The 72,089-nt window shown below is 44.2% G+C and overlaps 1 protein-coding gene across 4 annotated transcripts; it reads right to left on the reverse strand.

Annotated features, from left to right (window-relative positions):
- Window positions 1-34,378: 34,378 nt before the first annotated feature.
- On the reverse strand, window positions 34,379-38,669 carry LOC100283395 (26S proteasome non-ATPase regulatory subunit 13 homolog A). Of its 4 annotated transcripts, none has more exons than NR_178211.1 (8): window positions 38,440-38,669; window positions 38,077-38,260; window positions 36,758-37,204; window positions 36,587-36,667; window positions 35,786-35,982; window positions 35,611-35,710; window positions 34,852-35,095; window positions 34,379-34,731 (listed from the first exon to the last, which is right to left on the reverse strand). NR_178211.1 is itself a non-coding variant. In NM_001156296.3 (7 exons), the coding sequence occupies exons 1-7, from the start codon at window positions 38,568-38,570 to the stop codon at window positions 34,910-34,912; spliced, it is 1,326 nt and encodes a 441-aa protein (NP_001149768.2). In that variant the 5' UTR covers window positions 38,571-38,669; the 3' UTR covers window positions 34,379-34,909. The 4 variants fall into 4 exon arrangements, 2 of the variants coding, with proteins under 2 accessions (NP_001149768.2, NP_001399443.1); NR_178210.1 differs by having other exon boundaries at window positions 38,077-38,322; NM_001156296.3 differs by having other exon boundaries at window positions 34,379-35,095.
- Window positions 38,670-72,089: the final 33,420 nt, after the last annotated feature.

Consider the following 72,089-nt stretch of genomic DNA (forward strand, 5'->3'; position numbering starts at 1 on the left):
CCAAGTCATTTCAGAAAACCTATATGCTTCCTCCCTTCTTTGGTGGAAATCGTTATCAGCCCAGATGTACTCATCCATTTTCTGAAGGAGTTTCTCCAAGGTTTGTGGTCACTTCCTTGCAAAATATTGGGCTATAGGTCCTGGCCGAAGCCCCTTGATCATGGCCTCAATAACAATTTCATTAGGCACTGTAGGCGCTTGGGCTCTCAAACGCATGAACCTTCGGACATACGCTTGCAGGTACTCCTCATGGTCTTGCGTGCATTAAAACAGGGCCTGAGCAGTGACTGGCTTCGTCTGAAAGCCCTGTAAGCTAGTGACTAGCATGTCCTTCAACTTCTGCCACGATGTAATTATCCCTGGCCGAAGAGAGGAATACTATGTCTGGGCCATGCTTCTAACTGCCATGACGAAGGACTTTGCCATGACAGCAGTGTTGCCCCCATATGAGGATATTGTTGCCTCGTAGCTCATTAGAAATTGCTTTGGATCCGAATGCCCATCATACATGGGTAACTGAGGTGGCTTGTAGCAAGGTGGCCATGGGGTAGCCTACAATTCTGCTGCCAGAGGAGAAGCATCATCAAAAGTGAAGTTACCATGATGAAAGTTGTCGTACCATTCATCTTCGTTGATTGGGCTTTCTTGATGAAGTTCCCTGTGCTGGGGCCTTCGGTCCTGGTCATCTTGAGTGAGATGACGCATCTCCTCAGCTGCTTCGTCAATTTTCTTCTGAAGATCAGCCAACCGAAGCATTTTCTCCTTTTTTCCTCTATACTTGCTGGTGGATTGCTTCTAAATCCCTGATGTCTTGGTCAAGCTACTCCTCATGAAGCATTGGGCTACTGGCTTTTCTCTTCTGGCTCGTAGCCTCTCGCAGGGAGAGTGCATCATGATTTGTGTCCAGTGGCTGCAAGGCAGCCCCTAGCACTGTTGCCTTCTTCGGCGGCATGACGAAGGTGACTGCTTGCCGAAGCTTGTGAAAGTGAGTTCACCAGAGGTGGGCGCCAATGTTGTTCACTTATTCTCAAATGTTGTGAATCAAGAATAAGGCAACACAATTGTTAACCATAAGGACCTTTGTCCTTCAAGGCATTATATCCTCAAGGGTATAATGCTCATTAGACGAAGGTCGAGAAGGACATACCTTCATCATATTAACATATGAAAAGGAATGCGAAGGGGGGGATATGATAATCATATCTTAATGATTCATTAATTCTTGCATTTCATAAAACATATATGAATATCAACAATGTTAATATTACATTGATACCTTCGGCTTGCTCGAAAGCGAGGATGCGAGAAGTAAATATAATCCAGCCTGAATAGTATGGTGCCACTGTTCATCTATTTATAGGCACGAGACGCAGCCCGAGTAAAAGTACATTTATGTCCTTGTCGACCGTCTACAATTATAATACAAAACATTAAGGACTAAATAGTCTTTATCCTTTTTTGGTCACTGTTGTATTTGGTCTTCGTCATCAACCCGAGCCGAAGTCCCTTGACTATAGCTTTGTCGCCCATTTTTGTCACCTTCGGGTTATGCCTCTACTCTTGTCATAGAAGAAGATCTCTATTTCGAAGCTGAAGCCTCCTGTAATAATCTATGTCATACTGAAGACATATGGTTAGTTACGTTTTTAGGACCTTCAGAAGAGGAAGGCCTCCAACAGGTAATAAGCGCTTAATCAAATGTAGATGAAAATAAAATTTGACATAAATTTGTAGAGCCTAATTGGGAATTTTTAGGTGGCCTATTCTAGCCCATTTTAACCCACTAAAATTTCTTACCCTAGAATCCCTAGTATTTAAGCTCAAGCACTTGGGAAAAATCCCCATTTCCACCCCTAACTGCACACATCTTGGCTCATCATCTCGTGACCTCCGCCTGGATTCTCTCTCAGCCACTGCACACATCTCATCTCCCACTGGTGTCAGGGACGTGACTGATTGACTAAGCTCGATGGAAGCAGGAGGTCGTGATTCAATGTAATCCATTTGTGTGATTGGGCCCTATGATGGCCATATTAGTAGTGGGTTGTATTGGCCTAGTATTGTACTATAAATACTGGACAAGTACTTGCGAAAGGTAGAAAATAGAATACCAGAAATTACTCATACATGTTTTCCCTCCTCTCTGTTTGTCGCATCTAGAATCTTCTTCCTCCTTGGCAGCGGCTAACGACGATGGAGGTGCACCACCGTCCTAGGGTCGTTACAGTGGTATTAGATTCAGCATCCGCGGTGGTGGGTGTTCATCAACGGTAAGCGCGGCTTCCTAGGCATGCGGGTCGGAGAAATCATTTCGGCGCTACAAGTTCTTCACCACGGCGCCCGCAGCCAAGCCCTCTGTTCAAACGCGGTTCATCTTGGATGCTATGGCAGATCAGGAGCGCGACATGAAGGAGGATTAGGGGCGGATGATGGAGACGTTGGAAGCAGTGTGTGCGCGGCTGAAGGATGTGGAGCGCGCACAACAACAGTTGATGGTACGCTCGAAATTGGCGGCCACCGTGGCTGAGCGGGCAGCGGTCGAGCGAGTCCAGATGAGTCAGAAGATGGAGGAAACAGAGAAGTTGGTGGAACAACTCCGACTGGAGCAGAGGAGCAAAGAACTTGGAGAAATGCTAGGAGCAGCTGTGGAAGGGGAACAACACCATCAGCCACCAGTTCCTCCATTCATGAGGCCACAACAGGAAAGGAGGGAACCACCACGAGGTTTTCATGGTGGCATGCATGGTGGTCAGGGAGAACTACGCCCACATGGGGAGCAGTATCATCAACCACTACTGAAGCTGCCATTTCCGAAGTACTCTGAAGGCGATCCAGTGGTATGGTTAAATAATTGTTTGGAATATTTTTCGATCTTCAGTGTGGCAGCTACTATGTGGGTTTCAGTTGCATCGATGAATTTGGAACATACTGCGGCACAATGGTGGCAGTTTCACGAAATGTGTAATGGTTTGGGAGGTTGGCAGGGATTTTCTGCAGTAGTGGTGACGAAATTTGGGGCGAAAGTATATCCGAATGCTCTAAGAAAACTGTTGGAGTTGAGACAAACTGATACTCTAGATCAGTATATCAAGGATTTTGATCAGATTCGATATGGTGTAGCCGTACACAATCCATTGTTCGATGAGATCTTTTTTGTGACTCATTTTGTTCGAGGACTGAAGTATGATATCCAAAGTGTGGTCAGAATGCAGCTGCCTACTACTGTTGATCATGCTATTGTGTTAGCCCAGACTCAGTATGATATTTTGGAACAGGCAAAAGTTAAGGGGCAGCATCAGCCATTCAATAACAAACATACCATGTTAGGATTTAAGGGAGAAGGGAAGCAGAGTGATATGTCCAAAGAAAGACAGGTGAGGGAGTTTCGAAGACTAAATGGATTGTGCTACGCATGTGGTGAAAAGTTTTAGCCGGGACACATTACTAAATGCACTAAACGAGGGTCTACCCAACTCAATGTTGTTATTACTAAGAATGTGGAGATGGTTTAAACAGATGAGTTGTTGCAACTGCTTGAGCAGGAGGATGTTCAATAGGGGTTGTGCTACCAGGTTTCAACACATGCTTTATCTGGTACTGTTGGGTTGCAAAATATGAGAATTAGAGCAGTAGTGCAGAAGCAAATCATGGTAATGTTGGTTGATTCTAGTAGTTCCACTACCTTCATTAGTGAACATATGGTTCAGAAGTTGGCATTACCTACACATTCATGTTCACTAGTAACTGTGAAAGTGGTAAATGGAGCTTCTATGAACTGCAATCAAATGGTTAAAAATGTGGAATGGTGGGCAAATGGTCACTTATATCATACTGATATGAGAGTCTTACCCATTAGTGCTTTTGATGCAATCTTGGGATATGACTGGCTACAGAATCATAGTTCAATGGAATGTGATTGGAAGGCTAATATTCTCAGTTTTATGGATGAGAATGTTCTAGTAGTCTTTAAGGGAGATGAGGGTGAAGACTCAATGATGCTGCATCAGATATCGGTGTCTCAATTACACAAGTGGGAGAAGGCAAATGAGGTGTGGACCTTTGTGTTGGTAGAAACTTGTGTGGAACAACAGACACATATTCAGCATGCAGATATGCATTGTGTGCTCATAGAATTTAGGGATTTGTTCACAGTTCCAAATCAACTACCTCCATCTCGGGTATATGTTCATTATATTCCCCTTTTGCCAGGAGTTGTTCCTGTGAATTCCAGACCATACAGGTATTCTCCTTTCCACAAGGATGAAATAGAGAGGCAAGTAAATGCTTTGTTGGAGGCTGGTTTGATTACACCTAGTGTGAGTCCTTTTTCCTATCCAGTCCTCCTAGTGAAGAAGAAAGATGGGTCTTGGAGATTTTGTGTTGACTATAGGAAACTCAATGACATGACTGTAAAAAACAGATTTCCTATGTCCCTTGTGGAAGAAATTCTAGATGAGTTGGCAAGCACACACTTCTTTACTAGTCTTGAGCTTACAGCTGAATACCATCAGATTCGAATGGGTGAGACAGATGAGTTCAAGACAACGTTTAAAACTCATCAGGGCCATTACCAATTCAGAGTGATGCCATTTGGTCTCACTAATGTGCCTGCAACCTTCCAGTGTGCTATGAACTCAGTTTTGGCACCCTTCCTTAGGAAGTTTGTTTTGGTATTCATCGATGACATATTGATTTATAGTGCTTCTTGGGTTGGCCATTTAAAGCATTTGAGGATGGTGTTTGAGAAGTTGAGAGAACACCAGTTTTATTTGAAGAGGTCAAAGTGTGCTTTTGGCGAGACTGAGCTGCTATACTTGGGTCATATCATTTCTCAAGATGGTGTGTCCACAGATCCTTCTAAGACGGATGCTATGAAAAAGTGGCCTACACCTACCAGTGTGACTGAGTTAAGGGTTTTTTGGGGGTTGACTGGATACTACAGGAGATTTGTGAAACATTATAGCATCATTGCTAAACCTCTTACTAATCTACTCAAACATAAGGCATTTCATTGGAGTCCAGAAGCTGACGCAGCTTTCCAATAGTTGAAACAAGCTATCTGTGATACTCTAGTATTAGCCTTGCCTAATTTCGAAGAACTGTTTGTGGTGGAAACGGATGCTTGCATGAATGGAATTGGGGCAGTTCTCATGCAAAGAAACAGACCCATAGCATATCTTAGTAAAGCATTGAGTGAAAAAAATCAGTTGCTCTCCATTTATGATAAGGAATTTCTAGCTCTCCTAATGGCAGTGGAAAGATGGCGTCAGTATCTACAGAGGGCTGAATTTGTGATTAGAACAGATCACAAGGCATTGAGCTTCCTAACTGAACAAGTTTTGCAATCAGATCTACAAAAGAAAGCTATGGCCAGATTAATGGGATTGCAATACAAGATTGTTTATAAACAAGGGAAGGAGAATATCGTTGCTGATGCATTATCAAGAGTGGGTCATTTTATGGCATTACAAACCTTGACAGAAGTGAAACCTTTATGGGTACAGGAAGTGCTTAATTCCTATGTGACTGATGAAGAAGCTCAAAGGTTATTGGCTGAATTGGTGCTTCACAGTCCCAATGAACAAGGTTTTTCTGTGCAATAGGGTGTGGTCAGAAAAGGTTATCAGATTTGGGTTGCTCAGAACTCAGCCCTTAGAACTAAGATCATTGTGGCATTACATGACAGTATAGTAGGAGGTCACTCAGGCTGTCTGGCAACCTATTAGAGGGTGAAGAGGCTATTTTGGTGGAAAGGATTGAAGTCGGATATCAAACTATTTGTGCCGCAGTGTGCAGTGTGCCAACATGCTAAGTCTGAAAGAGTCCTTTACCCAGGATTGCTCCAACCCCTTCCTGTTCCCTAGGGTGCGTGGCAAGATTTGACTATGGATTTTATTGAAGGTCTGCCTAAGTCGGAAGGGTGTGATACAATTTTGGTGGTGGTGGATAGATATTCTAAGTATGCACATTTTTTTGCCTTGAAACACCCATTTTCGGTAGCAACTCTAGCACAAGTGTTTTTAGACAACGTGGTAAAACTTCTGGCACTCCTAAGTCATTGGTCTCAGACAGGGATAAAATTTTTACTAGCCACTTTTGGAAATCTTTGTTTTAGTCATTGGATACAAAGTTGGCTCTAACCACTGCCTATCATCCTCAATCTGATGGTCAATCAGAGAGAGTTAATCAATGTTTAGAGATGTACTTGAGATGTGCCATTCATGATTGTCCTGCTAAGTGGAGGAAGTGGCTCCCATTAGCAGAGTTCTGGTACAATACATCCTATCATACTTCTATTGGATGCTCCCCTTCAAGGTATTATATGGATATGACTCGGTGTTTGCTGCAGCCCTAGTGTTGGCTGATGAAGGGGATACAGCAGCACAGGACTTACTGACAGAGAGGCAACAGTGCTCTGAAATTCTAAAGACTCGGCTAGCAGCAGCCCAAAACAGAATGAAAATTCAAGCCGATAAGAAGAGATCTGATCGGGGTTCCAAGAAGGAGAAATGGTTCTTCTCAAATTGCAGCCCTATGTGCAAAGCTCGATCGTTAATCAACCTTGTCCCAAATTGGCTTACAAGTATTTTGGGCCATTCAAAGTCTTGGAAAAGGTTGGTTCAGTTGCATATCGATTGGAGTTACTAGAAAATTCTTTGGTGCATCTAGTTTTCCATGTGTCCTAATTGAAGGCCTTTACACCAAATGATGTTCCGGTGTTCTTGGATTTTTCTCAAATGGTGGATTTATCTCAAGTTGATGTCAAGCCCTTGTACATTATGGATCGGTGAATGGTGCGGAAAGGTAGTCATGCTGTGATTCAAGTACGTGTTATGTGGGCTCATCTACTAGAGGAGGCAGCAACTTGGGAAGATTATGAGGTGATCAAGAAGCGCTTTCTAGATGCCCTTGATTGGGGACAATCAAGCTCGATCGAGGGGGGTGATGTCAGGGACGTGACTGATTGACTGAGCTCGGTGGAAGCAGGAGGTTGTGATTCAATGTAATCCATTTGTGTGATTGGGCCCTATGATGGCCATATTAGCAGTGGGCAGTATTGACCTAGTATTGTACTGGACAAGTACTTGGAAAAAGTAGAAAATAGAATACCAGAAATTACTCATACATGTTTTCCCTCCTATCTGTTTGTCGCATCTGGAATCTTCTTCCTCCTCGGCAATGGCTAACGATGGTGGAGGTGCGCCACCGTCCTAGGGTCGTTACAACCGGCCAGGCGGCCACTCCATCTTCCAGTCATGGACAGCACCTCCCAGCCATCTCCCTTCCCCATCCGACGCCCTGCTCCATGGGCACCTCCTCCCTCCGGCCACCTGCTAGCGAGCGCCCCTTCCCTTTCCAGTTTGGTCACGGACACACAGGTCCGACCCTCCTCTGCTCTCTGCTCCCTTGGACCCTCGATGCCCCTGCTCCACTCCGGTCGTCGGCGCCCAGAAGCCATGGACGAGCCTCCGGCGTGCATCGAGCTCCCCGCGGTCTGGCTCCCCTTCCTTACTGCGAGCCAGCGACTCCTCTAGGCCGGTCTTCATCCTATTGCGTTGGACGCGGCTCCTCTTCCCCGGCCACCATCGAACGTCCGCACGTGCCTTGGTTCTAGCGCAGTGAGTTACCCAGCGCGATGCACTACTTTAACTTGCCGTGGATGAGCAGCAGCGTCGATCCGATCTGCGCAGCCGTGCTGATCCACAGCAGCAACCCCGCAGCAACCCCGCATCACACGTCCTCTGACTCGATCTGCAGCCCCGACCACGATGTCGAAAACCCTGGTGAGCCTCTCGCTGTCCCGCATGCATTCTTCGTTTCAATGTAATGATCAAATCTGTAATTTTGTATGTCGTTTAATCGCAGCCCTTATCGTCGTCGCGCCTTGTGCATCGCTTGATCGATGGAAGCCTCACTCGTGAACAACATGCGCGACTCAGTCCATTCGGCCAGATTGTTTGATGTATGCAATTTATAGTTTGTCTAATTATGTTTTGGTCCATACGGTGTATATTGGTGTTTGAATATGTATGTGTATAAAATATTTTGGTTATATGCATTGGTAGGGTCGTATTTGCGATTTGAAGAACAAGATGTTGTTTGATGTGAAAATTGAGTTTGAATGCAAGTTATTGTGGCGGAACCGCCCGAATTATTCCAACTTAATTGCCTAAGTTCTGCCTTAGAGGATAGACCACACTTAAATAGGAATAAAACGTCAGTCCCTCGGATCTAGTCCGATAAAACCACTAACAGGATCAAGTACCACGTACTCACTCGAAGGTGAGGCACAGAGCAAATACAATAAAGCATAAAACCACAAGTTAAAAGAGTACTTAGAGTTATTACAATATCATCAGAGTTTTGCAAAAGTAGTGATCATTGTTCGAAAAGCAGCGGAAAATAACTAACGGTAAATAAACGGAGGGATGGGGAAGCCTGGCCCATCACTCCTCATGCTCCTCCCTGCTGAGGTAGGGTCCCACTCGGCTGTCCAACCCGGCGGTAAGATGGACGGCCAAGTCACTCCAGCAACCATATCCTCCAGAGAACCTGTAAAAAATTTCGCACAAGCAAGGCTGAGTATACTAATACTCAGCTAGACTTACCCGGTGTGAGGAGTCTACTCCTCTACCTCTAGACATGCAGCTGTGTTGGCTGAGTGGTTTGGTTTGCCAAAAGCACTAGCTGAGTATAAAATCAAATTTTAGCTTTTCAAGTTTTATTGTGATTCTCTTAAGACAAAATGCGTACCTAGCTAATCATACATGGTTTCAAACATTTAACAATCAACATCTTTTTCTAAATCAACTCATTTCCACTTATTACTCAATGCAGTACAATGGATCAAGCAGTCTCATTAGCTACGAGAAGCAGACGATTCGAATCGAGTTTTTATCCTTGCAAGGTAAACCAAAACACACGACGTGGCGAGGCACTCCATCCCCACACACATCAAATGTCCCCATCGATTCCCTGGCAACAGAACAGGGCTCACCGCCTTGGCGTACAATGCCTCACTGACCCCGACTGCCATCGTGCAATGACCGCACTTGTACCCACTATAACCGGACTGGGAGACCACGTCTCAGGTCGCGTGAGGGGCAAAGTCTGCGGGCAGGTTCACTCAGGTACTAGGCTTACTAATTTAACATATTTCTCGGCATGTGCTTAGTACGTTCAAACGCTTGACACAGGTATCCGCACGTTAATCCTTATTCCAATTTCTCGCCTCGTAGACAACACATCCCCATGGATCGTTGTCCACAGACCATCATCATTCTGATACAAAAATGGATACAACCAATTCCTGACCTCGCGCGAGTGCTAGAAAAATCACTCGACTTCTACCGAGATCCCTAATTAGTAAAGCAGCTACTCAACCTAGCATACTAGTATCCATCACAAAGGAAATCCTGAGTTCATGCAACTAAGGTTTCAGTCAACTCCTACACTTAAGTGCACAGTACAAGCCTACAAACATTAAGTGTAGTAAAATAGCATATAGAATTGGTTATGCATAAAACCGGGGCTTGCCTTCCAAAGCTAGGGCAGGCAGATCCACGATGGAGCTGAGGCTCTGGTGCTGGCTCTGGGACTACCTCCTGAGCAACTCCTTGCTCCGGAACGAGGATGTACTCTCCGTCAGCGAGATTATAGTCTATCGAATGCAATGAATAAGATATATGCATATTAATGATATGGCAATTTGTAAATGCAATTTAAGGTGAACAATATTAAAATAGTGAGTAAACTAGTGTTTTCTTTGCCGGAGGGTGTACTAAGGGTTGTAGACACTCATCCAAGGGTATTGAGTGAACTAAAGAATTTTAGTCATCATTATATGTTTGTTTGGGATCTTGGGGGATTTAGTTTCACACCACTAATTTCTCCCATAATTTCCTTCTTACCCTTTTATTATGCTCATCATTAAGCACCTAGAACTATCATGGCAATTTAGAATTTTCCAAAAATGTTACAAAAATTACATTGGGTAAACATTGACCTCTGTGGTTTATTCTAAAAATTTGAGATTGAAATTAATTTAGATATTCCTTGTGCAAAAAAAAATGACAAAAGCAAGGGTACAAGGGTACTTTGTACTATAGCTTTAATTTATGTGAGGTTTCTGGACTAAATTTTATTTTTGCTAAGATTCATGGGTGATAATAGGTCTCTGTGCCAAAAATCACAGAAAAATACCCACTGGATATTTAGTTGTGATTTTCTAAAGTTTAATGTCAAAAAGGTACTTATAACTAACTTGTTATTTGAAAAATGTCCAACAACAGAACTTATATTTTTCCTAGATTCGTATCAGCATATTATTAGCTATCCCAAGGATTGGGGTGGGTTCTCCTCAGGATTATTTTTCTAGGATTTTTCTAAGTTTTCATTGTTTTCAAGAAATAAAATGTGGTGCATTTATTTTGTACTAACAGAGGGCTTAACAAAATTTTCTAGTGAACTATGTTAATAAAGTAAGCTAGCAAAAATGTGGTTGCCCCTAGTTCTTATTTTAAACTTCCTTTTCTATTTTCTTTAACTTTGAATCAAAGTAAGTTTAAATGGTAAACCCTTCCCTAATCTGGTGTATTGAGGGGTTTATTACTTTTAAACAGGCTAGGTAGTAGTTAAGTACCTCTCTAATTTTTCTTAACCCCAGTCTAAAAGTGTAGCTATTTTTCCCTTTTTTATTTAGCTTTTGATCAGTTTACTATTTAAATCTAAACTTTAAATTTTTTTTGCAGTACTTATGGTGTTTGGTATTTTTCCTAAGTAGTTCATTTTATTCAGAGCCTAGCAAAATTAGTTTGACCAAATTTGGTTGGATAAAACTGAAGTTATGAATTTTACAAGCTCTGTCTGCAATTAAATGAATAATGTTTAAAAGGTTTTATGAAAAACCAGTTTACACCGAGACCCCTGGGCTTTCCCTTAACTAAGTCTTTAAACCATACCCCTGTGGGACTATTCATCTGAGTCACTGACTATTCAAAAACCCCCTGGCTTCTTCTTCTTTTCAACCGAGCTCCCTCCCCCCTTGAAACAGTAACCGCAGGGTGGCGCGGCTTACCGGCGGCGAGTAAGGTCCGGCGAAGGCCGGGGTTAGCTCCAGGAGGTCCTGGCGGTCACGTCGAGGTGCGACTCGTCGACGGTGACGGCCGGAATCGGTCGGGCCACGTGCGCAGGCGGTCGGGCTCGTCGGCGGCGTACGCTCCGGCCTACTTACGGCGGTATTGTTCAATCCAATGGAACAGGAAGCTTCACGGGGTGCTAAGGACGCTACCACTGCTAGGAATCGAAGGAAGGCTCACCGTGGAGCTCAGTCTACGTGCGCCAGCGGTCGGGTGAAGTCCGGCGACGTCGATCCGGTGCCTCCGGTGAGGTGGTGTTCAATCCACGGCTCTGGAAGCTTCACCGAGGTTCGTAAAGGCTATCCCGAGGGTCGGATGGGGCGGGGAATGGCCAGGTTGGCCTGTCTACGGTGGTCGTGGCTTGCGCGGCCGCTGGCACCTCGCTCACAGGGCGAAGTCCAGCGAACTCGAGCTCAGGTTGGGTCAGCAGCGCGCGGGGGTGTATGATCGAGGCCGGGATTGCTTTTATAGGCACGGGCGCAGGCGTGGACGTGAGGTTGGCGCGGCGCGGGGCTGTGAGCGTGGGCGGAGCGACGAGGGCGTGCTCTGGCGCGCCAGAACGCATCGAACACGTGGGAGTTTGTTTCTGCCTCTGTTCAAGCGCTTGCAGGGATCACAAATGTGTGAATCTCGCCAAGGGTCTTGTGCAAATCTCTTCCTGGCACCTAGGGCTAGCTAGTTTGTGTAAGTTCCAATGGGAGATATGCCCTAGCTTGTGAGATATGTGGGCGCCAAGTCAAGTCTGTCGGCACTGTTCACCAGTGACAAAACCGATGTCAAACCGTGTCAAACGGCCTCGGTTTGAATTCAAATTTTTCAGAGAGGTGCCTTGGGTGATTTGGGTACTTTTTGCTATTTGGTTCAAGTGGTTTTGGAGCCAGCACAAAGGTGAACACCTTTGATCTTGGGTCTAGGATGGTTTTTGGGACTTAGAGAAATTTTGGTGGCTCTAGTATGCTTTCCACTTGATGCACTAATTTGAGGTTGTTGCTGGGCCTTTTTGCAATATTTTTCTTACTAAATTTTGTAGCTTTATTAATACGCTTCATCTTTAGTAAAGGTTCCTTTTTATGTTTTGATCATTTGCCCATTCTTTCCCCTTTAATCCCCTGGTTAGGGTTTAAGGGCTTAAAAAGGATTTAGGGTTTTAGAATCTTGTTTGTGGGTGAACATTGTATGAAGGATAGGATTTTCTTCCTTGTCATGGTTAATGCTTATCTTAATCATGCTCTTAAACTTTGGGTCCTTTCACTTTCCATTTTAACATGAAGTTTGAGTAGGGCCCAATGTGCTTCTTTGGCCAGGGCTTTGGGTAACATCAGGGGTGTTACAGCCCTCCCCCCTTTAAGGAATCTCGTCCCGAGATTGGGTAGGGATCTTTTAGTGGGGTACCAAGGAGGTGTGTGCTGGTGTGTTGCAGTTTCCTTTAACCAAGTTTCTCTAGTTAACTGCTCTTCGAATGTCATTCTCTTTGCAACTTCAGAAGGAAGTCCTTCTAGGGTTATTTTCACAACTTACTCTACTCTTTTTAACTAGGTTTCTCTTATATTTAGATTCAAAGGGCAGGTGGGGGTGGGTGTTTTGGGGTTACGTACCGATTCCTTTAAGCAGAAAATCGAGGAAGCGAGAACGTAGAAAATCCTCAGTCTCCCATGTAGCCTCTTCTTCTGAATGGTTGCTCCACTGAATCTTATACATTCGGATTGACCTTGCTCGAGTTGATCTTTCTTTTTGGTCCAAAACCTTGACTGGGTGCTCTTGATAGGACAAGTCTAGTTCCATTTCTATTTCTGGTTCAGTTAGCACTTCCGTAGGTAGGCGGACACACTTCCGTAGCTGAGATACGTGGAACACATCATGAATTGCTGACATAGGAGGTGGCAACTTCAACTGGTATGCTAGAAGTCCACAAGTCTCTTTGATCTCATAGGGCCCAATATAGCGAGGAGATAACTTGCACTTCATTCCAAACCTTTGAACACCTTTGGTGGGTGACACCTTAAGGTATACATGATCTCCCACTTCGAATTGTCGAGGCTTCCTTCTCTTATCATGATAGCTCTTCTGCCTGGCCTGAGCAGCTTCCAAGTTCCTCTTAATAACTCTGACTTTATTTTCGGCTTCAAGTACTAGGTCAGGTCCAAATATTTCCCTCTCTCTAGCTTGTGACCAATTTAGCGGTGTTCTAAACCTTCTCCCATACAAGGCCTCGAAAGGTGCCATCTTTAGGCTGGACTGGTAGCTATTGTTATACGAGAACTCCGCCAAAGAAAGGCACTTATCCCAATTCTTACCATAGTGTAGCACGCAGGCTCGCAACATGTCTTCGAGAATCTGGTTTACCCTTTCCATCTGACCATCTGTCTAAGGATGGTACGCTGAGCTTCTAATCACAGTGGTTCCAAGTGACTTTTGGAGCTGCTCCCAAAAACGTGCCACAAACAGTGCTCCTCTATCAGACACAATAGTTCTCGGAATTCCATGCAAACACACTATTTGGTCAATATAGATCTTTGCATATTTCTCTGCCTTGTGGGTGGTATGTACTGGCAAGAAATGAGCTATCTTGGTTAATCTATCCACAATGACCCAAATAGAATCATGGTGTCGGGAGGTGTTGGGCAATCCCACAATAAAATCCATGCAAATATCCTCCCATTTCCAAGATGGTATGGGAAGGAGCTGTAAGGTACCTGCCACCTTCAAATGACTATCCTTGATTCTTTGGCAAGTGTCGCATTCAGATACATACTTAGCAATTTCCCTCTTCATTCTGGTCCACCAATACAAAGATCTGAGATCATGATATATCTTGTTACTGCCGGGGTGCATGGAAAATTTGGAAAGATGAGCTTCATCCAATATTTTCTTCCTGAGTTCGGGATTCTTAGGAACAACCAATCGGTCTTCAAACCATAGAACTCCCTTGATGTCCTGACGAAAGCATTTGTACTTATCCACCCTTTGTTCGAGCATCTCTCTAATGACTTGAACACCCTTGTCACCAATCTGTGCCATGATTATCTGCTCATGTAGAGTGGGCTCCACTGAGATATAATTCAAGGTACCTAAGGAAACAACTTCCATGTTCAATTTGCACAACTCGTCACACAGAGTGGCGATCTTAGAGTCCATAGTTACACAGTTGCACTGGGCCTTTCGACTTAAGGCATCTGCCATGACATTGGCCTTGCCCGGATGGTAATGCACCTCCAAATCATAGTCCTTGATCAATTCCAACCATCTTCTTTGCCTCATATTTAGATTAGCCTGAGTGAAAATATACTTGAGACTCTTATGATCCGTATAGGTATTACAATGAGCTCCCATTAGATAGTGTCTCCATATCTTCAGAGCATGAACTACGGCTACTAACTCCAAATCATGTGTGGGGTAGTTCTGCTCATGAGGCCTGAGTGCTCGGGATGCATAGGCAATAACTCTGTTGTCTTGCATCAAGACACATCCCAATCTAGTGCCTGAAGCATCGCAATAAACATCGAAAGATTTGGTGTTGTCAGGTTGTGCTAGCACGGGTGCTGTTGTCAGATGCTGCCTCAATGTATGAAAGGCATCCTCACATTTCTGACTCCATTCATACTTTACCCCATTCTTCAACAATTCAGTCATTGGCTTTGCAATCCTGGAGAAATCTGGAATGAATCGCCGATAATATCCTGCCAATCCCAGAAAACTCTGAATCTGTCGTATGGTGGTAGGAGGCTTTCAATTCATCACTTCTTGCACTTTCTCAGGATCAACTGATATCCCATCCTGAGAAATGGTGTGACCCAAAAAATTAATTTCCCTCAGCCAGAAATCACATTTGGACAATTTAGCATATAAGCGATGATCGCGCAGTCTCTGCAGTACTGTATGCAAGTGCTTAGTATGTTCGTCTTCATTCTTTGAGTAGACCAAGATATCATCAATGAAGACCACCACAAACTTGTCCGGTTCTGGCATAAACACTGAATTCATCAAATACATGAAATATGCCGGGGCATTGGTCAGCCCGAAAGACATCACCAAGTACTCATAAAGTCCATATCTGGTAGAGAAAGCCGTCTTCGGAATATCGCTGGCCCTGATCTTGATCTGATGATAGCCAGAGCGAAGGTCTATCTTGGAAAACACCTTGGCTCTCACCAACTGATCAAACAACACATGAATGCGGGGCAACGGATACTTATTTTTGATTGTTACCGCATTGAGAGGGCAGTAATCCACACACAATCTCAGACTCTCATCCTTCTTCTTCACAAACAATGCTGGGCATCCCCATGGTGAAGTACTTGGTCGAATGAATCCCTTATCCAACAACTCTTGTAACTGCTTTTTCAATTCTGCCAACTCTGCTGGAGGCATCCTATAGGGTCTCTTGGATATAGGGGCAGTTACGGGTTGCAGCTCAATTGCAAACTCTATGTCTCTGTTTGGTGGCATCCCTGGCAATTCATCTGGAAAAACATCGGGGTACTCACAGAACACTGGAATCCTCTCGATAGGTGATTCTATTAAGGCGAAGGCACAAGAACGGGTACAACCTTGGTCTGGTAGGTACAAGGTGATCTCTCCATCCATTAGTGAGTGAATTTCTATGGCTCTTGCTGCGACATCAATCACAGCATGGTGTCGGGATAACCAGTCAGTCCCCAAGATGATATCCACACTCTCCAATCCCATGATCAGGAGAGTAGTTTTAAATATGAAACTACCCAACCTTATTGACACGTGTCTGTTGATCTGATAGGTGGCAACCCTACCTCCTGGTGTAGAAATTGTAATGCCCCATTTGTGTGGTGAAACGGTAACTGACACTTGGCACTAAATTTTGCACTGATAAAACTGTGGGATGCACCAGAATCAAAAAGAATGACTACAGGAAAATTTAAAACGGAAAAGATACCAGTCATGATGGGTGCCCCCTCTGGAATATCAGCCAATGTGGTGAAGTTTAGCCTGCCTTGCCTCACTTGCACCCTCTGCCTCTTGCCTTGGTTCTGATTTGAATTCTGCCCCTGCCTTTGCTGGTTCTTGGGGCAATTCTTGGTGTAGTGTCATGTGCTGCCACAAGTGAAACATTTGTTGTCATTGGCCTGACGGTACTGCTGCTGTGGCTGGTTGTTGTTCCTCTGAACTGGGGGTTGAGAGTAGTTGGGTGCCTGCTGCTTCTGTGGTCAGATCACCCACCGTCCTTGTTGCTGAGGTCCCCTATTCTGAGTATTGAACACAATCCAGAAGCGCTGCCATAGGGTCTTGCTCTTCTTTTCTGCCTGGCGGGCTGTGATGCAGTCTTCCTGAGAAATGGCCATATTGACTAACTCATTGTAGTTGTTGGCCCTGACTGTGTTGAGACGGTCGCGGAGCTTAGTACTGAGGCCCCTCCTGAACTTGTCCCTCTTCTTCTCATCAGTGTCAGCATGATAGCCTGCATACTGACACGGGTCATTGAAAGCTTGGGCATACTGTAACACTGTACGACTTCCCTGAGTAAGTGTCAGAAACTCATTAAGCTTGCGGTCCATGATGCCTGCTGGTATGTGATGTCCTCTGAATGCTGCCTTGAACTCTCCCCACTCCACCACGTGATCAACCGGTTGCATAGCGAGAAAGTGATCCCACCATGTTCGCGCGGGTCCGCAAAGCTGCTGGGTGGCGAAATAGACCTTGGCCCCATCCAAGCAAACTCCATTAAGCAGTGGGAATTTTGATTCCACCACCCTGAGCCACATATCAGCATCAAGTGGATCCTCTGCCCGAGTGAACAATGGCGGCTGAGTGTTGAGGAACTCCTGATAGGTGGTCGCTGCTGGGGGACGCTGATGGTGATCACCACCACCATAGTGCTGGGGTGGTGGCTGACGCTGAGCTAACTGTCGTAGAATCTCATTTTGTTGAGCCATCAGTTCTTGCATGGTAGGAGGCGGCGGCGGTGGTGGAGGAATGCGCTCATTCTGTCCATGGCGCGCTCTTCCCGCCATCTGCAATTTAGGATGCTCTTAATATCATACTTTTGAAATCAGGGATTGCACATGGTAAAAGATTTTAAAGGGCAAGGTTGTAAAATGCCAAACGTTTCCTGGCACTTTCACAAGAGGTACCACATGAAATAAATTTCCTTCATAACTTATAATAGACATCATCCATCATTCGTCAATCCAAAAGGGTTTCCTAACGGTTACAGCAGTGTTCAAAATACTCGACTCTCTCTAGCCTAGTACCCTAATGGTGCAAAAGCTAAGCTAGCTTCGAGGAGTTCTACTGCCGCACACTTCTACCCCAATTTTCTGAAACCTAATGGGCAAACGAGGCAACACTAGACTCGGGGGAAGGTGGCCTCCCTGAGCCAGCAGTGTCCAAGCTGGATGCAGGCTCCGGCTCCTCTCCTCCCTCGATGTTGACATCCTCGTCGGCTCCTTCTGCCTCCATGTCCTGAATTTCCTGGTGGTGCATATCCAAGTGCTAGTTGGCTTCGTCAAGTTGTTGTTGCGTGGTCAGGAGCTGATCCTCGAGAACCTCGATGGTGTTCTCCCTGTTATCCAGGGTGATCTTGGTAGACTCCACCAATCCCATCAGCTAGGACATTGCCTCACCTCGCACTGCTTGTAGACGATACAGGGCATTCATGCACTGCACCGTCAGGTGAGCAGTCTGCCCCGGGTAAAGAGCCCACACATCCTTGGCATGCTCCACTCGGTCCTTCCACATTGGGTCGTCCTCCTTTTCAGCGGGGAACAAGCCAATGGGATGAGTTGACAGCTCCAAGGGGTGAAAGCCACAAAAGGTCGTCAGCCCGTGGAGAGCAATGGACTCGATACTATCTTCAGCCCTGAACCCCAAAGACTCGGAGTCCAACAAACGCTAGCCCAACTATAAGGGATGAGGCTCCAAGGTCATCCTCACCCTACAGCGGGGTACCCGGTGCTCCTCGAACAACTACACCGCATACTGGGGAGGCGTCGTATAACTGGCTCCCTGCAGCACCTCCCACAAAATGCGGGGAAAACCCTCTCGCGCAAGTCCGTCCGTGTGGGAATGTGTGTTCCCTCCTTTCGAGGATTCGTGAGAAGTCATCTGTGTAAGGGTAAGCATAAGCGAAAAATAAAAAGAATTACAAAAAGGGAATTAGTGCTTGGCTTTTCTAGGGTTACGTTGAGATCTTTGAGGTATACTTAATTTTTATTACGGTGCCTCTTGGATTACAAAGCTTTTAAAATTTCTTGACCACTTACTAAGTAGTTAGAACAAAATGATGCATGCATGCTCGTCCTAAGCGACCTCACTTCAAACACATAGGGATAGAGAAAACCTCCACCCATTATCATATTAGCATGTAGGGCATATTCAAATAGCCACCTAGCTACCCCTCTAGTATCCTAAGGCTTCGCATTCTATGCCCATCCTTATCGTCTTACCGATCTATCCAACATTTGTTTCTAACAAGTAGGGCTGGAAACGAGCCGAGCCGAGCCAGGCTCGGCTCGGTGAGGCTCGGTGGAATAGCGAGCTCTGTAATGAGGCTCGGCTCGGCTCGATATAGGCTCGCGAGCTGGCTCAGCTCGGCTCGCGAGCCTGTACAATCAAGTACTCAACAACAGTAATTATAGTCATTAGCTCAAATTTGAACCACAATATGTTCCATATAATAAAAAAGTATGTCCCTGCACTCTAGTTCCTTGTGAGTTGTGACCAAAACAGCACACATACGCACTGGTGAACGGAGATACGAGTAAGCAGTAGTTTGGACCGAGCCTCGAGTCGGCTCGGCTCAGCTCGTTAGTGTAGCAAGCCGCGGAATTAGGCTCGGCACGGGCTTGTTTAGGCTCGCGAGCCTCACCGAGCCGAGCCTGATCGAGCTCGAGCCGACTCGTGAGCCTCGAGCTTTTTTCTAGCCCTACTAACAAGTTTTACTCTTTGAAAAGGTTGGTAATTACGATTTATTGATTCCTCTGTGGTGGTACAAGCTCCAAAACCAGCTGTGGCGGAACCGCCCGAATTATTCCAACTTAAGTGCCTAAGTCCCGCCTTAGAGACTAGACCACACTTAAATAGGAATAAAACGTCAGTCCCTCTGATCTAGTCCGACAAGACCACTAACAGGATCAAGTACCACGTACTCACTCGAAGGTGAGTTACAGAGCAAATACAATAAAGCATAAAACCACAAGTTAAAAGAGTACTTAAGGTTATTACAACATCATTGGAGTTTAGCAAAAGTAGTGATCATTGTTCGGAAAGCAGCAGAAAATAACTAACGGTAAATAAACGGAGGGGTGGGGAAGCCTCGCCCATCACTCCTCATGCTCCTCCCCTGCAGAGGTATGGTCCCACTCGACTGTCCAACCCGGTGGTAAGATGGACGGCCAAGTCACTCCAGCAACCATATCCTCCAGAGAACCTGTAAAAATTTTAGTTTTTCAAGTCACTCCAGCAACCATATCCTCCAGCAACCATGTCCAATACTCAGCTAGACTTACCCGGTGTGAGGAGTCTACTCCTCTACCTCTAGACATGCAGTTGTTTGGCTGAGTGGTTTGGTTTGCCAAAAGCACTAGCTGAGTATAAAATCAAATTTTAGCTTTTCAAGTTTTAGTGTGATTCTCTTAAGACAAAATGTGTACCTAGCTAATCATACATGGTTTCAAACATTTAACAATCAACATCTTTTGCTAAATCAACTCATTTCCACTTATTACTCAATGCAGTATAATAGATCAAGCAGTCTCATTAGCTGCGAGAAGCAGACGATTCGAATCGAGTTTTTATCCTTGCAAGGTAAACCTAAGCACACGACGTGGCGAGGCACTTCGTCCCCATACATATCAACCGTCCTCATCGATTCCCTGGCAACAGAACAGGGCTCACCGCCTTGGCGTACAATGCCTCACTGACCCCGACTGCCGTCGTGCAGTGACCTCACTTGTACCCACCATAACCGGAATGGGAGACCATGTCTCAGGTCGCGTGAGGGGCAAAGTCTACGGGCAGGTTCACTCAGGTAATAGGATTACCGATTTACCATATTTCTCGGCATGTGCTTAGTACGTTCAAATGCTTGACACAGGTATCCGCACGTTAATCCTTATTCCAATTTCTCGCCTAGTAGATAATACATCCCCATGGATCGTTTTCCACGGACCATCATCATTCTGATATAAAAATGGATACAACCAATTCTTGACCTCGCGCGAGTGCTAGAAAAATCACTCGACTTCTACCGAGATCCCTAATTAGTAAAGCAGCTACTCGACCTAGCATACTAGTAACCATCACAAAGGAACTCTTGAGTTCATGCAACTAAGTTTTCAGTCAACTCCTACACTTAAGTGCATAGTACAAGCCTACAAACATTAAGTGCAGTAAAATAGCATATAGAATTGGTTATGCATAAAACCGGGGCTTGCCTTTCAAAGTTGGGGCAGGCAGATCTTCGATGGCAGGCTCTAGTGCTGGCTCTGGGACTACCTCCTGAGCAACTCCTTGCTCCGGAATGAGGATGTACTCTCCGTCAGCGAGATTACAGTCTATCGAATGCAATGAATAATATATATGCATATTAATGATATGGCAATTTGTAAATGCTATGTAAGGTGAACAATATTAAAATAGTGAGTAAACTAGTGTTTTCTTTGCCGAAGGGTGTACTAAGGGTTGTAGACACTCATCCAAGGGTATTGAGTGAACTTAAGAATTTTAGTCATCTCTTATATGTTTGTTTGGGCTCTTGGGGGATTTAATTTCACACTAGTAATTTCTCCCATAATTTCCTTCTTACCCTTTTATTATGCTCATCATTAAGCACCTAGAACTATCATGGCAATTTAGATTTTTCCAAAAATGTTACAAAAATTACAGTGGGTAAACATTGACCTCTGTGGTTTATTCTAAAAATTTGAGGTTGAAATTAATTCAGATACTCCTTGTGCAAAAAAATGACAAAAGCAAGGGTACAAGGGTACTTTGTACTATAGCTTTGATTTAGGTGAAGTTTCTGGACTAAATTTTATTTTTGCTAAGATTCATGGGTGATAATAGGTCTCTGTGCCAAAAATCACAGAAAAATACCCACTAGATATTTAGTTGTGATTTTCTAAATTTTAATGCTAAAAAGGTACTTATAACTAACTTGTTATTTGAAAAATGTCCAACAACAGAACTTATATTTTTTCTAGATTCATATCAGCATATTATTAGCTATCCCAAGGATTGGGGTGGGTTCTCCTCAGGATTATTTTTCTAGGATTTTTCTAAGTTTTCATTGTTTTCAAGAAATAAAATGTGGTGCATTTCTTTTGTACTAACAGAGGGCTTAACAAAATTTTCTAGTGAACTATGTTAATAAAGTAAGCTAGCAAAAATGTGGTTGCCCTCTGGTTCTTATTTTAAACTCCCTTTTCTATATTCTTTAACTTTGAATCAAAGTAAGTTTAAATGGTAAACCCTTCCCTAATCTGATGTACTAAGAGGTTTATTACTTTTAAATAGGCTAGGTAGTAGTTAAGTACCTCTCTAATTTTTCTTAACCCCAGTCTAAAAGTGTAGCTATTTTTCCCTTCTTTATTTAGCTTTTGGTCAGTTTACTATTTAAATCTAAACTTTAAAATTTTCTGCAGTACTTATGGTGTTTGGTATTTTTCCTAAGTAGTTCATTTTATTCAGGGCCTAGCAAAATTAGTTTGACCAAATTTGGTTGGATAAAACTGAAGTTATGAATTTTACAAGCTCTGTGTGCAATTAAATGAATAATGTTTAAAAGGTTTTATGAAAAACCATTTTACACCGAGACCCCTGGGCTTTTTCTTAACTAAGTCTTTAAACCATACCTCTGCGGGACTATTCATCTGAGACACTGACTATTCAAACCCCCCCCCAGCTTCTTCTTTTCAACCAAGCTCCCTCCCCCTTGAAACAGTAACCACAGTGAATAAACAGGGTGGCACGGCTTACCGGCGGCGAGGAAGGTCCGGCGAAGGGCGGGGTTAGCTCCGGGAGGTCCTAGCGGTCACATCGAGGTGCGACTCATCGACGGTGACGGCCGAAATCAGTCAGGCCACGCTCCGGCCTGCTTACGATGATATTGTTCAATCCAATGGCAACGGAAGCTTCACGGGATGCTAAGGATGCTACCAGTGCAAGGAATCGAAGGAAGGCTCACCGTGGAGCTCGGTCTACGTGTGCCGGCGGTCGGGTGAAGTCCGGTGACGTCGATCCGGTGCCTCCGGTGAGGTGGAGTTCAATCCCCGGCTCTGGAAGCTTCACCAAGGTCCATAGAGGCTATCCCGAGGGTCGAACGGGGCGGGGAATGGCTAGGTTGGTCTGTCTACGGTGGCTGTGGCTTGCGCGGCCGCTGGCACCTCGCTCACGGGGCGAACTCTAGCGAACTTGAGCTCGGGTTGGGTCAGTGGCGCGTAGGGGTGTACGGTCGAGGCCGGGATGGCTTTTATAGGTGCGGGCGTGGGCGTGGACGCGAGGTTGGCGCGGGGCTGCGGGCATGGGCGGAGCGCCGAGGGCGTGCTCTGGCGCGCCAGAACGTGTCGAACACATGGGCGTTTGTTTCTGCCTCTGTTCAAGCGCTTGCAGGGATCACAAACGTGCGAATCTCGCCAAGGGTCTTGTGCAAATCTCTTCCTGGCACCTAGGGCTAGCTAGTTTGTGTAAGTTCCAATGGGAGATATTCCCTAGCTTGTGAGATATGCGGGCGCCAAGTCAAGTCTGTCGGCACTGTTCACCAGTGACAAAACCGATGTCAAACCGTGTCAAACGTCCTCGGTTTGAATTCAAATTTTTTAGAGAGGTGCTTGGGTGATTTGGGTACTTTTTGCTATTTATTCTAAGTGGTTTTGGCACCAGCACAAAGGTGAACACCTTTGATCTGGGGTCTAGGGTGGTTTTTGGGACTTAGAGAAATTTTGGTGGCTCTAGTATGCTTTCCACTTGATGCACTAATTTGAGGTTGTTGCTGGGCCTTTTTGCAATATTTTTCTTACTAAATTTTGTAGCTTTATTAATACACTTCATCTTTAGTAAAGGTTCCTTTTTATGTTTTGATCATTTGCCCATTCTTTCCCCTTTAATCCCCTGGTTAGGGTTTAAGGGCTTAAAAAGGATTTAGGGTTTTAGAATCTTGTTTGTGGGTGAACATTGTATGAAGGATAGGGTTTTCTTCCTTGTCATGGTTAATGCTTATCTTAATGATTCTCTTAAACTTTGGGTCCTTTCACTTTCCATTTTAACATGAAGTTTGATTAGGGCCCAATGTGCTTCTTTGGCCAGGGCTTTGGGTAACACCATGGGTGTTACAACTATTATGCGATAGGTATATTAGTTCTATGCATGCATGCGTGATCGACTGGATTATGTGCATGACGAGTTTAGTAAAATCCATCGGCGTCACTTGTGTTTAAGTTGATGTTTATTTGTGCGTGGAAAGTAGTATTGTAATTAATACTTAGAACGCTTAGTCGATGGTAGTAGTTGTCGGTGTTATTATGTCGATTTTGTTGCATGGCGAATAATTGCTTTCGCTGGTATGGCAAAGCGATGTTTCGCTTTAATAGTCATCGCCTTCTCTGAATGGAGAGTGGTTAAATGTCATGATTATTGATTGGAGGTTCTACGGGAGTGCTATCGCTGTCCAAAAAAAATATTTGGAAGCAAGTAGTGTCGATACTTCGATTTCGGTTGAAATCAGAGAACAATCCGAGGATATATATATATATATATATATATATATATATATATATATATATATGTGTGTGTGTGTGTGTGTGTGTGTGTGTGTGTGTGTGTGTGTGTGTGTGTGTGTGTGTGTGTGTGTGTGTGTGTGCGCGCGCGCGCGCGCGCGAGTACTTTAAGTTCTTAGGTGTTTAAGTTGTTGTACTGTAGAGTTCTATGCTATGTGATGTTTAATTATGCGTCAAGCAAGTTAATCTAGTAAGATGATTTAGATAACTAGTTAAATAATGTGTAGGAGCTAAGTCTAAACTAAAAACAAAATAGTTGTTGTTTTGGGCTGCACGCGCTGTTTTTGCCGTGCTGATTGTTTAATAAACTAAACTATATTTTTTGTAGAAATATACTATAGAAAAGTTGTAAATAACTTCATTATATTTCTTGTGTTAAATTTTGAGGTCCATAGGTCTGATAGTTTAGGAGTTATGCGTCTCACAAGTGCAATATCAGAATTTGTCCAGATTCTGTCCAGATTTTAAAGATTGCATTGTTTGACCACATTCAACATAAAATGAGCTCTTAGTACTTATAAATAAGTTGTAGTACATTTCCTAAGATTTCCGGAAAGTTGTGGATCACTAATTTTGGTGGTCTAAATCTTCAGTTATAGCTGCTTGAAGTAGGAGGACTGAATCTGTCCAAATCTGGACAGTTTCACCTTCTTTGTATTGTTTGCCTTTATTAAGTATAGAAACAGCCTACGATGTTTATAAATGTTTTGTAGACCATTTTATTAGCTTTCCAGAAAGTCATAGATCACCTGTTTTGGATGCTTAAATCTCTAGTTATGACTAAAACACGTATGTGTTGTGTTGCTGTCCAAAAACTGCTATTATGTAGTTAATTGCTTGGACTTGTTTTGTTTGGCTAAATAGGTTTAGTTAGGTCTTGATTGATGAATACTTGTAGTTGTTATACTTAAGTTATCATGTGTTCTTGACTGATGTGTTTCCATTTGATTGATGTGTTTTCATTTCATGTGTTATGCTTGTGCTGCCTTGCTAGTTGATGCTTAGTTCGCTATCGTGTGGCGCCATATGATCTTGTACTACCTTTTCATTATATTCATACATGTGCATGTTGCATCTCATTTAGGTACGCTAGATGTTGAGCACGTGGACATGAAGGACGTGGACTGCAACTACTCCCCAAGAAGATTTGGAGTACTTAACCCGAAGAAAATAGACTGATCAAGTAGATCTTCGTCAAACGGGTCTCCGCTAACAAACACTAACCTAGTGTTGGATTCCAGGCAAGCCCCGGCATCTATGTCCCATGGTTTGCAATAATTGTTTTATTCACCTACCTGCCTATGATTATTGCATTAGGTTGTAAGAGTTGTTTGAAAATAATTGCTGCATTTATCCTTGATTACCCTTGTTTATCTATATCCTTGTCACCTGGGTAATTTAAGTACGCTTAAATGCTTAGGTCTGCTTAGACGTTAGAAGTCGGGTGATTCATGTCACCTGCAAGGTACTTGTGCTTACCTTATGCTTGATTTGGGTAAAGTCATCGGGAAATATCAATGGATAATATGAAGTTAATATGAGACCGGGCAGGATGAAGATAAGGAAACACAAGGCATGGAGGTCTTGGTGTCTACTTATACCCGTCTGTGTCGATTAAGGACCGTATCATTGTGGTCCCTCGAGTCATGTTGAATTTATGCCTAAGCACTTAGTTGGCCGGATAACTCGTTCCGACCGCGAAGCCAGAATACTATTCCAACCGGATTCGATCTTGCGGTGCACCTACTAGTGTGGTTGAGGAGCGACCGAGACACGACGAGATGACCCATGGTGGATGGTGCGCCCTAACCCTCTGGTAGTCGGGCGGTCCCTAGGTATGGTGGCCCATGTGGAATCTGTGATGTGAAACGAGGCTGCTACTAGAATGAGTATGGTGGTGATTGTATCCCATGAAGTATTGTGGGTATGGTTTGTGTTAGGAATACCCCGCCAGCTGGTCAGTAATCGATTGGAATCGCCATCGCTCCTAGATAGTGAGCAGTTGACTTGAGCTATCTCATCGTAGTAAGAACTACACCTTAAGAACCATGAGAATGGTTATATTTATATTGATTAATGATGATGACATGATTAATTATAATCAAGGGCTGGGTTACTCTTGCTTGTCTATTAATGATATACTTGCTGAATTTGAGTAATCACTAAAGCTATACTAGACATAGCTAATTGGCAAATGTCACCTAGCTAATCAGGTGCCAACCTAGATTTGCAGCTGAATAGGTAATAATACTAAAATGCTAAAACATGATTAATTATCATGATGCCCCTTAAGATGCTAATAACTACATTAATTCATGTACTCTTTCAAAAGAAAGAGCCAGCTCCAGATAAAGCTTTGCATGATCCTTGGTGTCTTTTACTTTCTTATTTTCTGGTTTTGGACGGGTAAGTCTAGCTGAGTACATTCGAGTACTCAGGGTTTATCCCACCATGTTACAGGTGAAGATCTAGACCTGCTGATGATGGTGGATAAGTGTCGGTGGGTTCGGCCTTCTATGTAGTTCTCATCTCTGTTGTTTTTGGAGGAATTGTCACTGAGCTAGCATGTATTTCAAAACTATGGTTACATCTATAATGTACAAAGTTATATTCTTTCAAACCAAGTTTTGTACTTACTCTCATTCCTTATTTGTAAACTTATTGTAATATTATTTCCGCTGACAAAAACTCTGGTATGTGATTGTGTATTTACTTAATCTGCGATCTTGGTTGTAAATTGATTTATCGAGGCCCTTCGGGGTGCTCGACGGTCTACCGGGTTTATATGGGCTCAAGTATGTTTAACACTGTGGAAGCAGATGTTTTGGTACTTGTGCTCTTAAAAATTGGGCGGTATCGTCACAGCGGGTGGCTATCAAGCCGTGTCCGTGCTTTTTGTTAGCGTTGCCGAAGAAATCCTAGGGTGTATCCCTGATCGCGCTGGGGCAAGAATTGTTAATACATTATCAAATAGCATAGTTTTCCCGAAGCTTGAACAAGACCTTAGTAATTATAGAAGGCAACATATTACTGGAAGTTTATTCTACTCAAATTTTAAGGTACAAAGCTTATTGTTTACTTTTCCAGTTCGTTAGTTCTTAAGGGTTACGCGCTTAAATAGCTTCGACTTTTGTAACAGAGCCTTCTTCTAAGCCAAGCTTTAAAGTTGCAATAAGAGAACGAAGATAGAAAAAATGAGCTTGTTATCAATAACTTGGAAAAGAAGGTGAAGGACCTTGAAAACTTATTAGAGGAAAAGAATTCTAAGATCAAGGCTGTCGAAGCATAACTTGTCGAAGCTCACCTTCGCAATGAAAATCAAATTATTCAAATTTCTGACCAAGACAAACAGTTGAAAAGGTTGAGCAAAGAGCTTAAAAAAGTGAACCTGACTTTTAAAGATATTGTAAGCTGCTACGAGCATGAAGCCAAAGAACTAAAACAAAAGGTCAAAGCCGAAGTAGAAAAAAGTTCTAAGTTATCTGAAGCTTTCAAAGTGCTTTGAGACACCTGCTTCGGATTTGTAACCCGATGCTACTAACGCCTGCGGGAAATCTTCAACTCAGTCGGAGCAGTGTCAGAAGATGCAAATCATTTTGTCGACAATATTCCGAAGGCGCTTGGAGTTGTTGAAAAAGAGATCAATGATTGTGACAAAGTTATGGTGGGACATGACGACTTTTGTGCCCTAGTGGCTGCCCGAGGAACTGCTGCAATCTTTGCCAAAGCCGGATGCAATCACTTGAAAAACATTAACTAGCCTACCTTCAATATTTCTCCAGCTGACCTTGAGAATATTCCAAGTGAAGCCTGATGTGTGGGTAATAGATTTGTTACCCAAATTTGGACGAAGGGTGGCCGAGAGCTTGCTGGAAACGAAGCTCGGGCTCTTCTTGACAAAGTATGAAAATGTCTTTACTTCTACTTTTTTCCTGCTTGCTGCTACCAAGTATTCATATGATACTACTTTCAGGCTGATGTCTAAACAAAGTTATTTTATCATGCATGAGAGTAAACCAGCAATAATAAATCATATTGGAACATGATCATAAAACATATATATAGTATTTATCCCAAAACCAAGTAGAGCAATAACAAGACTACCCAATAATTCATTTATTTGCAAGGTATATGATAAACAAACTAGGTAACCAATTAGGCCCCATCAGATTAACCTAACAGTGCCGCGGTGATTAAGAATCACGAACCTTATTAAGTTAAATAAAGTGATCAAGGACACAACTTGCCTTTTTGGTGCAACTCCAGTTACTTCTTCAATTTGCCTTCAGGTTTCTCGTAACCTCGCTTCTATTCGTAACAACACATACAACAAACAAATAATGGATATTATAATATTACACCAAAACGTGAACAAACTATGTAAGAATATTCTATGCGTCGCTACAAAACCGTAGGTTTGAGAACAACTAAAATTGGAGTAAGAATGAATAAGTTATGGATTCTGCAAGTTTCTAGTTTATTTTGTATTAATTTTATACTTGACAACATTTATTAAAAGATTTTTCTGTAATTTCCTAATTTAATTATTTTTTTAACGAAAAATGGACATTGGGTATCATTTTTTAAGGAGCTCAGGGTGTTCTACGCTAATTTTATGACTTTATTTGAATTGTTTTCTATTGAATCCGGATGGTGGGTTGAATCAGTAAAAGCTTAGGGTCTCTTATGAAAAATCTACCGTCTGAAGGGGTATCGCGTATTCCTAGCCGTTGGATTCACTATCTGTGGTCGAGATTAGATCGAATACTTAATGAACTGGTAAGCTACGTGAACCTCACGATCTGAGATCTAAGGCTTGTAGTGCTCCATGTCAACCTTTTCATCCCAGCTACCCGATCAGAGATGAGTGGTCACGATTAAAGCAACAAAGGGGTGTCTGGTTGCCTAATCCTCACCGCATATCTTCCAATCAATGGCCATGCTCTAACTATGTCTCCCTAACGATGCCCAATGGTGGCGGATTGCCAGCCACGACGGCACTCCACCGTAGTGCGTGCCACCGGTGACCTAGAGCCCGGATTCCCTAGTCTAATCGATGTTATATGAAGAGTAGGATGAGGCGAACGCGATGGAAGGGTTCTTACTCACTAACCAAACGACGACGATGCGGACCACGATGCAGTGTGGCCCTGCGGCGTAGCTTGGCCTCCGACAAGAAATTGTTGTCGACTTGCTCGATCTCGCACCCATATTTCCTCTACACATCTCCCACATGCTCTAGCTAGTATTCCGTGTGACCCTGTCACCGAGGCCGGATCGACGACCCAGGCGAGAATCGACTGCGGCGGCTCTCCCCGACGTGAATTCGCGTGGCGATGACGGTGACTCAGTTCAGCTGACTCAGTTCGATGGGGGTGATGGAGAAAAGTGGCCTAGGTACTTATACCTAGAGAGGAGGCCAAATAACGAAGGCTACCCATGAGATCCATGGAGGAGGCCGTTCACGCAAGCGCGAGAGCCGGATAGGAAAAAGGGATAAGATGTGTCCGAATTGTGGGGCCCATATGCCTACAACACAGATTGATGAAGGCAATGGCTGACGCACGAGCACATGCATGACTGGAGAGAGGCTGTCGCGCGGGTCCTACATGTCAGTGACCCAATTGCGTGGGATGCTGGGCCGGCGAGCGTGGGAATGGAAGCGGATTGTGGTGAGATTTGAGGGCCGAATTTAGTGTTTTCCCATTTCTATTTGCGCCTTTCTTTTTCTATTTTCTGTTTTAAATTTCAGTTTTCAAACTAAATTTCAAATTAAAACAAATTCAATTTGAGTTTCCATAAACAAAAGAAGTGTTGCAGCATGGAATAGATATATGTTTATGTATTATATTAGTTACTTTTATTGACTAGGTAAATGCTTCCAATATGCAATGCATACACGAAACATACAAAAATTATATATTCTAAAATTATAATCCAATTAAAAAGATATCAATATTTATTATTTTTAAAAACATAAATTCTGAAAGATGTTTTAGTTCAAATATTTTCAAATTATATCATCCAACAAAGGATAGTTTGACTAAGGGTATTTTTTAATGAATCCCTACTAGAGAACACATTTTCTTAAATTTTGAAAAGAAATTTTGCCTAATCTCCAAACTCAATTTTGAGGTGTTACAAATCTTACCCCCTTAAACAGAATCTCTTCCTCGAGATTCGTAGAAAAGGCATGTATAAAGTTTTATTTTGTATTTTGGCTTCTAGTTTTCAATTGGTTCAAAATAGAAAGGATTTTAAATTTTCCTTAATACTAATTAGCGGTGATTAGGAAAGCATGGGTTTTTTCTAGCCACCTATTAGGCAAGGTGGAAGATGGTTAGAGCAAGGATAGGTTATCACAAGGATAGTTCGGGGTAAGAAAGACTAGGGCAAGGAAAAGATTTCATCCTGGATGGTGGATCTTGATTTGTCTGGTGATTTGGTTTGTCTCTTATTCTTCCATGATGATATTGATTTGTTTCATCTCCGGTCTTGGTGTTACCCTTTGAGTTAGGGACATGTAATTAAGAAAGATTTGTAGGTAAACCAAATAGCTTAGTAGGTAGAACAGATGGCTTAGTAGGTTGTTTAAGCTAAATATGTAGACTTAGGTTTTAGTTGTTTTGCTTTAATGTTGGGCTAGATAGGTTATACAACCCATTAGTAACATGTTGTTAGGTTGTTTGTTTATGGCCGAGGTGGTCTAAGTCACCAAATTTAAGGTAGGTTAAAAAGGTTTATAGGAGTAGAGTCTAGTCTATTTTACTAGTATTAACTAACCTGTTAAGAATTCACGTTAGATTAGATCGTATTAGATTATATGAAATCTATATTAGATTGATATGACTAGTTTAGACTAGATAAGATCTAATTAATTTGGATTAGATCATGGTTTTTACTCTAGGGTGGGATAATTATGCTTATCATGACAAGATGGATCTTATTAGGATAAAGATAGTCTTTTAAGATAAGATGGGTATATAAGATAGATCTGTTAAGCTAGATATATTTTATGTATATATTTATTTGCAGATACAATTGTGGGTATTACTTCACAACCCATCACACTCAATCAAGGTGTCCTATTACTTAGGGACAATTTTAGGTGCAAGATTCCAAGGTGTGAAATCCATTTTGCATTTAGAAGAGAAGAGATGAGAATAATCAAAGTAAAGCAACAATCGATAAGAGAAGATTACGGAAAGTTTAGAAAGAATCAGAGTAGCATAGATAAGTAAGTAAGAGTTTGTACAGGTCTATCTAGGTTACGTCCTACAATCAACATTGCTTCGATACCACTTCTGTCACACCCGGATTTAAGGGCAAACCCGGATGCATCTCAAATGTGTGCTAGGATTAAGTCTCACACATATAATAACTCATGGTACAGAAATCAATGTCACATCTTTATTATATAATAGAAGTTTTGTATAAAATAACCAAATAAATTACACCATATGATGACAATGATCCTCCGCAAACATAGTTGACTGGGAGACGACAACCTATACCTCTCTGAACTCATCGTAGCATCCTTAATGCTCCTCATCTTGCGGTACCTATTCTTGACCTGGTGTGATTATAGCAAGGGTGAGCTCACATATGATCATCGCTCAGCTAGTGTGGGAAAAGTGTGATTGAGCTCACTTATGGTGGGGGCTTAAGTGTAAGGCTTACCAAGGAAAATGGTTAAGGCTGAGCATTGTTTTTAATAAGTTGATATCATCCCAATTAAATAAGAGATCACAATTAATAATTCTCATAATGCAATGCATGACAGGTTAAGTTTAATTTTATAAATTACTCATGTGAGGGTCCGCGCCGCTTTTGACCGTGAGCAAGGCTGATATACCGGTTTTATACTCTTCAAAGGTTGCGCATCTTTACCCACAAGACGTGTTTCCATTTTAGGGTTTAAGGTTAGTTAGACCCTTAGACACTCCCAAGGTGAATGGCTAGGGATCCACTGCGATGGCTTTCCAAAGTTCCACTAGATTGAGAAAACCCACTGCGGTTTCACAACGAAGGAAGCATATGCCTTTTTTCCACGGTCTGTAACCCCATTGCAGTAATTACATCCAGCACTATGGGGGTGTTTGAATGCACTAGAGATAATAGTTAGTTGGCTAAAATTTGCTAGTGGAATGAACTAGTAAAAAATAGCTAGTTAATTATTACCTAATTTGCTAAAAGTAGCTAATAGCTGAAATATTAGCTAGACTGCTTGGATGTCTCGGCTAATTTTAGTAGCTAACTATTAGTTCAAGTACATTCAAACACCCCCTATACTCTGTAGCGATGCCTCTCCGCTTGCCCCTTTCGTGTAAGATAATCTCTCACTAGCTTTCCTAATTAATTGGCCAAGGACGTCTCATTCCACCTTGCGGTAGCACTGTTTTCTATGGTGGTTGCTCCATATTCCAATTAAACAAAGTTATCTTATCATGTATGAGAGTAAACTAGCAATAATAAATTATATTGGAACATGATCATAAATCATAAATACAATATTAATCTCAAAATCAGGTATAGCAATAGCAAGACTACCTAATAATTCATTTGTTTGCAAGGTGTACAGTAAACAAACTAGGTAACCTTATAGGTCCCATCAGCTTAACCTAGCAGTGCCACAGTGATTAAGAATCATAAACATCATTAGGTCAAAGAAAGTGACCAAGGACACAACTTGACTTTTTGGTGCAACTCTAGGTATTTCTCCAATTTGGTCTTCAGGTTTCTCGTGACCTCGCTTTTATTCGTAAAAATACATGCAATAAACAAATAATTGATACGATAACATTACACTAAAATATGAGAACAAACTATGTAAGAATATTCTACGCGTCGCTACGAAACCATAGGTTCGAGAACCACTAAAATTGGAGTTAGAATGAATAAGTTATGGATTTTGCAAGTTTCTATTTTATTTTGTATTCATTTTATACTTAAAAACATTTATTGTAAGTTTTTTCTGTAATTTCCTAATTTAATTATTTTTGTTTAATAGAAAATGGACGACATGTATCATTTTTAAGGAGCTTAGGGTGTTCTACGCTAATTTTAGGATCTAATTTGAATTATTTTCTATTGAATCCGGATGGCGGGTTGAATCGGTAAAAGCTCAGGGTCTCTTATGGAAAACCAACTCGCTGAAGGGGTATCGTGTATTCCTAGCCGTTGGATTCACTATGTGTGGTCATGATTAGATCGAATGCTTAATGAACCTCACATCTGAGATCTAAGGCTTGTAGCGCTCCACGTCACCCTTTTCATCTCACCTACCCGATTAGAGATCGGTGGTCACGGTTAAAGCAACGAAGGGGTATCTCGTTGCCTAATCCTCACCACATATCTTCGAATTGACGGCCACGCTCTAACACCCTCACCCCAACGATGCCCTATAATGGCGGATTGCCAGCCACGACGACGCTCCACTAGAGTGCGTGCTGCCGACGTCCTGGAGCCCGGATTCCCTGGTCTAATCGGTGTTATATGAAGAGTAGGATGAGGAGAACGCGATAGGAGGGTTCTTACCCGCTAACCAAACAATGACGATGCCGACCATGGCGTAGTGTAGCCCTACGACAGAGGTTGGCCTCCGGCGATAAATTGTTGTCAACTTGCTTGATCTCTCACCCGCAGTTCCTCCCACATGCTCTACTATTCCCCGTGACCCTGTCACCGAGGCTGGATTGACGTCGCAGGCGAGAATCGACTGCGATAGCTCCCCGGTGTGAACTCTCGTGGTGATGGCAGTGACTCAGTTTTGCTGGCTCCGCTCAATGGGGTGGTTGGGGAAAAGCGGCCTAAGTACTTATACGCAGAGAGGAGGCCGCATAACGAAGGCTGCCAACGAGATCCACGGAGGAGGCCGTTCACGCGAGCGCGAGAGCTGGATAGGAAAAAGGGAGAATATGTGTCTGACTTGTGAACCCATATGCCTGCGACTCAGATTGAGGAGGGCAATGGTTGACACACGAGCTCGCGCATGACTAGAGATAGGCTACGGTGCGGGGCCTACGTGTCAGTGACCCGGTCACGTGGAATGCAGGCCGGCACGCTTGGGAATCGAAGTGGGCTATGGTGAGATTAGTGGGCCGAATTCCGTGTTTTTCTTTTCTATTTTCCCCTTTCTTTTTCTATTTTAAATTTCAGTTTTCAAACTATATTCCAAACTCAAACAAATTCAATTGAGTTTTCACAAACAAAAGAAATGTTGGAACATGAAATAGATATATATTTATGTATTATATTAGTTGCACTTTTATTTGCTAGGTAAATACTTCCAATGTGAAACAAACAAAAACATATTCTAAAATTATAATCCAATTAAAGTGATATCAATATTTATTACTTGTTTAAAAACGTAAATTCTAAGAGATGTTTTAGTTCAAATATTTTCAAATTACATCGTCGAACAAAGGATAGTTTGACTAAGGATCTCTTTTTTTAATTAATCCCTACTAGAGAACACATTTTCTTAGATTTTGAAAAGAAAATTTGCCTAATCTCCAAACTCAATTTTGAAGTGTTACATCATGGCAAGAGGAGAATGTATCCTACCTTTAATTGTGTGCCCTGGTATAGTTCATGCAGTAGCTTTAACAGATTTAACAGATGACCAACATTAGCGATCGGTAAGAGCCATGTGCACTGAAAAACAGCTAATATGTTAATGATGATCCACGTCTTATCGCAGTGCAACATGCAAACATCAGGCACAACTCATGTTCCAGCAAGATTCTCCTGCATCGTGTTCTACTAGTAACACCCTACTAGTATGAAATTTTCAATCCATTGGTCCCGTCTCCGTGACACTGCGTGCAGTTCTAACCATCCATGTCCTGAGGGCACCAAAAAAGAAATTACATGTCCTGATCAGTAGGCGCAGGAAGACAAACGCTCAGGGCAGCAGCAGATCTCATTATCCAGAAAATGACTACGTGTCACACAAAGCATCTCACATTTTGCAAATGGGACCTTGCTGACCAAGCCTCTCGCGGAAGTGTAACAGCTGTGAAATTACACAGCAACAAGATCAGGTGTTTCCGCCTCAACTGAAAGCAATGTGGTATGCACCTTTCCAACCCAGGCATCCAGGCGGTCGCGCAAAGCCTTAACCTGTGGAATTCCAAGCACTCTAGGCTGGACCCATGATACGTGAACTGTACTGTCCACTTCATCAATTATTCCCTCAATAAGATGAACCTGCATTTGAAACAAAGCAAAAATGTTACAAGTGGATTACCAGACGCAAGGCAGTCAAATGAAACAATGGAAACACAAACACGTCAAAACCAAAGACTCAGTGATCCTTCAACAACTATGCAAGAACGACCTGATAGCAGTAAGACTAAAAAAACTTATCTTACAAAGTAGTGACATTAATAAATTATCTTACATTAAGCTAAGATGATGGGAACTATCAATGAAATATTACTACGGTCCATGGCTTGAAGGAATGTTGCAGTGGACAAAAACACCTAAAGTAGTAAAACAAGGCAACAAACATGTCTGCGAAGATAGACAAACATCCCACTAAAACATTCATAAATGTGGAGTAAAATGTGCCGGCCACAAGACTAGTCGATTTTCCAAGAAATGAGATAATCCAAATAATTAAGTTTCCATAAAAAATATGATGGCCCACAAGGAACAGCACAAGTGAAAAGTGAGTTCATGACAACAATATCTTGTGCTAAAAAGAATGTTAATCAAGTTACCGAGAGGCTCTTCATAAGAAGACATTCCACGTCACTGATTGAAAGCTTAGTCCGCTCAGCAATAACACTTAATGGAATAGTTCTATCTTCAGATGGCCGACTGAAAATGAAGGCAAGTAACATGTCAGAAAAAGAAAATGGAGGTGGCATTAGAAAAAGATTCCACAAAGGTTACCTAAAGATTATCTCCATCAGACAAAGAATATTGATTTTCTCAAGCAGCTTCCGCTCATTCTGCACCAAAGCTGGTTGTGCAGTAAGAGCAGCATTGTGAACCCTGCAAAGTTCTTGGTAGAGGGCAAGGTTGCCGCTGTTGAATGCTTGTAACATATGATAAACCCACTCCACCTTAGTTCCAATAAGACTATTGATCTAAGGGTACATAAAACTAAATTTTAGACCAAAGAAGTATCAAATCACAAAAAAATACTATAGTTATGATGTGATTAAAAGGCATGTCGAACACTCAAACAGGATAGTCTATCCAAATTATTTTTAGACAATTTACTGTACCATCGTCAATGTCAACCAAATAAAATGTAACTAAATTACTATGATGACAAAGACATTACAAGTGGCTATAGTAAGTCCATCAGTACTACATTTCAAGCTTGAATTTATTATCCAGCCAATAACCATGCAGAGAAACATAAGTTATGCGCACTTGACACAGATAATTTCATAATTATGCCACTGATATTTTAGTACAATATAATTGTGATTATAAAGCCATAAAAGAACTAAAGAAGTTAGCAAGTGAAATGGATACCATCAAAAGAAATCTACAATACACACAAAATATGGATGATAACAGAAGAAGTCATGCACAACCAAATATATATTACTATAAAGCCACAAAAGAGCTAATGAAGTTAGCAAGTGGAATGGATACAATCATACAATCAAAAGAGAACTACAATACAAAAAAACAAGGATGATAACAGAAGAAGTCATGCACAACCGAAGAATTACTTACAATCGGGTGAGCTAACAACTCCCCAAAGTTGTAAATGTTATCACCCAGCAAGGCTGCTAGAGATAGATCAAAAGCCAAGTCCTGAAAAGATAGAAAACAGTCAATAAATCAGATGAACATTTAAACTGAAGTTCTATTTAGAGTTCAAATGTTACTGATGATGAAACATACTAGCTTGAATGACTCAGATAGAGACTCCACAGTTGTGTAGGCCAGATAGAGAAGAGCATTCTTATAGAACTCTGCAAATTCTTGGCAGGCCTTGTGGTATTGAGATGATATCCAGTAAAAGCTAGCATGAACTGTGGGATCGACATCAGTCATACTATCCAGAGTGGTTTTCCCATCTTCCAACAAATTCTTGCACTCTTTTTTGTTTCCTTTCTCAAGATTAATAGCTGCAATTTGCATCTTCACATAGAGAATTGGTTCATTGATCCGTGACTCCCTTGTCTCACGCAGCTTTGTGATCACCCCCTCTAAGAAAGTAATTGCAGCATCCTTATCAGGGTACTGGCGAGAAGTTATCACCGCAAAATGGGCAAGTTTGAGCAGATTAATCTTGGTCTCAAAGTCGACAATGAAATTGTTGTAGAGCTGAATGATAGTGTCTCCGGTCTGTAGATGAAAAATAGGTGGCATTAGAATCATAAAAGACAAAAGATTGCAAAAATCGCAGCAGGTGAGATGACATGGAAAATTATAAATTTGGCAAGCTTTCAATCATCATCGGTAGTCAACCCACCAACGAGTAAGTAATACTTATAAACAACCAGAATGATCAGCAAGCCCACTAGAGGATAAAGAAACTCTTGATAAAACAAATAGGCATATGAGATAACGATAATTGGTTTAGGAATTTTTTAAACAAGGCAATGAACAATTGAAAGAAGGAACTCAGCCTGCTCTGGTTTTCCTTCAACATCATTGCTCTTCAGCAATTGCACATACATACAGCATCTTTAGTTCAGTGGAAATTCAAGTAATATGTGTGATAGATATCAATTGTAGCACCCAAATGAGGATAACCAGAACAACTGCTTGATAATTTTTTAATAGATCCAATTATTCCAAATTTTATGCAAATCAATTATGTTTGGCTAAAGCAAACTGGAGCTGCAGAAGGGTACTCGAATAACATGCATAAAGTTTCATGTGTCCAAGACGCAGGCTGGTGAAACTCACAGTACATCGGAATTGAATTGAGAACCATGAGCAACAAAGAATTGACTGAATACTGGAGACTTGTATGCATTTTCCCCCACATAAGTAACTCAAAATGATTAGGCTGGCAACAATTATCCAGTCAAAACTCTTAAATCTTACTAAAACATGGGAAGTCTAGGAGGCGGGGTGGGTTTGCGGCGAGATCCGCCTTATGAACGAAGGCGTCTGTAATCCATCTGTCAGGCATCCCCATCTGTAAAGCATTAACTAACCCTAAGATGAGGAAGGCGGTGGGAGAGATAGAGGAGGAAAAGGAAGCGAACCTGTGCGACCTGGAGCTGTAAGAATTGGTCGAGCTTGAGGGTGAGCTGGTGCCATAGCTTCCGCTGGTAGAGGTCGGCGAGGGAGGCGTACCAGTCGGAGAGGTCCGGGCGCAACTGCCGCTGCGCCTCCACGTACTGCAGCGCCATCGCAACCCCACCTCCGGTTCCCGTCCCGAGCAAGCAGCTGTTGACCGATAGGATTAGAGAGAAGATCTGCTACGGCGACTGCGGCTCCGAGGGTGACGGCTGAGAGAGAGAGGAAGGGTAACAACCACCAGCAACAGCGAGTGAAAATGAAAACCCTAGCGCTGGCGGAGGTGTGGCAGCCTGGCAGGAGCAGAGGGGAAGAGGGAAGATACTTGCCGTGAGACGGAAGGGAAGGATCCGGATCGGTCGACTAGTAGATCTATCTCCGCAGGTCTGGACTCGATCGCAAGTACAAGGCAGAGAAGCCCGACGGCTGCTACGGGGCGAACGCACCAACACGAGTACATATGGTAATGAACTAAGAGCGCTCATGAACTAATGGGTACGCGAAAACCATTTTATCTGATATAAGACGACGTTAGAATGACCCTCCTAAATTATAATTTATTTGGATTCTCTGTGTCAAGCTTAACAATGGATGGTGTTCGAACCAAAAAAGAGCTGCGGACGGTCCGGCTCTGAGGCCGGACGGTCCGCGGTCCGGACAATCCGCGCCTGTGGGCCGGACGGTCCGCGCGTGCGCAGAACAGATTAGGGTTCCGAGTTTTGTGCTACGGTTGTTAGCTATATTCGCGGAATTAGCTCGGAATCAGTTGTGTAAAGGGTCCAGCCCCCCTCCTCTATAAATAGAGAGGTCTACGGCCGATTTGTATCATCAACAATCGAATCAATACAACTTCTATTCGCATTTATTTCCAGTACAATTAGGAGTAGTTCTAGTCTAGTTCTAGTTTAGCCTCTCGATCCCCAAATTCTCCGCCTCTCCTCGACTCTACGTCGATTAGAGGAGTCTAGGTCGGCCGGCCCGAGCCTAGACAACCCCTAGGATCTCTCCTCCCCGACGGGGTCCCTCCCGGGAGCGAGATCCAGGCGTCGCCGGCGATCTTCCGCCGCCCCTGCGCACGCGTGGACCGTCCGGCCCCAGGGCGCGGACCGTCCGGACGTCAGGCAGGAAAACCTAGCCCCTGCGCCAAGTCGCGGACCGTCCGGCCCCAGGCCGCGGACCGTCCGCGCCTGACCAAAGAGCACCACCGTCGGTTCTTCTTGAGTATTTGGCGCTCCGAAAAGGCGTCAACATACTTTTTGGCGACTCCGCTGGGGAAGACATATCTAAGCTTATCAAATCGGCCCTCAATGGCCGGTTCAAGGGATAGCTCTGATATTTCTCCAAGCAACATCATAGAGCCGACTTGGGAAACCTTGCCGGCTGACGAGCAGCTCCAGTTTGAGGAGCACAAGGAGCGGATGATCCAGGAGGCGAAAGCAAAGTTCTTGGCCAACTTCAAAGTGGACAGGAACAACAAGGTCGTCCGACATCGGGCGACGGATCCGGCTTCGCTCCAACCCACGCCAGATATCCCCAATGTAAGTAATACCAACGATCTGCAATCTCTTAGAAATTATGTAGAAGATCAGCGTGAACAAATGCAGAACACCATAGGGGTATGCAAAGCGATATTAAGAGACTAGTACGTGCATTTGATAAATCTAGTAACGCAAATTTTCCTTCGCACGAGGTTGAGTTAGGAGATAACGCGTGTAACACATCGGCTACAGGTTGTCACGACCAGTCACAACCCCTGTATGGGATGCCGATGGACACATACCCTAAGCAACCGCAAATCGGCAGCAAACCAGCCGATCTGCACATGCCCGGACCGTCCGCACGTGAGCGCGGACCGTCCGGGCCAGCAACAGTCGGGCCTATTTTTAATGAGTTACCTAGATATGCGCCCGAGCCACCACACACGACACAGAACCCAAACTACCCAGTCGGACGGTCCGCATACAACGACAGGCGGTCCGCATATAACCACGGACGGTCCGGGTACGTATCCGGACAGTCCGCGCATGAGTCTTTTGAGGAGGATTATTACATGAATCCCCGCCCGTCCCAGCAACACTTCCCATCGCACTATACAATGCATCAACCCATTAATTCAAGATCCAGAGCCCAGGAAAGCTTTCCGGCCCCACCCAGGAGGCCGGAAAGAAACGATCAAACCTATGACCCATATAGGGCAAATGAAAATGCACCACGTAACTCAAACCAATGGGGGGAAAGACAACATGCTAATATCCAGCCAACCCCACCTATGTTTGACCAGAGAGCCGGTGGTCTCGCACCGGCTGCCATTGATATAGTAAGGGAAGAAATAGCCGGGGCGTTCCGAGATAAGCTCGGAGTAAGCATGGTCCCTGGGGGGCAATCATATCGGAAACCTTATGACAACCGATTTGATCACCACCCATACCCACAGGGAACCAGGATACCCGAATTCGCAAAATTTTCGGGTGATCAAGGGAAAAACACACGCGAACATATAGGCCAGTTCTTAGCACAATTGGGAGAATTGGCCGACACAGAGGCATTTCGCGTACGTTTATTTTCATTATCGCTAACAGGAACCGCGTTTGCATGGTATGCCACTTTACCTCCTAATTCCATTTCATCATGGGGGGATCTAGAACAAAAATTTCATGATCATTTTTTCTCCGGTGACTATGAGTTGGATTTGGTAGATTTAGTGTCGTTGCGACAGACAAAAGATGAATCGGTTAATGATTACATCCGGAGATTCCGAGATACAAGAAACTGATGCTTTCAAATTCATTTAGCAGAGAAACAGCTAGTAGGATTAGCCTTTAATGGTCTGCGATATTATTTAAAAGAAAGATTAGAAGGCATCCAGTTCTTTACACTAGCACAATTACACCAGAGAGCTTTGGCTTGTGAAAGCCGAAGCAAAGAAACTGCTAAAACAACTCGTCACAACGTACATGTAGTAGAATGCGACCAAAGTAGCTCAGAAGACGAATCAGCAGAGGTGTATGCTGCTGAAATGGTTTGGCCAAAGCAGGCCAAATCTTCGGCTTGTGCCTCCTTACAGCCGGTTCAAAAGAAACGACAAGAGGAGGTTAAATTTACATTTAATGTTGGTAAGTGTGATAGAATATTTGATGAATTACTTAAAAATGGCAACATTAAAATAAATCACACTGTTCCATCCGCCGACGAGCTAAAACGTCGTGCATATTGCAAGTGGCATAACTCATTTTCTCATGCCACTAATGATTGTAATGTATTCCGTCGACAGATTCAATCGGCCATTAACGAAGGGCGATTGAAATTTCAGGAAATGCAGGTGGATACAGAGCCCTTTCCGATGAACATGATTGACTTCGAGGGCAAGAAAGTCCTAGTTCGGCCAAACACAGCCGATAAAGACAAAGGCAAAGAGACAATCATCGGCAATGCTAAAGAGGCCGATGAGGATCGTAAAGTTTCTTGCAGGAAAGTGGTGGCCGAGAAGACTCCCGATGGAAGGGAGACCCTAAAGGTGACCATCACAGCCTCCAGTACTGGGGGGCAAGCGCAGACAGGGAGACAGATGCAGGAGCCCGTGCTGCGTATCCCGGACGGTCCGGCACGTAGGCGCGGACGGTCCGGGACCCCACCGGACGGTCCAGAGAGCTCCGGCGGACGGTCCGACCATACTCAGGATTCACAATGTCCACGTACTTTCAAACCATGACGACCAGAGATAGGTACGTGGAAAACAAATACATTCAAAGCAGCTGGTCGGTTGGTTAAAGCCGGCCCAACTTTTGATCAATTATTGTCTAAATACGTAAAAAAGAAGGCCGGCCCCAGTGACCGGCCAGCAAAGCGACCCCGCTCACCCATTCATGAGCAGCGTCAGGTCAGGCCGATTGGACCACCCCACCAATCGGAAGAAATGAAAGGTCATACTGTACAAGTGAGACCTAACGTACCTGCATGGACACCTCCACCTCCATATCCACCTATGCCATATCCATACACATATTTACCTCCGCCATATGTCCCAAATCAAATGTGGGGCATGCCACCATATCCATTTGGGATGCCACAGTACCCCGCCTGGGGGGCACCCCAAACATCTGTTTTTGACAGGTTGACGCCACCAGTACAAGACCGATTGAGCACTGCTCAATCCGGTCACCAGGCACAAACCCAACAGGATTGCCGGATTACTCGGCCTTCCAGGCCGACCAATCCGGCAGGGGGGCATATGCCTGTAGCAACTCAAAGAACAACAAAAAAGGACATCATCAAAATAGGCACTGCAGATGTTGTCATACGGGGAGACAATAAAGGGCCGATGATTTTCGGCGAATCGGCCAACACAACCGAAAAGGATACGGCTACCATCAAAATAGCCGATCCAAAATACTCCATGCCTCGATGGTGCCCAGCGGGATTGACACGATCCCAAAAGAGAAAATTACAGCGCCTAAGAGCAAAGGAGAGCCAGGAGAAGGAGGCGGAAAAGACATTTAATGACACACATCCACTATACCCGCCACCACAAAAGAAATGGAGACCGAAGGCCGTTGACAAAAAACAAACGGCCACAGAAATAGAAAGTCAATCTGCACCAGACGCGGACCGTCCGGCCCCTGCGCGTGGACCGTCCGCCGTTCACCAGGAAGTCTCTGGTCAACCTGCATCAGGCGCGGACCGTCCGGCCTCTGTGCGCGGACCGTCCGCCGTTCACCAGGAGACCTCCAACGACACAAAAACATCAATGGAGGAGGACGACCTGCTGGGAGAAGACCTGGTCGACTACGAGGCTTCTCCAGAACGCCCAGGTATGGATGTGAATATTATTACATTTTCTGCCGATTGTACTATTATCAGCGACGATGAACCTGTTGTTGCCCAGTTTGATTTTGGTCCTAAAGAAGCCGCCTTTACTAAACCAAAAGAATTGGTAAATTATTTAAAGCCGCTCTTCGTGCGCGGCCACATTGATGGGATACCGATTGCTAAGATGTTGGTAGATGGAGGGGCGGCTGTAAATCTAATGCCTTATTCATTATACAGAAAATTAGGTAAACAAGATGACGAACTTGTCAAGACCAACATGACCCTCAGCGGTGTTGGAACTGATAGTTCGATCAAAGCCAGGGGAGTCACGTCCGTTGAATTAACCATCGGGACTAAGACCCTTGCTGCTGCATTCTTCGTCGCTGATGTAGAAGGAAATTACAGTTTAATTCTAGGCAGAGATTGGATTCACGCCAATCAATGTGTACCTTCCACATTACATCAAATGCTAATACAATGGGTAGGCGATGACATAGAACAAGTACATGCTGATGTATCGGCCTGCATCGCTGTGGCCGATGCCCCTGTACTCTGGACTTATGAGACTGCTACATGTCTCACAGGAGTAGATTTTTCTGATTATCAATTCATAAGTATAGATAAGAAAGGCTTCATTCCTGTAATGCTAGAGCCGATGGAGAATCGGCTAAATCCTAAATAAAGTTTAAATGATGGATACACACAAAATTCATGAGTCTCTGGCCACGGACAGTTCGGCTTCCAAGGCCGGATGGTCTGGTCTTTCACAAAAGGGTTCGGACTTTAAGACCGAACATATATCACAGCAAAAGGACAGTATTACGGATGATCCGGTCCTCGAGACCGGAGAGTCCACCGTCGCACAACGATCTTCTAATTCCTCTGTGGGGAACATGATAGAGGAATTCAGAGATCTTGATAAACTAGGACAGGGGTTTACATCGGCCGATCCTTTGGAGGAGATTGACATAGGAGATGGTAAAACTCCAAGGCCGACTTTTGTAAACAAGACCCTGGAGACCGATCCTAGAGATGAGATGATCGGTCTATTAAAGAAATATTCAGATTGCTTTGCTTGGAATTATACTGAGATGCCTGGATTAAGCCGAGAGATCGTAGAGCATCGACTGCCTATTAAATCTGGTTTCAGACCTTTTAAGCAAAGAGCTAGAACATTTCGTCCAGATCTTCTCCCACGCATCAAGGACGAAATCCACCGGCTACTAGAAGCTGATTTTATCAGACCTTGCAGATACGCAGAGTGGGTCTCCAATATTGTGCCGGTGGAGAAGAAGGAGTCAGGTAAACTTAGAGTATGCATTGATTTTCGCAATTTAAATAGAGCAACTCCTAAAGACGAATATCCCATGCCCATAGCCGACACATTAATCAATAATGCATTAGGAAATAGAATTATTAGCTTCCTTGATGGTAATGCCGGATATAATCAGATTTTCATGGCCGAAGAAGATGCGTCTAAAACGGCCTTTATATGTCCAGGCTTCATTGGTTTATTTGAGTGGGTTGTCATGACATTTGGTTTGAAAAATGCTGGTGCTACTTATCAGAGGGCTATGAATTTGATCTTCCATGAATTGTTAGGAAACACTGTAGAAGTTTACATTGATGATATTGTAGTCAAATCGGCTGAGTTTAGTTCTCATATAGCTGATTTGCGCAAAGCCTTTGATAAAATGCGTCAGTATGGTTTGAAAATGAACCCACGTAAATGTGCTTTTGGAGTGTCGGCTGGTAAGTTTTTGGGATTTGTCATACATGAACATGGTATAGAGATAGACCCTGACCGAATCAAGTCTATTCGGAATGTGGGACCTCCGACCTGTAAGGTCGAGGTACAGAGGTTTCTCGGCAAGGTGAATTATTTACGAAGGTTTATTTCTAACCTAGCCGGGAAGATTGATGCGTTCACCCCTATTCTTCGGCTTAAGAATGATGCCGAATTCACTTGGGGGGCAGAACAGCAAGAAGCATTTGATCTTATCAAAAAATACTTATCTTCGGCCCCCGTATTAAAAGCACCACGAGCAGGAGTACCATTCCGATTATACATTGCAGTTGAGGATAAGGTCATTGGGGCTGTTCTGACACAAGAAACTGAGGGAAAGGAGCATGTGGTGACATATCTAAGTCGAAGGTTGGTGGATGCTGAAACAAGGTACACTTTTATTGAAAAGTTATGCTTATGCTTGTTTTATGCATGCACCAAATGTAGATGTTATTTACTGTCTAGTCATTGCACTGTTTCTGGTCAAGCCGATGTGATCAAATACATGTTGCATAACCCAATTATGAGTGGTAGAATTGGTAAGTGGGCTTATGCACTCATAGAATATGACTTGGCTTATGAACCATTGAAATCTATGAAAGGCCAAGTCATAGCGGATTTCATTGTAGAACATCGGGTTAATGATATTCATGAACTAGACATGTTATACCTCACTATTACTCCTTGGACTTTATATTTTGATGGATCGGTTTGCAATGAAGGTCAAGGAATTGGCATTGTGCTTGTTTCACCAAGTAATGTCTCCTTTGACTTCTCTAGCCGATTGAAAACTTATTGCACTAATAATCAAGCTGAATATGAGGCCCTCCTATTCGGTTTAGAACTTTTAAATGGTATGGGAGTAAAACATGTGAAGGTATTTGGTGATTCTCAGCTGGTTGTCCAACAAGTGTTAGAAGAATATCAATGTTTTGATGGTACTCTAAATAGTTACCTTGAGAAATGTTGGAGCATAATTCATTCTTTTGACGAATTTAATATTCGGCATATCTCTAGAGTTGAGAATCATAGAGCTAACGATTTGGCACAAGATGCATCAGGTTATCGGATAAAGAGAGGGAAATTTCACAAGATCGAAAATCTGATAACCAGTGCAGAGCCAAATTCCTAGGTCGCGGACCGTCCGCGTGATGGCGCCGGACCGTCCGGGGTTACCAGAAATGTTCTCTTAACGATTCGGCTGACAATGAAGCCGATACAAGCGATTGGAGGACACCTATTTTTAATTATTTACGAAATCCTAATATCAAAACAGATAAGAACATTCGGCGAACAGCTTTCAAGTATGTTTTGATGAGTGATGAACTTTACCGCCGAACAGTCAATGACATTCTGCTTAAGTGCTTGGGCCCAGATGATGCTATATTAGCCATGGCCGAAGTACATGAAGGGATTTGCGGTACTCATCAATCAGCTCCAAAGATGAAGTGGTTGTTGCGAAGGTCTGGTTTTTATTGGCCTAACATGATAGCTGATTGTTTCAAGTACTACAAGGGTTGCCAAGTGTGTCAAAAATTCGGTGACCTACAGTTGGTCCCTGCAGCCGAATTACATCCTATTATCAAGCCTTGGCCTTTCAGAGGATGGGGATTAGACTTTATTGGAGAAATTCATCCTTCATCATCAAAGGGGCATCGGTTCGTGTTAGTTTCCACTGACTACTTTACCAAATGGACTGAAGCCGTTGCTCTGAAAAACATGACGCACAAGGAGGTAATTGAGTTCATAACTGAGCATATTATTCATAGATTCGGCATTCCCCAGACCTTGACTACAGATCAAGGGACTTCTTTTATGTCAAAGGAGGTGCGTGAATTTGCTGAATTATACAGAATTAAACTACTTAATTCATCTCCATATTATGCTCAGGCCAATGGACAGGCCGAGTCTAGTAATAGGACATTGATTAATTTGATAAAAAAGAAGATATCTGATAATCCTAAACATTGGCATAAGATTTTGTCCGAAGCTTTATGGGCTCATAGAATATCTAAACATAGTGCTACTAAAGTATCTCCTTTTGAGCTTGTCTGTGGGCAGGAAGCAGTATTGCCTGTGGAAATAAGTTTGAATGCTGTCAGATTCGCCAGACAAAATGATCTAACTGTCACTGATTATTATAATTCAATGATGGATAATATTGATGAGGTGACCGACAAGAGGGTGATAGCTTTGGGAGCAATAGAAAAGGACAAGATTATGGTAGCCAGGGCCTACAATAAGAAGGTCAAAGCAAAGTCATTTCAAGTAGGGGATCTGGTGTGGAAGACCATCTTACCTCTAAGGAATAAAGACCGGAAGTTTGGGAAATGGTCGCCAAGCTGGGAAGGTCCTTATAAAGTAAAACAGGTAATGTCTGGTAACACCTATTTGCTACAAACATTACAAGGCGAGGATTTACCAAAGGCTTTGAATGGGCGTTTCCTCAAACAGTACAATCCTAGTATGTGGCAAGATGCCTAAGAGAACCGATGTGATCACATCGAGTTAGTTGCTTTTGGTTCGCCCAACTCCACCAAAAGGCAGGGGGGCATATGTTCGAACCAAAAAAGAGCTGCGGACGGTCCGGCCCTGAGGCCGGACGGTCCGCGGTCCGGACAGTCCGCGCCTGTGGGCCGGACGGTCCGCGCGTGCGCAGAACAGATTAGGGTTCCGAGTTTTGTGCTACGGTTGTTAGCTATATTCGCGGAATTAGCTCGGAATCAGTTGTGTAAAGGGTCCAGCCCCCCTCCTCTATAAATAGAGAGGTCTACGGCCGATTTGTATCATCAACAATCGAATCAATACAACTTCTATTCGCATTTATTTCCAGTACAATTAGGAGTAGTTCTAGTCTAGTTCTAGTTTAGCCTCTCGATCCCCAAATTCTCCGCCTCTCCTCGACTCTACGTCGATTAGAGGAGTCTAGGTCGGCCGGACCGAGCCTAGACAACCCCTAGGATCTCTCCTCCCCGACGGGGTCCCTCCCGGGAGCGAGATCCAGGCGTCGCCGGCGATCTTCCGCCGCCCCTGCGCACGCGCGGACCGTTCGGCCCCAGGGCGCGGACCGTCCGGACGTCAGGCAGGAAAACCTAGCCCCTGCGCCAAGTCGCGGACCGTCCGGCCCCAGGCCGCGGACCGTCCGCGCCTGACCAGAGAGCACCGCCGTCGGTTCTTCTTGAGTATTTGGCGCTCCGAAAAGGCGTCAACAGATGGCAACGGTGAATTATCCGCCGGGGAATAGCTCCCCATCCCCGTACCCGCGATGAAAAAGTTTCCCCGCGGGGATCACCACAAACGCTTGCAAGGAATATTTCTTCCATATCCCCGTTCCCACGGGGATAAATCCCCCACGGAAATCCTATCCCCGTTTAAATTATAATTAAGACATATGTTATTTGTTATTAATGTTAAACATTGTCACTTATACATCTTGTCAGATGTAAGAAATCATTATTCATACATCAAAATGAGCACATTTGTACAATTAGTGGTCTCTTTACAAGATAATTATTTATTTTTGTCGTTAAATAGTACACAAAACATAGTCACGTGTAAGTTTAACGGGTCCATTGCGGCGAACGGTGATGGGGAATGCTTCCCCGTCTCCATCCCCGTTTACCCGTCGGGGGATAAATTTCTCCGTTTATATCCCCGCGGGAGAAGTTCCTTCCCCATCCACATCCCCTAACCAAGGAATTTCCCGCGGGGAATCGGGGATCGTCCCCATTGCCATCTCTAAGCTTAACCGACTCGTCTTGTTATTTTCTTTGAAAAAATAAAAAATTCAGAATTATACTTAAAATATATTATATACTAAAAATATCACATTAAAAATTAACCATAATTATGAACTTTTTTAATAAGATGAGTCGGTCAAACTTAAAGTAAAAAAAGTAAAATAAATTATAATTTAGTAAAATAAATTATAATTTAGACGGAGAGAGTATACAGAAACATCTACCGTTGGGTATGTGTGGGTACTCCGTACCCTATACTCAAAGGTAAGATATAGTCGCATCATACCATTATTACCCTCTAATGAAACATATATTAACTAACAAAAATACTTCTTCGACTACTATTTGTTTAACTATCAAGTTATGTATTTATATAGCATTTTTATATTTGATGTTGATTTTTTGTGTGCTTGTTTGACTTCTCAATGATTGACATATTAGAACTTTTCTAGCAGCTATGGGTTACCAGAGGGGTAAAATTACCCACATGGATATAGATGTGGGAAAGATTTAATACCCGCATGAGAATATGGGTATTCTGATGGATAGAATTTTTTGAGGTACAGATGTAGAACGATATTTGCCAAACAGATACATCCCTAAACACAAGGACTGCCAGGATATGTGGTGTGTGAGTGTAGTGGCTCATCCAGTTACCGGATTAAACTTGGGCCATGGGCCTAGCATCCACCTCTGCTACTCATACTATTTGGTCTAAAATGAATACTATTTTGGGATGAATAGAGTATTAGCTAATATAAATCAAACTACTGAATGTGCTACAAATTTTTTGCTAATCAAACATGGAATACGATTGACTTACGATCAAGAAAATGATACATAGGCTAAAAAGGAGTCAAGCCAAGCCTAGTGATGAGCAGTAAAAGAGTTTGGCGGACGATTTGGCCCTAGGGACGGACGGTCCGCGGTACGGACTTGTAACACCCTGAATTTAGGGTATAAAATTTCTTTCTAAGTATCTACCAAATTCAGGTGTTACTCTTATATCTCTCCCTAATTTTCCTCTCTCTTTTTCTTTTTGAGTAGACTTAGCTTAATTAGGGAGGGAATTAATTATTTATTTTTGTCAAAACAATTATGAGTCATGAAATGTTGCATCATGTTGAGGTTAAATATCCTTTGAATTATTGCACATGTTTGAATTAGTTTGAATTTGAAACTTGGTTTGAATTTGAATTGAAAACCCTAGAGAAACTAAAATAGAAAAGCAACTAGAAATTCCAGGAAAATAGAAAATATCAATTCAGCCCAAACTGGCCTAGCCCAACCCAGCGGGGCCGCGCGCGCGCCCGCGCCGTTTGACAGGTGGGCTCCACCTGTCAGCGACAGTTTCTCCCTGTGCGCCCCCTCCTCCTCTTCCTCTGCCCAGTGGGGCCGCTCTGTCGGCACCAGTCGCCCTTGCCCCCGCACCCTTTTCCCTCTATGCCTCGCGGGCCCGCATTGTCAGCTCGCTGAACCATTTCGTCGCGCGCCCGCTCTCTCTCGTTGCGTCGTGGGACCCCCATGTCAGCTCCGCCTTCCCCGCGACCCGCTATGGACCAGCACGTGCGCACTCACGCACGCTCCCCAGGATCCCAGGCCACGTCGCCCGCCCACCCCCTAGCTCCCTTTTGAGCAACGCCCGCACCTGCACTCGCTCCCCCGTCCCATTTCGGACAGTCTCGCTCTCTCTCTCGTGCTCTGCCTTCGCCGCTCGGCCTCGCCAGAGACCCACGCCCGCCGTGCTGGTCACCCAGCCCACTAGACGTCGCGCCAAGCGACCCTGAGATTCGCCCCAAGGTGAGACACCCATTCCCAGGCTCGGATTCCTCAATTATGCCTTGTCGTCAGCCAATTTCGGCTTCGCCGGAGTTCGGTCGTGGCAGCCCACCGCGCTCGCGCGGTGACCGGCCGAATTAGTCCGGTCCAGCATCCCCACGTTAGTCCATGATGTTCCCCCCACTCTGCTGAAGCTAGTCCAGGCCCTAGCGCGCCTCTGACCCCCTCTCCTCGGTCGCGATTCCTCATCGGAGTTGCCCCGACCCGCCCGGAGCCTTTCCTCCATCGTTCTCCCATCTTTGACCCCAGTCTCGTGGCCGAAGCCCCACCAGTGAGTTCGTCGAGTGCTCCTCTTTGTTTCTGGCCAGCCCTGGCGATCCTAGAACCGCCGTAGCACGCACCCGTCCCAACTCTGGTGACCTCACCGCCGCGAGAAGGAGCGGCACCGTCGGCAGCCATCAATCCTCTCGGCATTGATCTCCACCGTCCGATTCGGATCGCACGACCCAAATCACAAGATACCGCTTTGCGCACGCGCGTCCTGCGTCCGGACCCACATGTCGGTCGCCTGTGCACCTGGTACTCCGCCCTCCCCGCCTCGGTCGATGACCGACCGCCCTGGCCAGCTGGTTAGTGCGCGCTCGCGCCCAAATCTACGCGCTCGCCCACGGATCTAATCTCGGTCGTTGATTTTAGATCTAACGATTGAGCGGACCTGATACCCCTTCGCGCGATAGTTTTGTTAAAGAGACCCTCGGTTTGTTGGGAATCAACCCGCCATCCCTGGTTTTCACGCGCAGGCCCTTGTAATCTTGCATATTGAACCCTAGGCTTTTAAATAATTACAGAATTAGACCTATTTTTATATTTTAAACTCTCAAACTTGTTTATTTCATATCTTTTGCATATGAACTTCAAATTTAGTGATTCAAATTGCAAAATGTTCATAGGAATATTCTCTGTTTAAATAAATTAGGTTCATTCATAGTCTGCACACTCTAATTTTTGTGTCTAACTATAGATTAGTATATGTATTGATTTATTCACTTAACAAAATAAATAAAAAGGGAAACCCTAGTGGTAAATAGATGTTTAATATTGGGAAGATAATAACATGTGATGTATGAATTTATCTCTGGTGTAACTTTTATGTCTCATTAAAAGGAATATAATCAGATTATGTAATCATGGACAACACTTAAAGAATAATCAACTACTAATTGAGATTAGGCTACCCTATAATTTAAACTCCCTTTTGAGTTTATACTTTTCTTTTTGAGATGTGTTCCCATGTTTGTACATGATTGATGTGTTGTTTATTTGCCATTTACCAAATGTATTGAATGCATGATCGCTTTATTTAGACAACAAGCAGTCTATGGTTCCTGAGTGTGTTGCTGAAGATCTTCCTAAGCAACAACATGGTGAAGGCAAGTGTCATCTGACCTATTATGTCCTACTTACTCCATAATTCACTGTCCCGCATTAAAACCTAAGGATTGACTAGTCTGTATTTACCTTATCCTTGTTTACCTTTTTGAGTTAATCATGGTTAGCTTATGCTATTGCTTTAACTTAATCAATGAACATGATGTGATTATTTATGATACAATGATGTTATCCCAATGATGATATTGTGATACTCTAGGGGACTCAGGTCATTTTCCTGAGTACCTCTCTGTAAAGACCTATTTAGGGAGTGACCACCCGGGATAACAGTGCAACCATGAGGGTGGAATGGGACGCCCTTAGCTGATTAATTAGATGAACCTAGGGGTGTAGTTGGCTTTGCCTGAGGGCCGTCAATGGGGGCCGGGGCATAGTGCTCGCTCTGCCAAGGGGGGTGCAGAGGTTCATTCGATTTGGTTTTGTTAGTCACCCACCTTAGGGAGGTGTACTGCGTTTGTACGACTGGCGAAACCTAACGAGCAGCTATGCACCAGGGGAGTCTTTGTAAAGGCTACATAGTGTATCCCTGGCCATTCACCTCGGTAGTGAAGATCGGGTCTGTACAACCTAGGCTGGAAAGGGATCACGACTCGTGGGTAAAGTGTGCTACCTCTGCAGAGTGTTAAAAACTAGTATATCAGCCGAGCTCACAGTTAAGAGCGGCCTTGGGATCCTCTTTGATTAGAAGAACTTTGATTACTTTTATGATGATGGGTAATAATGATGGTTATAATTTTGATCCTTGGTATTTCCTCTTGAAGGAGGTACATTTGGGTAATAATTGGGTTACTACTAAAATTTGGCTCTACTAATAGTAATAAATGCTTGACCAACTAAAAGCAACTGCTTAACCTTAACCCCACATACAGCTAGTCCACTTTAGCCAAACGGGGCATTTGCTGAGTACGTTGATGTGTACTCACCCTTGCTTTACAAACCACCCCCACCCTAGGTTGTCCCCACTGTATTCAGTGCTCAGGAGGAGATGATGGTGAAAGTCGCCTAGAGGAGGGTGGATAGGCGGAATCTGAAAATTATAACTTTAAACACACACTACAGCCAGGGTTAGCGTTAGAGCGAATATTAAATCCAGGAGAGAGGGGAAATAAATCAACCAAGAAATAATGCAGATGAACACAATGATTTGTTTTATCGGGGTTCGGTTCTAAAGAACATAGTCCCCGTTGAGGTGGTCACAAAGACCGGGTCTCTTTCAACCCTTTCCCTCTCTCAAACAGTCACCTAGACCAAGTGAGGCTTCTTCCTTAATCTCACGGGTCACTTAGACCCCACAAGGATCACCACACAATTGGTGTCTCTTGCCTCGCATACAAAGCACTTGAGAGTAAGAAGTGAGAAAGAAAAGAAAGCCAAGCCAAGCAAACAAGGGCAACAAAGAAACACAAATGATCCTTTCACAAGTTCTAATGCGCTAGAGTTGAATCGAGAACTTTGAGTAGATCGATCACTTGAATTGTGTCTTTGGAGTGGAGTCTATTGCTCTTGTATTGAATGCAATGTGTTGAATGCTTGGATGGATGGAGTGGAGGTGGTTGGGGGTATTTATAGCCCTCAACCACCAAAACAACCGTTGGGGGAGGCTGCTGTCGATGGGTGCACCGGACACTGTCCGGTGCGACAGCCACGTCACCCAACCGTTAGGGTTCGGGCGCAGACGACCATTGGAGCTTTGTCTTCTAGTGGCACCGGACAGTCCGGTGTCGCACAGGACAAACACTGTTCACTGTCTGGTGCGCCTCTAGCGGCTGCTCTGACTCCTGCACGCACTGTCCACGCACTGTAGCGTTTGCAGGTGTCCGTTGCAGTCGACCGTTGCACAGGTAGCCATTGCTCCGCTGGTGCACTGGACAGTCCGGTGAATTATAGCGGAGCGACGCCTGAGAAACCTGAAGGTGAAGAGTTCGGAGTTATACGGTCCTGGTGCACCGGACACCGTCCGGTGGCACACTGGACAGTCCGGTGTGCCAGACCAGGGCACCCTTTGGTTCCTTTGCTCCTTTGTTTTGAACCCTAACTTTGATCTTGTGTTGAACCTTTATGCACCTGTAGAATATATAATCTAGAGCAAACTAGTTAGTCCAATATTTGTGTTGGGCATTTAACCACCAAAATTATTTATAGGAAAAGGTTAAACCCTATTTCCCTTTCAATCTCCCCCTTTTTGGTGATTGATGCCAACACAAACCAAAGGAAGTATATAAGTGCAGAATTGAACTAGTTTGCATAAGGTAAGTGCATAGGTTGCTTGGAATTAAACTAATTTTTACTTTTACTAGATATGCATGGTTTGCTTTCTTTTATTTGACATTTTGGACCACATTTGCACCACTTGTTTTGTTTTTGCAAATTCTTTTGGAAAGTCTTTTTCAAATTCTTTTTGCAAATAGTCAAAGGTATATGAATAAGATTGTAAGAAGCATTTTCAAGATTTGAAATTTTCTCCCCCTGTTTCAAATGCTTTTCCTTTGACTTAACAAAACTTCCCCTGAATGAAATTCTCCTCTTAGCTTTCAAGAGGGTTTTAATAGCTATCAATTGGAAATATATTTAGATGGTAGTTTTGAAAATATACCAATTGAAAATCAACATACCAATTTGAAATATATCAATTAAAATCTTTGAAAGGTGGTGGTGCGGTCCTTTTGCTTTGGGCTAATACTCTCTCCCTCTTTGGCATTAATCGCCAAAAATGGAAACTTTGTGAGCCCTCTTTACTTTCTCTCCCATTGGTACAAGTAAATATGAGTGGAAGATTATACCAATTTGAAGAGTGATGCGGAGTGACGGCGAAGGGTAAATGATACCGATAGAGTGGAAGCCTTGTCTTCGCCGAAGACTCCATTTCCCTTTCAATCTACGACTTAGTATAGAAATACACTTGAAAAATACATTAGTCGTAGTCATGAAAGAGATATGATCAAAGGTATATAAAATAAGCTATGTGTGCAATATTTCAATCAAAATTCCGAGAATCAAGAATGTTTAGATCATTCCTAAGTTTGGTAAAAGTTTTCTCATCTAATGGTTTGGTTAAGATATCGGCTAATTGTTCTTTGGTGCTAACATAAGCAATCTCGATATCCCCCTTTGCTGGTGATCCCTCAAAAAGTGATACCGAATGTCTATGTGCTTAGTGCGGCTATGTTCAACGGGATTATCCGCCATGCGGATTGCACTCTCATTGTCACATAGGAGAGGGACTTTGCTCAATTTGTAGCCATAGTCCCTGAGGGTTTGCCTCATCCAAAGTAATTGCGCACAACAATGGCCTGCAACAATGTACTCAGCTTCGACGGTAGAAAGAGCTAATGAGTTTTGTTTCTTCGAAGCCCAAGATACCAGGGATCTTCCCAGAAACTGACAAGTCCCTGATGTGCTCTTCCTATCAATTTTACACCCTGCCCAATCAGCATCTGAATATCCTATTAAATCAAAAGTGGATCCCTTGGGGTACCAAAGTTCAAACTTATGAGTATAAACTAAATATCTCATGATTCTTTTCACGACCCTAAGGTGAACTTCCTTAGGATCTGCTTGGAACCTTGCACACATGCATACAGAAAGCATAATATCCAGTCGAGATGCACATAAATAGAGTAAAGATCCTATCATCGACCGATATACCTTTTGATCTATGGACTGACCTCCCGTGTCGAGGTCAAGATGCCCATTAGTTCTCATGGGTGTCTTGATGGGCTTGGCATCCTTCATTCTAAACTTGTTGAGTATGTCTTGAATATACTTTGTTTGGCTGATGAAGGTGCCCTCTTGGAGTTGCTTGACTTGAAATCCTAGGAAATACTTTAACTCCCCCACCATAGACATCTCGAATTTTTGAATCATGATCCTACTAAACTCTTCACATGTAGATTTGTTAGTCGACCCAAATATGATATCATCAACATAAATTTGGCATACAAACAAACCTTTTGCAATGGTTTTAGTTAAGAGTGTAGGATCGACTTTTCCGACTTTGAAGCCATTAGTGATAAGGAAATCTCTTAGGCATTCATACCATGCTCTTGGGGCTTGCTTGAGCCCATAAAGCACCTTTGAGATTTTATAAACATGGTTAGGGTACTCACTAACTTCAAAGCCGGGAGGTTGCTCAACATAGACCTCTTCCTTGATTGGTCCATTGAGGAAGGCACTTTTCACGTCCATTTGGTAAAGCTTAAAGCCATGGTAAGTAGCATAGGCAAGTAATATGCGAATTGACTCAAGCCTAGCTACGGGTGCATACGTTTCACCAAAGTCCAAACCTTTGACTTGTGAATATCCCTTGGCCACAAGTCGGGCTTTGTTCCTTGTTACCACACCATGCTCATCTTGCTTGTTGTGGAATACCCACTTGGTTCCTACAACATTTTGGTTAGGACGTGGAACTAAATGCCATACCTCATTCCTTGTGAAGTTGTTGAGCTCCTCTTGCATTGCCCGCACCCAATCCGAGTCTCTTAGCTCATCCTCCATCCTGTATGGCTCAATAGAGGACACAGAAGAGTAATGTTCACAAAAATGAGTGACTCGAGATCGAGTGGTTACCCCCTTATGAATGTCACTGAGAATTGAGTTCACGGGGTGATCTCTTTGAATCGCTTGGTGGACTCTTGGGTGTGGCGGTCTTTGACCCTGAATCTCCTGCTCATCTTCCTTGTCTTTATCATTGTCATCTCCCCCTTGATCATTGTCCTCCTCTTGAGGTGGCTCATCCTCTTGATCTTCATTTTCATCATCTTGAGCCTGATCCTCATCTTGAGTTGGTGGAGATGCTTGATTGGAAGGTGATGGTTGATCTTGTGCTTGAGTGGACTCTTCGGATTCCTTAGGACACACATCCCCAATGGACATGTTCCTTAGTGCGACGCATGGAGCCTCTTCATCATCTAATTCATCAAGATCAACTTGCTCCACTTGGGAGCCATTAGTCTCATCAAACACAATGTCACAAGAAACCTCAACTATTCCAGTGGATTTGTTGAAGATTCTATATGCCCTTGTGTTTGAGTCATATCCTAGTAAAAAGCCTTCTACAGCCTTAGGAGCAAATTTGGATTTTCTACCTCTTTTAACAAGAATAAAGCATTTGCTACCAAAGACTCTAAAATATGAAACATTGGGCTTTTTACCGGTGAGGAGTTCATAAGATGTCTTCTTGAGGATTCGGTGAAGGTAGAGCCGGTTGATGGAGTAGCAGGCGGTGTTAATCACCTCAGCCCAAAATCGGTCCTGAGTCTTGTACTCATCAAGCATGGTCCTTGCCATGTCTAGTAGAGTTCTATTCTTCCTCTCTACTACACCATTTTGTTGAGGTGCGTAGGGAGAAGAGAACTCATGCTTGATTCCGTCATCCTCAAGAAAGCCTTCGATTTGTGAGTTCTTGAACTCCGTCCCGTTGTCGCTTCTTATCTTCTTAATTCTCAATCCAAACTCATTTTGAGCCCGTCTCAAGAATCCCTTTAAAGTCACTTGGGTTTGTGATTTTTCCTGCAAAAAGAATACCCAAGTGAAGCAAGAATAATCATCCACAATTACAAGATAATACTTACTCCCGTCGATGCTTATGTAAGCGATTAGGCCGAATAAATCCATGTGGAGTAGCTCAAACGGCCTGTCGGTCGTCATGATGTTCTTGTGTGGATGATGAGCACCAACTTGCTTTCCTGCTTGACATGCGCTACAGACCCTATCTTTCTCAAAATGAACATTGGTTAGTCCCAAAATGTGCTCTCCCTTTAGAAGCTTGTAAAGATTCTTCATCCCAACATGGGCTAGTCGGCGATGCCAGAGCCAACCCATATTAGTCTTAGATATTAAGCAAGTATCGAGTTTAGCTCTATTAAAATCAACTAAGTATAGCTGACCCTCTAATACTCCCTTAAATGCTACTGAATCATCACTTCTTCTAAAGAAAGTAACACCTATATCCGTAAAAAGACAGTTGTAACCCATTTTGCATAATTGAGAAACTAAAAGCAAGTTATAATCTAAAGAATCTACAAGAAAAACATTGGAAATGGAATGGTCAGGTGATATAGCAATTTTACCAAGTCCTTTGACCAAACCTTGATTTATGTCCCCGAATGTGATAGTTCTTTGGGGATCTTCATTTTTCTCGTAGGAGGAGAACATCCTTTTCTCCCCTATCATGTGGTTTGTGCATCCGTTATCTATTATCCAACTTGAGCCCCCAGATGCATAAACCTGCAAAACAATTTAGGCCTTGTTCTTAGGTACCCAAAGGGTCTTGGGTCCTTTCACATTAGAAACAAGCACCTTGGGTACCCAAACACAAGTCTTGGAGCCCTTGTGTTTGCCCCCAACATATTTGACAACTATTTTGTCTGATTTGTTATTAAGCACATAAGAAGCATCAAATGTCTTAAATGAAATGTTAGGCTCATTTGATGCAGTAGGAGTTTTCTTTTTAGGCATTTTAACATGTGTAGAATGCCTAGAGCTAGATGCCTCATTCTTATACATAAATGCATGGTAAGAAACAGAATGAGACTTCTTAGCATGAATTCTCCTAATTTTGTGTTCGGGATAATTAGAATGATATAAAATATATCCCTCATTATCCTGAACCATGGGAGCCTTGCCCTTAACAAAATTAGACAATCTTTTAGGGGCATTAAGTTTGACACTGCTTCCCTGTTGGAAACCAATGCCATCCTTGATGCCAGGGCGTCTCCCATTATAGAGAATGCTTCTAGCAAATTTAATTTTTTCATTTTCAATTTCATGCTCATTGATTTTAGCAGTTAATTGAGCTATATGATCATTTTGTTGTTTAATTAAAGCAAGGTGATCATGAATAGCATCAACTTTAACATCTCTACATCTAGTACAAATGGAAACATGTTCAACAGTAGATGTAGAGGGTTTGCAAGCATTTAATTCATCTATCTTAGCATGTAATATTGCATTTTCATCTCTAAGATAGGAAATAGAATCATTGCAAACATTTAAATCTTTACCCTTGGAAATTAAACTAGCATTTTCAGTTCTAAGGCCAGAAATTGATTCATTCAATTTTTCAATCTTAGAAATTAAACTAGCCTTTTCATTTCTAAGATTGGCAATTGAATCACTACAAACATTTAATTTCTAAACCTTAGCATTTAAACTAGCATTCTCAGTTCTAAGGTCCTTAGTCAAGTTTTCATTTTTCTCTACTTCCTGAGCATAAGCATTTTTCACTTTAACATGCTTTTTATTTTCCTTAATAAGGAATTCCTCTTGGCTGTCCAAGAGTTCATCCTTCTCATGAATAGCACCTATCAATTCATTTAATTTTTCCTTTTGTTGCATGTTAAGGTTCGCAAAAAGTGTAAGCAAATCATCTTCATCATCACTAGAACTACCCTCATCACTAGATGTAGTATACTTGGGGGCGGTTCTAGTTTGTACCTTCTTCTTTTTGCCGTCCTTTGCCATAAAGCATTTGTGGCCGACATTGGGTAAGAGGAGACCCTTGTTGACGGCGATGTTGGTGGCATCCTCGTCGGAGGAGTCGGTGGAGCTCTCATCGGAGTCCCATTCCCAACACACGTGGGCATCGCCGCCCTTTTTCTTGTAGTACTTCTTCTTCTCCTTCCTCTTTCCCTTCTTGTCGTCGCCCCTGTCACTATCACTTGACATAGGACATTTAGCTATAAAGTGACCGGGCTTACCACACTTGTAGCACACCCTCTTGGAGCGGGGTTTCTAATCTTTCCCCCTCCTTTGCTTGAGGATTTGGCGGAAGCTCTTGATGATGAGCGCCATTTCCTCGTTGTCGAGCCTGGAGGCGTCGATGGGGAGCCTACTTGATGTAGACTCTTCTTTCTTCTCCTCCGTCGCTTTGAATACGACTGGTTGCACCTCGGGTGTGGAGGTGCCGCTTTGCTCCAAGTTGACGATTTGTTTGGAGCCTTTGATCATCAATTCAAAGCTCACAAACTTTCCTATAACCTCCTCGGGAGACATTAGCTTATATCTAGGATGACCACATATTAATTGAACTTGCGTAGGATTGCAAAAACGAGTGATCTTAGAATAACCTTGAGCATTTCATGGTCATCCCATTTGGTGCTCCCGAGGTTAGGTGATGCCTCATTTTATCACTCCACATACAATAGTCCTCACTACAAAAAAAAGGTGGTTTGCCTAATGGGACGAAAATTAAAGGAGCGCACTTTGAAATACGGGGATAGCGAAGTGGCATCTTACTATACTTCTTGCGCTCATGGCGCTTAGAAGTGACGGACGCCGCGTCGGAGCCGGAGGTGTAGGGCGACGAAGAGTCGGTCTCGTAGTAGACCACTTTCTTCATCATTTTCTTCTTGTCGCCACTCCGATGTGACTTGACGCGGGGAGGTGATTCCTCCCTTCCTTTGGCGCCAGACTCTCTCGATGGAGCCTTCCCGTGGCTTGTGGCCTTCTCGCCGGTTTCCATCTCCCTCTTGGTAGATCCTCCCGACATCACTTCGAGTGGTTAGACTCTAAATGAAGTACCGGGCTCCGATACCAATTGAAAGTCGCCCAGAGGGGGGGGGGTGGATAGGCGGAAGCTGAAAATTATAACTTTAAACACACACTACAAGCCGGGCTTAGCGTTAGAGTGAATATTAAGTCCGAGAGAGAGGGGGAAAACAAATCAACCAAGAAATAATGCAGATGAACACGATGATTTGTTTTACCGAGGTTCGGTTCTAAAGAACCTAGTTCCCGTTGAGGTGGTCACAAAGATCGGGTCTCTTTCAACCCTTTCCCTCTCTCAAATGGCCACCTAGATCGAGTGAGGCTTCTTCCTTAATCTCACGGGTCACTTAGACCCCACAAGGATCACCACACAATTGGTGTCTCTTGCCTCGCTTACAAAGCACTTGAGAGTAAGAAGTGATAAAGAAAAGAAAGCCAAGCCAAGCAAACAAGAGCAACAAAGAAACACAAATGATCCTTTCACAAGTTCTAATGCGCTAGAGTTGAATCGAGAACTTTGAGTAGATCGATCACTTGAATTGTGTCTTTGGAGTGGAGTCTATTGCTCTTGTATTGAATGCAATGTGTTGAATGCTTGAATGGTTGGAGTGGAGGTGGTTGGGGGTATTTATAGCCCTCAACCACTAAAACAATCGTTGGGGTGGCTGCTATCGATGGGTGCACCGGACACTGTCTGGTGTGCCAGCCACGTCACCCAACCGTTAGGGTTCGGGCACAGACGACCGTTGGAGCTTTGTCTTCTAGTGGCACCGGACAGTCCGGTGTCGCACCGGACATGCACTGTTCACTGTCCGTTGCGCCTCTGGCGGTTGCTCTGACTCCTGCGCGCACTGTCCACACACTGTAGCGTTTGTAGGTGTCCATTGCAGTCGACCATTGCGCTGGTAGCCGTTGCTCCGCTGGTGCACTGGACAGTCCGGTGAATTATAGCGGAGCGACGCCTGAGAAACCCGAAGGTGAAGAGTTCGGAGTTGTACGGTCCTGGTGCACCGGACACTGTCCGATGCGCCAGACCAGGGCACCCTTCGGTTCCTTTGCTCCTTTGCTTTTGAACCCTAACTTTGATCTTGTGTTGAACCTTTATGCACCTGTAGATTATATAATCTAGAGCAAACTAGTTAGTCCAATATTTGTGTTGGGCATTCAACCACCAAAATTATTTATAGGAAAAGGCTAAACCCTATTTCCCTTTCAGATGGCAACATGGAGGACTTTGAGGAGTTCCAGGACTACGACGAGTTCTAGTTTTTCTTAGTAGCAAACCCCCAGTTAGCTGCCTGTGTAGGCCTTATCTACTATGTTACGTATTTCCGCACTTTGATGATATTAATGATTATGGCTATGTATTAGACTCTGTGGATGTCTTGGACATCTTATTGTAATAAAGTACATTTTCGCTATTTACTTTGAGCATTGTGTGATGATGTCCAATTATGTAATCGTTGTGTATGTGAGTTTCTGATCCTGTCACGTACATGGTTTGCATTCGGTTTGCTTTGCAAAACCGGGTGTGACATAAGTGGTATCAGAACCTTGTTGACTGTAGGACCGCTAACCTAGACTAGAATGGTCGCCCTAAGGACTATATACCCGTACTCTTACCTTGATCTTTAGTATCACTTCAAAAGTTGGTCATCTTGACCAATTCTATGTTATTACTCATCTTACAAAAAAATTTCTCACTTTTCTTTCTAGTTACTTTCTGGTCTTATTGTTCTACTCTCACTCTTGTGCTTACGATGTCTTTGTAGATGGCCCGTCTTAAATGCACTGCATGTAAGTCAGTGATCCCCTTTTTGCCTTCTTGCCTGGTGGAGCACCCTCTGCGTCACACGGTGCCGGGTCAATATAGCCACTTGGAGAGACTGCATAGTCGCCTGCACGAGGAGCAGAAGCGCCGACGCCAGGAGCAGGAGCAGGAGTAGCAGGACTCTTCCCCCTCGTCTCAATGGGAGGTGGAGTCTAGGAGGCAGCCTTCCCCTACACCACCATAGGGCATCCTGACTGCTGGAGGAGACCCTGACGGAGACGACGACGACGGTGGCAATTCAAGCCACGACACGGAGCTCTTAGAGGAACAGGAGCCTGAGGGATGGATCGCTAGACCAATCACTCGCGACGCCGCTCGCGGGTGTCACTTCCACGACGTTCTCGACACCTTGCTACATCGGGCCTTCGACCGACACACTTGGTCTATCGAGTACCGTTGGGTAGTCTACCAGCATCGTCGCGGGTTATACCCGGACCAGTGGGAGGCTACTTGTTTGGTGCGTCGTCTGGATAATGATCTCTAGGGTGCAGAGGCCTTCTCAGAGCACTATTCTAACACTGAGAGGGATACTGACGAGGCAGCCATGCAAGATGCAGCACGACGTGCACTTTTGCAGTATTGCTCGTTCTTCAGCGGGGTAGCCAATGGCCTTGACCTGAACTACTACCCTCGCCGTTCGACTGGCAGTGCTGGAGGTGTGATTGTCTCGCCTATTGGTGAGGGCAATCCCAGGCTGAACAACATGGTCAACCTGGCCACCATGCTCAACATCGAGCTAGACCACGCCCTTGACGAGTTAGGCAAGGTTCGGGCGGAGGTTGAGGAATTGCGTGCTGAGTGCGCAACACACCACTATTTGGATGGTGGTTCTCCCGCCCCTGTTAGGATTCAACACCTTTACCGTTCATCGCCCTGTGGTCGCTTCGAGTATGGTACCCCTGGCTGCAGGACCCAGATAGATTTGGATCCATAGATCGACAGAGTCAGAGTCTGTAATAATGCTAATTCAGTATCTTAGTCTCGGTCAGTCTTAGTTAGAGTTAGTTTACTTACCATATGTTGGAATGCTTGTCATGATGAACATGTAATGAAGTTGGATCTTTGTAATGATTGTCATCAAGGTGTGGACATCCCCTGCAACTTGGTCTAGTTATTCATAAAGTCAGTTATCTAGTTGGGCAACCTATCTATTTCCACTTTCCTCTTTATCTGAGAAGCTGTGTTGGGGGTCAGTGAAGTTGATCAATTGTCCAGTGCTATGAAGATTTTCCATACATCTTTCTTATGCTGAAAGACTGCAGAGTCAGATCTGATTTATGTGTGCTTTCTATAGATGTCTGAGAACAGGCGTCGAGGTGCAAGGCGTGCTCATCCAGAATAACAGACACCCCAGGAAGATGTAGCTCAGTAGCAGTTGCCACCGCCACCCCGATGACCATTGAGCAGATGTTCTTGATGCAAACCCAAGCAGTCCAAGCAATTGGTCAGACCTTAGCAGCGATGCAGCAGGTGCAGCAGCAACCACCCCACCTCAACCTCAGGTGCAAGTCCAGATGCCATAGGTGCCCAGAGACAAGCAAGCAAAATTCATGAGGGACCATCCCCCTGTCTTTTCCCATTTTGCTGATCCCATGGACGCCGAAGATTTGCTGCGTACCGTGGAACATGAGTTGCACACTGCTCAGTGCAACGATCGTGAGAAGGTGTTGTATGGTCCCCGACAGCTAAGGGGAGCAGCACAGTCTTGGTGGGAGTCTTACCTCGCCACCCATGCTGACCCTGAAGCCATCACTTGGGAGGAATTTAGGGACAACTTCCGTCGCTACCATGTGCCCGAGGGACTGATGATAGTAAGGAAGGAGGAGTTTCTCGCCTTGAAGCAAGGTCCCCTATCTGTTAGTGAGTATAGGGACAAGTTTCTGCAGCTGTCACGTTATGCCTCGGAAGATGTCAATACGGATGCCAAGAGGCAGTATTGTTTCCTGATAGGATTGGTTGATCGCCTCCACTACCAGCTGATGAACCACACTTTCCCTACCTTCCAACATTTGATCGACAGAGCAATCATGACTGAAAGGAAGCATCGGGAGATGGAGGACAGGAAACGCAAGATTGGTAGATCTCAGGTCGGGAGTAGCAGTCGTCCCCGCTACTCAGGAAACCCACCTCAGCAATTCAAGCAAGGTCACTAGCACCAGCATCAGCGTCAGAACCAATAGCAGCAGTACCAGAGGCAGTTTCCTCAGCAGCAGCAACAATAGTACCGTCAAAACAACCAGCAGGGAGGAAATCAATATCAGTGTCGGAACAACGAGGCACCTCGCCTTTCTGCTCCAGCAACCAACCAGAACAACCAAGCAGCTCCAGCGCAAGGATGAGGTTGTGCATGTTTGCACTGTGGGGAACAAGGCCATTGCCCAAAGAAAGCAGCTCAGCAGCAGCCAGCTCCCAATGCCCCAATCAAACAGAATGCATTGCAACATAGAGGCAACAACCGTGGGCAGCCTCGTGTCCAGTACAGAAAGTTGAACCACCTGGAAGCCGACACAGTCCAGGAGACCCCAGGAGTGGCACTAGGTACGTTCTTAGTTGAGTACCATTCTACAAATGTGTTATTTGATACTGGAGCAACACATTCTTTTGTGACTGCATCATGGGTAGAATCACACATTATACCAGTAGCACCCATGTATCCACCTATGAGGGTTAGTTCAATTGGTGGGAGAACCCAAACAGATAGATTTTGCCCTGGTGCAAGAGTTCAAATAAGGGGGATAGAGTTCCCCGCTGATCTAATAGTTATGGGTAACCAGGATGCGACTATAGATGTCATCCTAGGGATGAATTGGCTAACCAAGTATCAAGCCAGTCTTAGCTATGACAAGAGAACGATGAAGTTAGTGTCCTTATCATGAGAAGAAGTGTTAGTGGAGTTGTTCTTGTCTGGATCAAGGAAAGGAAGCTGTCACTGTAACACCCACTTTGTAAATTGCTAGAAATAATACCAATGGAGAAACATTTTCTCTTTATGTGGGTTTGATCTGTGTGCATCATCATATGTGAACATCATGTCCAAGAACAATTAATAAAAAGATATGCTACTAAATCCATGCATCATGCTGAATATTCCATTTTTGTGTGCATTTTGTAACAAGAAAATAATAAAGACCAAAAAGGTAAAACTAAAACCTAAAAGAAATCCCTGAAAATAGAGAAGAGAAAGGAATATTATTCAATACAAATAAAATTAGCATTTAAATTACTTCATCACAGTTGATAGGATTGACCAGTATATAAAGTGCCACAAAGTTTGAATTTGGTTTGAAGTTTGGATTTGAAAAAGAAAAGAAAGCAAGAAAATAGTAAAAACAAAAGAAAAAGAGAAGAACACCGAATTGGGCCCCAAACCACCTATTCGGCCCATGTGGCCAATCACACCCGCGCAGCCCAATAACTTTCCCCCCCCCTCACGCTCGCGCACGCTGACCTGCGGGTCCCGCGTGCAGCTTCTCTAACCCGCGCGCTCTCTGGAACTCGGGCCCGGTTGTCAGCTCTTCCCCTCCTACCGATACGCCGACTAGTGGGACCGTTTTACCAGTCACAGCGTCGCTGCCAGCTTCTTCCCCGCGAAAGTCGCGCGGCGCGAACAAACCTGGCCGCCGCGATCGGCGCAGGGCCCGCTCGGACCGTTGGGGGTGTTGACCATATAGCTGCGCGCGGTGCCGTGACCACTCATCACCCCACCTAGCCGCATTTGCACCGCCGTTAGGTTCTTATTGCGCATCCGCACGGTGACAGTCCACCGCCGCTGCTGACTCGTTCCTTCGCCGTCGTTCCCGCGTCGAACGGTCGCCGGGGTGATCCGCCTGGACGCGTGGAACATGTTACTGGTGGATCGGCGCAGGGACTGCCTCGGACGTCGACTGAATTCCTCGCCGTGAGCTTTCACCGCTGTACTACCGTTCTTCCGTGGTCGGGCATCACCTCACCTCGGCTGGTCACAAGTGAGTTTCCATCGTGTTTGTCTTCCTCTCCCCCACATTATGCCCTAGCGAATTGGAGTATGGCATAGCCGAATTCCGGGGAGCACTGGCCGACCATGGCGTCGCCGCGGTACACCGTGTACCGGGTCCTACGCTCGAGGACAACCGAAATTTGGGTGGGAATTGTGTTCAGGGAGTCGTCAATCTCGTGGGGGTCGAACGAATTTGGGTCTGGCGCTCGGGTTGGCCGGAATCGTGGGCTCCGGTGACCCCGCCGCCGTGCGCGGTGGTTAGTTGGGTGGCTCGGGCAGGGTCGAAGACGAGGCTTCCGCGGCCGTCGGATCAAGATCTGGCGGTCACGAGCTCATACCGGTTCAACGTGTTGATCCAACCATTGATCTCAATCGGACGGATCGGGGGTCGTCGTGTCCCTTTAAAATCTCTACCGTTAGATCTTAATCCGTAGGTCCACGTTGCGTACCGGTTCGTGGTATGAGTGGGTAGATCTGGGCCGTAGATCCTCAATCCGAGGGCGGTCATCGTGTACTGATTGTTTTAAACTAGATCTAATCTGGCGCATCCATCGCTGATCGGACGGCCAGATTCTCGCGATACCGCTTCGGCCGCGCATCTTACAAAAGAGCCCCTCTCGAATTAGAGATTTGAACCCGACGTCCAGGGGCCCTGTTCCCTGTGTCTGCGGATTCTTACCCCGAGCCCCCTGTACTTTCCGGTAAATGAGGCCTAGTCCAGAGCATAATAAAACCAGAGAAAATGGTTATTAAATAGTTTTTTAATAGAAAAATAATTGCTAGGACTTTATAAATTCATAGAAAATTCATACTAACTCCAAATTGAGCCATTCCACTTCCTAAAATTTTGTATTTTTATTCTCTATCACCTAGAGCCTCTGTTATGTCATGAAAACAGTAAGGAAATTTATTTCACATTTAATCCTACTTTAAACACATAAAACCTTTGAAAATTCATAACTTGAATTCTATAACTCCAAATTTAGTGATTCCAGTTCCTAGGATTTCATTTTAATGTGTATATTTTTACTGTATATTTTATTCATCTGTTTGGTGTGATGTTGATTTTGGCTATACTATGTATGTATTGTGTTGATGCGAGTAGACGAACAAGCCACTGTGGATTCTGAGGTTCAACAAGTAGAGATAGCTGAGCAGGAGCTCGTTGAAGGCAAGTTGTGCCCTTGATCACTTACTTTCCCAGCCATGTTCTTATTAATTTTAATGATCTGCATAGGTTAATTTTGATGGGAGCCTTTATGTTACCCCAGTTTTGATTACCTCTATACCTTGTTCACCCCTGAAAATATTTTTGGGTAGTACTTGCTATTGCTTTATGTGGATTGGGTATGGAGATACACTATTCATGATTATTCTGTTATTAACTTGTTATTATTATTGTTCATGTTAAGATCATTAAATTAATGGGAACATGGAGAACCACCCGGGAAAACAGTGCTACCACAAGGGTTTAATGGGACGCCCTTGGCTGACTAACTAGGAAAGCTAGTGGAAGACTACCTTACCCGAAAGGGGCAAGGGCAGTAGGGGAGAGGTCAGTGCGGGGAGGTCCCTGGTTGATTTTGCTGCGATGGCTGTCAGCCAGGAACCCTGTACTGGATCTTCCTATAAACTGTAGCGGGTTTTCGGAAGCTAGTGGAACTTTGTAAAGGCCTCGTAGTGGATCCCTAGCCATTCACCTCGGTAGTGTCTAAGGGCCTTGCAAACCCAGGCGACATGGGATACACGACTTGTGGGTAAAGATGCGCAACCTCTGCAGAGTGTAAAACTAGTATACTAGCCGTGCTCACGGTCAAGAGCGGCTCGGACCCTCACATGATTAATTATGGAACTTAAATTCAATTTGACATTTGCATCGCATTTGGGGATTATTTTACTATTACTGTTCTTTATTATTATTAAGGTTTGGTATTTACTTAAACTTAGTAATTGCTAATAAAATTTTGACCAACTTATAAAAGCAATGCTCAGCCTCAGCCTCTATTTTGTTGATCAGCCTTACACTTCATGAACTCCCACCTTTGGTGAGCTCATGCCACATTATTCCCCACAACTTGTTGAGCGATGAACGTATGTGAGCTCACTCTTGCTGTCTCACACCCCCCACAGGAGAAGAACAGGTGGTTCAGGAGGAGCCACAAGGCGAGGAGTATGATCTGATCTAGGTGGCGTTTCTCAGTCGACATTGGCGCCGACGATCCTTAGTTCGTTTTATATTTATCTTTATTTTGTAATAAGACTTCCGCTATGTAATAAGTACTCTGATTATTGTGACATTTATCTCTATACACTCTGTTATTATATATGTTGTCTTCTTGGCGCATGTATGAGATGCACCCGGCTTTGTCCTTTAAAACCGGGTGTTACAGAAGTGGTATCAGAGGCGACCCTCGCGGTTTCACGGGCGTGTGTGGGCTAGGGGGTTCGGGTATATGGCGCATGGCGCATGTGGGCCTGGAGTGGTCACATGGCATGGCATATGACGGCACTAGACATACAGACGTGGCCAAGAGGGGAGGTTCCTGGATTGGGGTTGACCGACGAGGACGTCGGTCTTCTAAGGGGGGTGGATTGTGATATCCTGGCCCCTGGGATGGGATGTCCTGGCCCAAGGCTTAATAGAATTAATAGTGTAATCATATCAACAAGGTGCATCTTCTTTTTCGGAAGCCTATCTCGAAAGAACCTCCAAGTTAAGTGTGCTTGGCTTGGAGCAATCTGGGATGGGTGACCGACCGGGAAGTTTTCTCGGGTGCGCATGAGTGAGGACAAAGTGCGTACAAAAGACTCGTGTTGGTCTGTGGGGACAATATATGATCCTAGACAGCTGCCAGGAGTAAGTACCGCCGGTCCAGGGATTGGACGGGGTGTTACAGTCACCAAGTCACCACCCATATTGAGGAGATTGAACCATCAGAAGCTATCAATGTAGTATCAGACTTACCAGATGTGTTTCCCGAGGAGTTACCAGGTATGCCACCTGAAAGGAAAGTTGAATTTTCCATAGAGCTTATACTAGGTACCACCCCTATTTCCAAGAGAGCCTATCGAGTGTCTAGACCAGAATTGGTGGAACTCAAGAAGCATATTGATGAGTTGTGAGAGAAAGGCTACATCAGACCAAGTACCTCGCCTTGGGTAGCCCAGTGCTATTTGTGGAGAAGAAGGATGGAACAAAGAGGATGTGCATTGACTACAGATCCTTGAATGAAGTTACTATCAAGAATAAGTACCCCATGCCTAGAATTGAAGACTTATTCGATCAGTTGAGAGGAGCCGGGGTGTTCTTGAAGATAGATACGAGGTCAGGTTACCATCAGCTCAGAATCCGGCCTTCGGACATACTGAAGACAACCTTTATCACCAAGTATGGGTTATAAGAGTTCACGGTCATGTCATTCGATTTGACGAATGCGCCAGCTTATTTCATGTACTTGATGAACAATGTGTTCATGGACTACCTCAACAAGTTCGTAGTGGTGTTCATTGATGATATCCTTGTATATTCCCAGAATGAGCAAGAGCATGAAGAGCACTTGAGAAAAGTACTGCAGAGGTTACGAGATTGCCAGTTATATGCCAAGCTTAGCAAGTGTGAGTTCTAGATCAGTGAAGTCATGTTCTTGGGTCACATCATAAACCAAGAGGGATTGGCTGTGGATTCGAAGAAGGTAGCAACTATTTTGGATTGGAAAGCACCGAAAGACGCCCGAGGAATCAAGAGTTTCATTGGAATGGCCGGTTATTATCGGCATTTCATTGAAGGTTTCTCCAAGATTGCCAGGCCAATGACAGCCTTGTTGGCAAAGAAGGTTGAGTTCAAGTGGACCCCAGCATGCCAAAAGTCCTTTGAGACATTGAAGGAGAAATTGACAACAACACCAGTATTGATTCTACCAGATGTCCACAAGTCATTCTCAGTATATTGTGATGCTTCGTACACCGGACTGGGATGTGTGTTAATGTAGGAAGGGAGAGTAGTGGCATACTCGTCCCGACAGTTGAAGGTTCATGAAAAGAATTACCCTACTCATGACCTAGAGCTAGCAGCAGTGGTTCATGCACTGAAGACCTGGAGGCACTATTTGTATGGGCAGAAGTGTGATATCTATAGGACCACAAGAGTCTCAAGTATATATTCACTCAGTCAGAGCTAAACATGAGGCAACGAAGATGGCTAGAGTTGATCAAAGATTATGAGCTGGAGATTCATTATCACCCAGGCAGAGCAAATGTGGTTGCAGATGCTCTAAGCAGAAAGAGTCAAGTCAATATGTTGGCCGCTCACCCCATGCCGTATGAGCTAGCAAAGGAATTCGACAGATTGAGTCTTGGATTCCTGAAAACACTCAAGGAGTGACAATTGAGTTGGAACCCACTCTAGAGCAAGACATCAAGAAGGGCCAGAAGGATGATGAGAAGATCAACGAGATCCGACAGCTAATCATAGATGGAAAAGGCAAGGATTTCCATGAAGACACAGAAGGAGTGGTATGGTTTAAGGATAGACTGTGTGTTCCCGACATCAAATCGATCCGGGAACTGATTCTCAAGGAAGCTCATGAGACAGCATATTCTATACATCCTGGTAGCGAGAAGATGTATCAAGACCTGAAGAAAAGGTTCTGGTGGTACGGTATGAAAAGGGAGATAGCAGAGTATGCGGCTGTATGTGACACTTGTCAGAGGACTAAAGCAGAACATCAGAATGGACCGAGAGAATCTGAAGACAGCGCAGTCCAGACAGTGAAGCTATGCTGACACCCGAAGAAGAGAACTGAGTTTTGAGGTAGGAGACTATGTCTAATTAAAGGTGTCCCTGATCAGAGGAATCAAAATATTCGGAGTCAAAGGCAAGCTAGCACCTCGATACATCAGACCGTACCAGATTCAAGCAACGCGCGAAGAAGTGGCATATCAACTCAGCTTACCAGAGAGTCTGTCAGTTGTGCATGACGTGTTCCATGTGTCTTAGTTGAAGAAATGCTTTAGAGTGCCAAAAGAGTAGTTGTCAACAGAGGACCTTGAAGTTCAAGAAGATCTGACATATATTGAGAAGCCAACTCAGATTTTGGAGACAGCAGATCGGGTCACTCGGAGAAACTCCATCAGGATGTGCAAAGTCAAATGGGGCCATCACTCAAAAGAAGAAGCAACCTGGGAAAAAAAGATGATTTGAGAGCCAAGTACCCTAAGCTTTTTTCTAGCCAACCTTGAATCTCGAGGGCGAGATTCTTTTTAAGGGGGATAGGTCTGTAACACCCTGAATTTGAGGGTATAAAATTTCTTTCTAAGTATCTACCAAATTCAGGTGTTACTCTTGTATCTCCCCCTAATTTCCCTCTCTCTTTTTCTTTTTAAGTAGACTTAGCTTAATTAGGGAGGGAATTAATTATTTATTTTTGCCAAAACAATTATGAGTCATGAAATGTTGCATCATGTTGAGCTTAAATATCATTTGAATTGTTGCACATGTTTGAATTAGTTTGAATTTGAAACTTGGTTTGAATTTGAATTGAAAACCCTAGAGAAAATAAAATAGAAAAGAAATTAGAAATTCCAGGAAAATAGAAAATCTCAATTCAGCCCAAACCGGCCTAGTCCAGCCTAGAGGGGCCGCCCGCGGCCGCCTCACAGGTGGGCTCCACCTGTCAGCGGCAGTTTCTCCCCGCGCGTGCCCCCCCTCCTCTCCCTCTGCCCAGTGGAGCCGCTCTGTCAGCGCCAGTCGCCCGCGCGCCCTTTTCCCTCTCTGCCTCACGGGCCCACCTTGTTAACTCGCTGAACCGTTTCGCCGCGCCCCCGCTCTCTCTCGCTGCGCCTTGGGACCGCCCTGTCAGCTTCGCCTTCCCCGCGACCCGCCGTGGACCAGCACGCGCGCACTCACGCACGCTCGCCGGGATCCCCGGCCACGTCGCCCGCCCACACCCCAGCTCCCTTTCGAGCACCACCCGCACTCGCTCCCCCGTCCCATTTCACACAGTCTTGCTCTCTCTCGCGCTCTGCCTTCGCCGCTCGGCCTCGCCGGAGACCCGCGCCCGCCGTGCCGGTCACCCAGCCCGCCAGACACCGCGCCAAGTGACCCTGAGCTTCGCCCCAAGGTGAGA

This window comes from Zea mays, chromosome 1 (genome assembly GCF_902167145.1).
Source record: "Zea mays cultivar B73 chromosome 1, Zm-B73-REFERENCE-NAM-5.0, whole genome shotgun sequence".
In the NCBI taxonomy this organism is placed as follows: Eukaryota; Viridiplantae; Streptophyta; class Magnoliopsida; order Poales; family Poaceae; genus Zea; species Zea mays.

Excerpts from the sequence above, each read along its gene's own strand:
- LOC100283395 (NM_001156296.3), bottom strand. The coding sequence starts at position 38,570 with ATGTACTCGTGTTGGTGCGTTCGCCCCGTAGCAGCCGTCGGGCTTCTC. Across the intron at positions 38,261-38,439 it reads TCCTTCCCTTCCGTCTCACG|CTGCTTGCTCGGGACGGGAA; the intron begins GCAAGTATCTTC and ends ATCGGTCAACAG. Across the intron at positions 37,205-38,076 it reads TACAGCTCCAGGTCGCACAG|ACCGGAGACACTATCATTCA; the intron begins GTTCGCTTCCTT and ends TTTCATCTACAG.